The sequence below is a fragment of the Myiozetetes cayanensis genome, unplaced genomic scaffold (genome assembly GCF_022539395.1).
Source record: "Myiozetetes cayanensis isolate MyiCay16 unplaced genomic scaffold, myiCay2020 scf327, whole genome shotgun sequence".
NCBI lineage: Eukaryota > Metazoa > Chordata > Aves > Passeriformes > Tyrannidae > Myiozetetes > Myiozetetes cayanensis.
The window spans coordinates 1-52032 of NW_026087552.1; the positions used below are offsets into that span (position 1 = coordinate 1).

Genomic DNA, 52032 nt, shown 5'->3' on the forward strand with positions numbered 1-52032 from the left:
ACCTGCTCCTCACCAAGCCCCTTTTATATCAAACCCCTTTTATATCAAAATCAGAACCTTTTGGGATCAAACCCTTCCTATCAAACCTTTTTTGTACGACCCCCCTCTCATACCAGGCCTGCTCCTCCCCCCTCCCTTTGCCAGGCGTTTTTTGGGATCAGTCCATTGATCCCCTCCCCATCCATTGATCCCCTCCTGATCCACTGATCCCCTCCAGTCCATTGATCCCCCCAATCCATTCATCCCCTCCCCATCCATTCATCCCCTCCAGTCCATTGATCCCCTCCAATCCACTCATCCCCTCCCCATCCATTCATCCCCTCCAATCCACTCATCCCCTCCCCATCCATTCATCCCCTCCAGATCCATTGATCCCCTCCTGATCCATTGATCCCCTCCAGTCCATTGATCCCCTCCCCATCCATTCATCCTCTCCCCATCCATTGATCCCCTCCTGATCCATTGATCCTCCCAATCCATTGATCCCCTCCCCATCCATTGATCCTCCCATCATGATCCTCGATCGATCCCCCTCCCCCCCAACACAAACAGGAGACACTGGGGATGGGGAGGGGACCTACAGGCAGCACATTTATGGGGGGCTCTGGGGGCTCTGGAGGTCAGGGCCTGCAGCCCCCAAGGCCTCAGCGCAGGTTCAGGGGGCCCGAGGGCTCAGGGTTTTGGGGGATTCTGAGGATGTCCAGGGGTTTGGGGGGGGTTCAGGGGGCTCTCAGGGTTTGGGGGGGTGCTGAGGAGCCCCCCGGGGGGGGTCCAGGCCCTGCAGCCCCCGCAGGGCGCTGGCGCAGGCTCAGGGGGTTCTGGGGATGTCCAAGGTTTCAGAGGGGCTCAGGGGGGGCTCTCAGGGTTTAGGGGGGTGCTGGGAGCCCCCCGGGGGGGGTCCAGGCCCTGCAGCCCCCTCAGGGCGCTGGCGCAGGCGCTGACGAGGGCGCAGAGCTGGGCACTCCCCTCGGCCGAGCCCGTCCGGGGCAGCTCCCGCGCGGCCCAGCCCAGCTTGGCCAGCACCGCGACGCTGCAGCCCCACTGCCCCCTCCCCGAGCTCAGGGGCTCCGGGGGCCGGGGGGCCCCCTGACGGCAGCTGCCGCTCGCAGTGCTCGGGCGGGGCGGCGGGAGAGGCGCGGGGAGGGTCAGGAGCTGGGGGGAGGGGAGGAAGGAGGGAGGGGAATGAGGGGGAGGGCAGAGATGTGGCCCCTCCTCGGTACTTTTGGGTGCCACTCCTCCCCAAATTCCCATCCCCTCCCAATTCCCAGCCCCTTCACTTCCCTCCCCACCCCCACCCTTAACCCCCAATTCACCCCAGCCCCCAAATTCACCCCAGCCCCCAAACCACTCGTTCCAGCCTCCCCTTACCAATTCCCCCATGCCATTCCCAGCCCTGCCCTTCCCCAAATTCCCCCAAATTCCCCCAATTCCCGACCCCCCGGCCAGTGCCGTCCCCCGCCCCGTCCCCTGGGAGTCCTGGCAGGTCACGCAGAGGAGCCGCTGCTCCTTGTCCTGGAGCAGGATCGTCTGGGGGGAAAGAGGGTCAGAGGAGGTGAGACCCCTGGAAGGCCCCCAGTTCCCCCAGCCATTCCCAGCCCACCCCTAATTCCCCAATTCCCGATTCCCTCCCCTGGTTCTTGGGGGGTCCCAGACCTCCCAGAATTCCACCCCCAGGCCGGGGGTCTCACCCTCAATTCTCAATCCCGGGGTTCCCACCCCCTCCCATCACCCACCACCCCCATTCCCAGCCCCCCTCCCGGGGTTATCCCGGCGCTGTCCCGGGGTTATCCCGGCGCTGTCCCGGGGGTCTCACCCCGCAGCGGGGGCAGCAGCTCCCCAGCATTCGGTACCCCCGGAGCAGGAGCCCCCCCATGGTCCGGCTGAGCCGATCCTGCCGCTCCCGCCGCGCCTCCGCCTCCTCTGCCGCTGGGGACACGGCGGGGACCCGTTATGGGGGGGTCCCGGTTACCGGAGGGGATCCCGTTATGGGGGTCCCAGTTGCAGGAGGGTCCTAGTTACCGGAGGGGTCCCGTTATGAGAGGCACAGGGGACCCGGTTACCGGAGGGGTCGCGTTACAGGGGTCCCGGTTACCGAAGGGGATCCCGTTATGGGGGGCACGGGGGGGACCCGGTTACAGGGGGTTCCCGGTTACAGAGAGGGGCATGGGGCGGTCCCGTTACCGGGGGAGGGGCGTCCCGGTTACCACGGGAGGGGTCGGGGGGGAACGGGAGCTCTCCGGGGGGGTCTCCAGGACGTGGAGAGGGGCTCAGAGTTTCGGAGGATCCCCAGCTGGGGGTCCCTAGGGGTTCTCCCGGAAGGTTGCCGGGGGGTTGGGGGGGTATCCCGGGGGTTTCCCGGAGGGTTTCCCGGGGGTCCCGCCGGGGCCGCACCCGCGTTCAGCGCCATCGTCGCTGCGGAGACGGCGTCGCGCTCGAGTGACGTCACGGAGAGGGGAGGGGACAGAAACGGGGCTCGATTTGCATAACCCCACCCCCTCCTGCCTGATTGGCCGCCCGTGCGCGCTCTCCCCGCCCCTTCAGGGTGATTTGCATATCGCGCGCGAGTTCCGTATCGGCCGCTCTCATTGGGCAGGGCTGGCCCCGCCCACGCCCCGCCCCTTCTGTATAAATAGAAGGGTTTTATATTTAACTTCTATTTAGTTTATATTAAATTATTCTAATCATCATCATCAACATCATTCCTTATTTTTTTCCCAATTTCACGGTTTTTCAGGCCCAAACGCCTCCAGAACGAATGAAATTCCCACCTGAGCTCCTTCTGGGAGGCCCCAAATCTTGGAAATAAGGAAAGTTCCAGGAATAAATCAGGACAAGGAGGGACCGTTCAAGGGGATTTTTGGCCCCGAGAGCCGCTTTTTTTTTTCCATTTTCTCCCCAAAATTCCCTCTAGGAACCCACCCAGGACACGCTGAAAACAGATTCCCCCCCAGGTCCTAAATGCCCCCATCAGTTATTTTCTAATTACCATTGTTAGTATTAACACCCGTAATTTTTCTGGGTCTTAACCAGAAAAAACCCCACGCAGGAGCCACCGCAAAAGGGATTTTACTGGAAAAACTCAGGACGTACAAAATTCCCCCCCATCTCCCCCCTCGGGAGTCACGCGCCCCCCTCCCCCCGCCCCATTCCCAGGCGCTGCCGAACCATCTCGGGCAGGAAACTCCTCAGGAAGTGGAAAAACTCGTGGAAAAGCGGCGGGGGGTCGAGGACAGGCCGGAGCCGCAGCAGCACTTGGGGGTCCCGGCGCGAACCCCCCCTGCGGGCGCGGGCCTGGAAGCGCAGCAGCGGCTCCGGGGGCCCAGGAGGCTCCCGGGGGGGTCCCCGCTGTCCCCCCGCACGATGGCCTCGGTCACCGCCCGCTCCAGCGCCAGCGAGTCCTGCTCGGGACCCCAGGACAACCCCTGAGATCCTCAGGACCCTCCCCGGGCCCCTGAGCCCCCGGACCCCAGGACATTCCCCAGGACCCCCAGGCCCCCCGTGGGTCGCGGAGGCGGCGGCGGAGGCGGCGGCGGCCCCTCCACACCCGGTGCCACACGGAACAGCTCCAGAGGGACGGGGGGAGCGCCGGGGGGGGCCGGGAGCGCTTCCCAGGGGGAATTTCGGGGCCGTTCGGGGCCTCGGGACGGAGACGCTTCGAGCCCGGGGCCGGTGACGGGGACAGACTCCCCTGGAGCCCAAATTCCCCTCGGGAATCTCCCCCCTCCTTCCCCCCGAGGTGACCCCCGGATCCTGGTGCTGCTGGCCCTGATCCCGACGGATCCAGGGGCACCTCCTCAGCTGTCCCCGCGTCCCCCGGGACCCCAAATTCCCCTGGGGAACGTCCCGTCACCCCCCCGGGGTGACCTTTGGCTCCCGGCGGGGGCTCCTCCGTGTCTGACAGATCCTGAGGCAGTTCCTCCAGCTCCTCCCCCTCCTCAGGTGCCCCCAGCTCCCCCCGGGCCCCCCCCAAGGGGTCGCAGCTGCACCCCAGGACGTCCCCGAGCACGAAGCCCACGGCCCCGCAGACCTCCCGGAACCCGCCGGGCCCCCCCGAGCCCCCGCGGGGCCGCAGCGGGAGGGGGATGGTGAAGCCCCCCCCGTCCCTCTCGGGGGTCCCCCCGGGCTGGAGGAGCCCCAGGACCCCCCAGGGGCGGCCGCGGCGGGACCGGTGGCGGAACTCGGGGCCGCGGCAGAATTTGGCGGCCTCGCGGCAGCAGCGGCTGAACCGCGACACGGCCCGGGCGGGGACGTTGGCGGCCACGTTGTGGCTCAGCTCGAAGGGGTCCTGCAGGGTCAGGGGGCCCGGGCGCAGCCCCCCCAGGGCGCCGGGGGGGGGCCGGGGCAGCGCTCGGCCCTCGCGGGGCGACAGCAGGAGCCGGGGCAGCTCCAGCCCCCCGAAAAATGAGAAGAACTCGGCCAGGAGGGAGCCTGGAGGGGGGGAAAAAGGGGGGTCAGATGGCCCTGGGACCCCAAAACCGCCCAAACATCCCCAGAACATCCCTCAGAACATCCCCTGGGACCCTCCTAAAAACACTCCTGAGAAACGAGAACTCGGCCTTGGAGGGAAAGGGAAGGGGAGGTCAAACCATCCTGGGACCCCCAAAGCCGCCCCCAAACCCACCCTGAAACCCACCGTGCCCCAAAAAACCACCCAGACACCCCCAAAAGCACCCAGACACGTTCTGGTACGGCTTTGGGCCCCCCCCAGCCCACGCTGGGGGTCTCTCACCTGTGCTCTGGGTGTTCCCGCTCGGCTCCAGCACAGAGGGGTCCCGGGGGAAGCTGCAATCCCACCCCCCCACCTCGGCTCGGTCCTCAGGGCCTGCGCCAGGAGGAGGGACCCCAGAGTAAGGAGGGGGCTCCAGGCAGGGGGGACACCCCCAAACCCCGGGGGGAGCCCTGGGTGGGCTGAGGGGGGGGTCTCACCCGCCAGGTCCCGCAGCTGCAGCCCCGAGGGCAGCACGGGGGGGCTCCGGGTCTGCAGGAAGAACACGACGAGCAGCGTCAGGGCGTAGTTGGTGAGGAGGGGGCCCCCCCCCGAGGGGTTCCCTGGGACAGAAATGGGGGAAAGAGGGGTCAGGACCCCCATCCTGACCCCCCCTCACCCGCCAGGCCCCCCCTCCCCTCGGCCGGGCCCTCAGAGCGCAGCCCACGGGGGGATAACGGGGCGTGGGCAGGGGGGTCCCAGCCCCCCTGGGGAGGGTCCCAGCCCCCCGGGGTCCCCTCACCTGCCAGCCCCTTGGCTCTCGCCCAGGCCCTCACGCCGTAGCCCAGGGGCCGCACTCGGGGATCGGCGTCGGCGCAGAAGCGCAGGAAGCGCGTGTTGAACAGGGCCAGGCTGGGGGGACACAGATCGGGGGGAAACGGGGAAAGGGGGAAACGGGGGAAATGGGAGGGGAAATGGGGGGGAAATAGGGGAAAATGGGAGAAAAGAAGGGAGGAAAGACACAGGGTAAAAATAGGGTGAACGGGAAAGGAAAGGAGAACAGGGAAGAGGAATAAGTGGGAAAGGGAAAAGGGAAAAAAAAGGGGAAAAAGGGAGGGAGAAAGGGAGAGAAAAGAAGGGGAACAGAGAAGGGGAAGAGGGAACACAGAAGGGAAAAAGGAAAGGGAAACAGGAGGGAAAAAGGACAAGAAAAGGACAAATAAGAGAAAAAGGGAACAGGAGACTCCTGAGCCCCCCCCTTCCCCCCGAGCCACCCCTCAATGGTTGTGCACACACATCCCTGAGCCCCCTGAGGCCCCCAGGCCTCCCCAGCCTCCCAAAATCCCCCAGCCCCTCACCGGTTGTGCACACACACATCCCCTGAGCCCCCAGAGCCCCTGAGCTCCCTGAGGCCCCCAGCCGCTCACCGGTTGTGCACACACATGCCCCTGAGCCCCTGAGCCCCCCAGCCCTCACCGTTGTGCACACACATGTCCCTACCCCTGAGCCCCTGACACCCCCGTGAGCCCCCCTGAGCCCCCCAGCCCCTCACCGGTTGTGCACACACACGTCCCCCTCCAGCCCCGACTGTTTGTGGCTGAATTTCACGACGGGCCGGCGGGCGCCGGGGACGGGTCGGACCCCCCGGACCCCCGGGACGCAGCGGCGCAGCACCGACCCCACCAGGGCCAGCACCCGCTCGGGGGGGGCCCCCTGGAGACCCCCCCCAGGGCCCAGCAGGGACCCCTCGTCCTCAGACAGGGACCCCTCGGAGCAGGAGGTGTCCCCGTCACCCAGCAGGGACCCCTCGGGGGGGGGCCCCTCGGACCCCCACAGGGACCCCTCGGACCCCAGAAGGGACCCGTTGGTGGGGGGGCTGGGAGGGGGGTCCCCATCCCCCAGCAGGGGGTCTCCAGGGGGGTCCCTGTCCCCTGTTGGGGCAGGGGGGGCGTCCTTGGGGGGCTCCTTCTCCCCTGTCGGGAGCCCCTCGGTGTGGGGTCCCTTGGGGGGGTCCCTGTCCCCTGTCTGGGTCCTGGGAGTCCCTGTCCCCTGTCTGGGGTCCCTGGGGGGGGTCCCAGGGGGGGTCCTCGCCCCCCGGCAGCTCCAGGTGCAGGTCCAGGTCGCAGCCGTGGACGTCGAAGCCGTTGACGGAGGAGCCGAAGGGGACGATGGAGCAGCCTGGGGGGAAAGGACACGCCTGGGACACGGCTGGGACACGGCTGGGACACGGCTGGGACACGGCTGGGACACGCCTGGGACACGGCTGGAACATGCCACATGCCTGGGACACGCCTGTCCCACGCCTGTCACTCACACAGCACCCCCCTGCCACCCCCCCCGTGCCCCCACCTGGGAAGAACTCGGAGAACACCTCCTGGAACAGCGACACGAGGAGGCTCCGCAGGCGCCGCTCGGCCTCGCTCAGCTCCAGGAGCTGCACCAGGAGCTGCAGCTGGGCCTCCACCTGCGCAACTGGGCTTACTGGGGGCACTGGGGGGTCCCCCCAGCACACCTGGACATCATCCACAGGACCCCCAAGCCCCTGGGAGAGCCCGAGGAGCCCTCCCCAAACTTTCCAGAGATCCCTGCCCGCCCGCCCCAAACCCACCCCTAAACCCTCGGCACAGCTTTGGGATCCTCCCGAGGTCCCCACCCTCCCCCGTGCCCCCCCACTCACATCTGGGGCCTGGCCCAGCGCCTCCTGCAGCCCCCGGGCCTGGGGGCTCGGGGCCGCGGGCCCGCGGGGGGCCGGGGAAGGTTTTGTGCTCCTGGGCCGGGACCTGAGCCGCCGCCCCCCCAGGCAGTGCCGGGGGTGCTCCAGGGCCCGCTGCCGCTCCGAGGGGTCCGACAGCTCCACGATGGCAAAGGCGCCCTGGGGGGGGGGCACAGGGGTCACTCCAGGGCTGGGACACCCCCTGGGACCCCCCCGGGGCTGCGACACCCACCGGGACCCCCCTGGAGCTGCGACACCCCCCGGGACACCTCCTGGGGCTGGGACACCCCCCGGGACACCTCGGGAGCCCCTCGGGCAGCGACACCCCTCGGGACCCCCCGAGACAGGGATCCCCCCCGTCTCCTTCCCGGGGATCCCGTGCCCCCCGTGCCCCCACCTTGTCCTTGTCCATGACGACCCCGGTGACGCCCCCGAAGCTCCCGAAGTGGCGCCGCAGCTCGGCGGGGTCGGTGCCGCGGGCGAAGCCGCTCACGAAGAGGCTCCGCAGCTCCTGCTCCCGGCGCTCGGCCCGCAGCGACCGGAGCCGCCGGTGCCGCTTCCCGGACAGGTGGGACGCGAGGCTCGGGCCTGGGGGGGGGCACCGGGAAACGAGGGGGGGTCACGGGAACGGGGGTCCCGCAGCCCCCCAGTCCCGTTAAGCGGGAGCCCCCCGGTCCCGGTGGTCGCGGAGCCCCCTCACTCACGGTTGGCCGCGGTGATCTGGCACAGGCGGCAGCGGAAGCCGCCCCGGGGCAGCGGCTGCACGTCGGGGTCCGTTGCCGGGTCCGCTGCCGGGTCCGTTACCGGGGCCGGTCCGGGGCCTGAGCCCGTCACAGGGCCCATGTCGGGGCCGGGCCGGGGGCCCGGGTCGGGCTCGGGTTTAAGCTCAGGGTCGGGATCAGGATCAGGGTCCGGGTCCGGTTCCATCGCGGTCCCGGTTCCCGCGCCCGTTCCCGCCGCCACTTCCGCCGGAAATGGTCCGTTCCCAAAGCGTTCCCCCATGGGGGCTCCGCCGCGAATGGTCCGTCCCTCCCGGCTCCCCTCCCGGAAACACGGCCCGACACAACCATTCCGCCCGGAGACCCCCGGTATCCCGCGTTTCCCTAAACCCCCCCCCCCTCGGTTCCCGTTTTGGGGCCGCACTGAAGAAAAAACTCATCGCGTTTATTTCCTGTCGCTACAGAACCGGGACAGCCCGAGATACAAAACCGGGGGCGTCGCTCCACGTACAAAAGGGGCCCGCGGGGGGAATTTGGGGGCAGGGGGGCAGCGGGGAGGGGGCACTAGAACAGCCCCAGGACCGGCCCTGGCCCCCACCCCCTCCGCGAGCTTTTTCTATGGAAATAAAAAATACAAAGGGGGCGGGGCTGGGGGGCTCAGGGGGCCGGGGAGTCAGTCCTCGAGCACGATGGGCTCCGAGGTGCTGGCGGGGTGGGGGGCGGGGGCACCAGGGCTCCCCCTCCCGGCCGCAGGGGCAGCCCCGGCTTCACCTTGAGGGGCAGGTTGGGGCGTCGGGCGGCCCGACGGAGCTCCAGGTGAGTGAGAGCCTTGCGCAGCGCCCTGGGGGACACGGGGGGGTCAGCAACAGCCCTGGGACCCCTGACACCCCCAGACAGCCCCCAGGGACACCAGGAACCATGCCGGGACAACGCAGAGCCCCCACACCCTGTGGAACCCCCAAATTCTGTGTCCCTCCCACCCCTTGGCCCCCTCCAGACCCTCCCAGCTGACCCCACTTTGCCCCCTCAGCGGGAGTCCTTGGTGGCCACGAACACCACGGGGTTCGGGGCTGTCCCCGTGACCCCCCCAGAGCCCCGTGACCCCCCCAGGCTCACCGGGTGTCCTTGGTGGCCACGAACACCACGGGGTTCGGGGCTGTCCCCGTGACCCCCCCAGAGCCCCGTGACCCCCAGGCTCACCGGGTGTCCTGGTGGCCACGAACACCACGGGGTTCGGGGCTGTCCCCGTGACCCCCCCAGAGCCCCGTGACCCCCCCAGGCTCACCGGGTGTCCTTGGTGGCCACGAACACCACGGGGTTCGGGGCTGTCCCGTGACCCCCAGAGCCCCGTGACCCCCCCAGGCTCACCGGGTGTCCTTGGTGGCCACGAACACCACGGGATTCGGGGCGTCCGCCGGGTTCAGCTTCTGCCGTTTGGTGCCGGGCGGGGGCGGGGGGCGCAGCGCGGCCGCCAGGGGGCGCCCGTTGGCCGAGAAGGGCAGCGCCGCAGAGCCCACCTGGGGGTGTCAATCACGGCCTTGGCCCCGCCCCCCGGCCAATCACAGAGCGTGCTGCCCATGGCCCCGCCCACCACAGACCACGCCTTCCATCAGACCCCACCCCCAACGCTGTCAATCACTCCTGACACCACCCCCACTCCTGTCAATCAGCCCAGGCCCCGCCCCCAAGCCCTTTCTACACCAATCAGGGACAGCCCTGTTCCCACAGCCCCACCCACCCATCACTCAACCCTGACCCCCTTTACACTGTCAATCACCTCCAGACTCCACCCACATTCATGTCAATTACCCAGACTCCACCCACAGTCATGTCAATCACTCACAGACTCCACCCACGTTAATGTCAATCACCCAGACTCCACCCACATTTATGTCAATCACCCCCAGACTCCACCCACATTTATGTCAATCATCCCCAGACTCCACCCACATTCATGTCAATCACCCAGACTCCACCCACATTCATGTCAATCACCCCAGACTCCACCTACATTTATGTCAATCACCCACAGACCCCACCCACACTCATGTCAATCACTCCCAGGCTCCACCCACCCCTGTCAATCACTCTCAGAAACCCACCCACACATGTGTCAATCACTCCCAGGCTCCACCCACCCATGTCAATCACTCTCAGACTCCACCCACATTCATCTCAATCACTCCCAGACCCCTCCCACCCCTGTCAATCACTCCCAGACCCCTCCCACTCCCCATCAATCACCTCCCGACCCCTCCTCACCCTCATCCGGGGGGGTCGGTGGCCATCGCCCCCCGCCTCGTAGCCCCTCTTGCCCCTCAGCCCCGCCAGCCCCCGGCTCTGGCTCAGCTGGTTCCTGTTGATGGGGTCTTGGTGCCTCGCGGCGTCTTCGGCTTCAGGGGGCCTGGGCCGCTGGGGGGCACGGAGAGGTCAGGGGGTCCTGTGGCCCCACAGAGCCCCCAAACCACCCCACACACGCCCTGAACCCCACACCCCCTCCATTCTGCATCCCCCAACCCCTCCCCACCCCCAGGCACCCACCCACGACCCCCAAATCTGAGGCCCAATACCCCTATCCCCCACACAGCCCCTAGAGACCCCCCAGGCCCCAGAGACCCCTCCCCAACCCTTCCCCCCGTCACGCAGGACCTCCAGATTTCTCCCCCCTCACCCAGCTCCTTGACGATGGCGGCGAGGGGCAGGCGGGTCAGGGGGTGGATCTTCAGGGGGGCCTTGGCGGCCTTGGGCAGCCGGATGGAGCCTGGGGGGGCAGGGGGGCTGCTCAGGGGGGCCACACCTCACACCCCGTTACCCCCGGGGGAGGGTCCCCCCCCGTGATCCCCCAGAGGCCCCAAGTGCCCCCTCACACTCGGCCTTGATGGCGTTGGCGTTGATAGGCGCGTAGGGGGTCCCAAACTCCCCCCAATAACCCCTGTGCCCCCTCACACTCAGCCTTGATGGCATTGGCGTTGATGGGCGCGTAGGGGGTCCCTGTACCCCCTGTGTCCCCTGTGTCTGCCCTGTGCCCCCCAATCCCCCCCTCACACTCGGCCTTGATGGCGTTGATGGGCGCGTAGGGGGTCCCTGTCCCCCCCTGTGCCCCCCAATTCCCCCTCACACTCGGCCTTGATGGCGTTGGCGTTGATGGGCGCGTAGGGGATCCCTGTGTCCCCCCTGTGCCCCCCAATCCCCCCTCACACTCGGCCTTGATGGCGTTGGCGTTGATGGGCGCGTAGGGGGTCCCTGTCCCCCCCTGTGCCCCCCAATCCCCCCTCACACTCAGCCTTGATGGCGTTGGCATTGATGGGCGCGTAGGGGGTCCCAAACTCCCCCCTGTACCCCCAATCCCCCCCTCACACTCAGCCTTGATGGCGTTGGCGTTGATGGGCGCGTAGGGCCGCCGCGCGGCGCGCCGGGGCTGCAGGACGTCGCGGCACAGGCGGCGGGACAGGCGGGTCAGGCGCGTGGTCTGCAGCAGGAACGTCTGGCGGTTCTTGGCCAGCAGCTTCGCCCGGCTCGTCGTGTACGGGGACAGGCTCTGGGCCTCGGGCCGGGACAGGTGACCTCGCGAGTGGGGCTCCTGGGATGGGGGTGGGGATGTCAGGGGGGGCTGGGACCCCCAAAACGCCCTCCAGAGCCCCCCCAGCCCATCCCATGGCTGTGCACGGGAAAGGCTCGGGGCCTCGGGGCAGGACAGGGGACGCTGGGAATGGGGTTCCTCCAGAGAGTAGGGGATTAGGGGCTATTGGGGGTCCTGAGGGTTTGGGGGGCTCACCGAGGCGCTGCGGGTCACCCCCTCCAGCTGGGTGGGCGTCTTGAGCCCCCCGTATTTCTTCCAGTAGATCCAGCAGGAAGCACAGAGCCGGCACTGCATGTTGGGGGGGCCCCAGGCGTACCACTGGGGGGACTGGGATGCTGGGGTGGGGGGGAGACATTGGGTCAGGGACACCCCCCAAACACAGGGACCCCCAGAGGACCCATCCCAAAACCCCGCGGCCCCTCCCAAATCCCAGGAATCCCCCCACATCCTGGTTCCCCCCCAAACCCCAAGACCTCCTCAAGCCCCCTCCCAATACCCCCAAGCCCCTGGGATCCCCCCAACAGCCCCCAGTCCCCCCAAGGCCCCCCCAGCCCCCACTGACTGTGGCAGCTCTCGCAGCTCAGCCCCTTCTGGAACCCGGCCCCGTTCACGCCGGGTTTGGAGCCCACCGAGATGATCTGGTTGGGGTTGGGTTTGGTGCTGCAGAAAAGGGGGGGCGGTCAGGGGTGGTCCTGTGTGCCCCCCTAGGCCCAGGAGGGGGTCCCCAAGCCCCCCCACTCACTAGGTGGGGATGTAGACTTGCTTCAGTTTGCTGTCGGCCTCCGCTGCCTTCAGCCTCTTCTGTGAGCAGGGGGAGGGGTCACACGGGGCTGGGGGTCACACAGCCCCCCAAACCACCACAGGCCCCCCAGAAGCCCCCTCAAGTCCACAGGAGCCCCCCAAACCCCACATCTGCTCCCTCAAACCTCCTGCAAGCCCCTAAACCCCCATATCAAGCCCCCAGGCTGCCACTGCCCCTAAAACCTCCCAGCCTTCTCAAGTCTTTGTATCAGCCCCTTAGACCCTCACAGCTCCCCCAAACCCCCAGCAGCTTCCCCAGACCCCACCAAGTGCCCCCAAACCCCAGCAGCTTCCCCAGACCCCAGACGATCCCAAACCCCAGCAGCTCCCCAATCCCCGTCTCAGCCCCCTAAGCCTCCCAGGCCCCCGTACCTGCTGGATGTAGCGGTCGGTGGTTTTCCACATGTAGTAGAACTGGACGATGCTGGCCAGCGACTTCCAGGGCAGCTGTGGGGACACAGCCCTGGGGTTGGCAGGGGGGACTGGGGGGTCCCTGACGCCCCCAGGACACCCCCCCCGAGCCCGAGCCCGTCCCCCCCACTCACGAAGTCCTGCCGGATGTCGTTGAAGTCCTTGCCGTACTTCTCGAGGGCCTCCTCGAACAGCATGGCCTCGGACGCCGACCACTCCTCCATCTCGTCCCGGCACAGCACCGGCCCCCCCTGCGGCACCAGCGTGGCCATGGCCCGCGCCAGGTCGTACCCGTTCCGCTGCAGCGTGTCCATGGCGTGGAACTGGGAGCAATGGTACGTACTGGGGGCACCGGGGGGGCTCCACTGGGGGCTTTGGGGCAGGTTTGGGGGGGTCCCTCACAACCCCCCAGCGGTGCCAGCGTGTCCATGGCGTGGAACTGGGAGCAATGGTATGCACTGGGGGCACCGGGGGGGCTCCAGTGGGGGTTTGGGGCAGGTTTGGGGTCTCACAACCCCTACGTGGCTGTGGGGTGGGACAGGGAGCTATGGGATGTACTGGGGGCAGGCCTCAAATGGGGGGGCTTGTGGGGCTCTAGGCGGGATTTGGGGTGTCCCAGGGGGAACTCAGGGGGCTCTGAGGGGATATTTGAGTGTTGTGGACAGTAATGGAGCGCTCCAAGAGGGACCTGGAGTGTCCCAAGACCACCAGGGGCTCTGAGCGGATCTCGCAGTGTATGAGGGACATCGAGGCTCCTCCAGGGGGATCTCTGGGTGTCCCAGAGCATCTTGAGGTGTCCCAAAAACTCTGGGGGTCTCTGAGGGGACCTCAGGATGTCCCAGGGAACTGGGGCGCTTTGAGGGACATCAGAGTGTGCTGAGGGAGCTGGGGGGGCTCCCAGGGGATCTCGGGGCGCCCCAGGGGCATCAGGGGGCTCGAGGCCCCCCCTCACCAGGGTGATGTCCCGCGAGGCCGCGGCCGCGCTCATGTGCAGGCTGGGCTGGCGGATGGAGCTGCTGCAGTCCAGGGCACGGGCGAAGGTCCCCACAGCTCTAGAGGGGGGACTGGGAGGTCAGGGATGTCCCACAGACCCCCCTGTGTCCCCCCACACCCACCAGACCCCCCCTCACCGAGCCACCACCAGGAACTGGTCGATCTGCCGGTCCGTCAGGGGGTTGTCGGGGTCCCACACCTTCATCTCCATCTTCTGCTGGTTCCTGTTGTCTGACTCACCTGGGAGGGGTTGGGGGGGGCTCTCAGGGTGACCCCCCAGTCCTGCACCCCCCAGAGCCCTCCCAGAGCCCCCCAAACCTTCGGCCAGGCGCTCGGGGATCTCGGCCTGGTACTTGCAGCCCACCCGGATCTCGCCCTGGTCGGCCAGGAGGGTTTTCTGCACGGGGTCGAACACCAGCGAGTAGAAGAAGCAATCCTGGGGTGGAGGGGAACAGTGGGGGGGCTCAGCAGGGTGTGGGGGGGTTCATCTGAGTGGGGGACCCCCTGATTCCCACCCCATCCCTGTCTGGGGGTGCAGGGACTCACCTCCTTCTCCAGGTACTGCCCCAGGATGTCGGTCTCGTTGAGCAGCGTCACGCTGCACTTGCCCCTGTGGGGAGAGAAGTGGGGGTCATCCCGAGCCCCCCTGAGACGGGACCCACCCTGAGCCCCCCTGGACCCCCCCCAGACCCCCCTCACCGGATGTGGGTGGCCGGGAGCGACTCGAACTGGCGGGACAGGAACAGCTCCCGGTGCTTGAGTTGGTGCCGCTGCTGCTCCGACATCGGGGGCTGCTTGGACTCCTCCTCGAACTCGCCTGGGGGGGATCGGGGGGGTCAGAGCGGGGGATCGTCCCCCTCAAATCCAGCTGGGAGGGCCATTGTTCTCCCAGCGCCCCCCAGGGGCTCTGGCAGCGGCCCCGGGCGAGGGGGAGGGGAGGGAGGGGAAGGGGAGGGCGTTGGGAAGGTTGGTGGGGGTGGGGCCCCCCAGCACCCCCCAGCACCCCCAGCAAGGGCAGAACCCCCAGTTTTGGTGGGAGGACAAGTTGGGGTTCAATCCTTGCCCCCCACCCCCTTAGGGTGCAGCTGTGACCCCCAAATGGGTAAAGCCTCCCCAGATCACCCCAGTGACTGCAGAAACAACACACCAGCTCCCCCCTCCTGAACTGGGGGGCATCCTGGGGGGACGGGGAGCCACAGCCCCCCCAGCAACCCCCCAACCACCAGCATCCGTCTGTGACCCTCAAAAGAGCAAATCACCCCAAGGCCAGCAGGGACACACCAGTTCCCCCACAATCTGGGGGGCACTGTGGTGGGATGGGGGTGCCCCCCACCCCAAAGCCCCCTGAGCCCCCCACTCACGGGCGTTGCTGTCAGCCAGGCTGTTGAGGCTGCTGGAGATGTCCCGGCGCCGGAACAGACAAACCACCTTGGCCTCCACGTTCCCATTGGCCGTCTGGGGGGGGAGCAGTGGGTGAGGGGGGCTCTGGGGGAGCCCCCCCAGAGCTGGGACCCCCCCCATCAAGGACGAGGGTCTCACCTTGTTGAGCTCCTCGATGCGCCGTACCAGGTAGGGGTTGCTGGAGGAGTTCTCGAAGTACACGTAGTCTGGGGGGAGGGGGGGCCGTGAGGGGAGACCCCCCCACCCCAACCCCCTTTGTTCTGACCCCATCTTCCTCCTCCCCCCAAAATTTTGGGGGGTTTCTCACAGACGCCCCCATCTCTCCGTTACACACCGGGGGTCCCCCACTGACACAGCCCCCCCCCCCTCACAAATGGGGGGGCAGGGCAGGGCAGGACCCCCCTGCAAAAGTCGAGGGTCCCCCTCATGGACCCCCCTTCTCCTTACAGGAAGAAAGGGGAAAGTGTCTCCCATTTTGGGACCTCAGGAATTAAAACTTCCCTCAGTGTCCCCCACCACAGATCCCCAGAATCCCCTCACGGGACCCCCACAACAGACCCCCCCTCTCTCAGTCCCCCTACAGGACCCCCCCTCCACATCCCATCACAGACCCTCACCCCCTCACAGGATCCCCCCCCAACAAACCCCCCATATCCACTCCTAGACTCCTCTAAACCTTCTCACGGACTTCTTTTTCCCTCTCTGGGACCCCCCCCTCACAGACCCCCCATATCCCCTCACAGACCCCCACATCCCCTCACGGGCTTCTCCCCACGGCCCCTCAGCCCTTACTGGGACCCCCTAATCCCCTCAAGGACCCCCGTTCCTGAGACCCCCATATCCCCTCATGGACCCCCTTATACCCCCATGGACCCCCATAACCCCTCATGGGCCCCCTCCTCCTCGCCCCCTCACAGAGCCCCCCACTCCCCTCAGGGCCCCCCTCCCCTAAGCCCCTTTCCCTCAGGGTCCCCCGGCCCTGCCGCCCCCTGCCGGCCCCCCGGCCCCCGTCCCGCTCACCCCCGACGCGGTACATGTTGGCCGCCATGGCCGCTCGTTCGGCCGCGCTACCCCCGGGCCCGGCCCCGGCCGCGCTTCATCGCCGCTCCCGCCGCCTCCGCGCCGGCACGGCCGGTTCGGGCACCTCCGGAGCGCTTCGGGCACCTCCGGAGACAGTTCGGGCGATTCCGGAACGCGCTCGGGTAACTCCGGAAGGACTCCGGGACGGGCTCGGCCACCTCCGGAACCGCTCGGGCACCTCCGGAGGGGCTTCGGCGCCGCCTCGGGCGCTTCCGGAGCGGCCTCGGCAGCGTTTCGGAGCGGCTTCGGGGAAGGCTCGGCTCGGCCTCGGCTCTTTCCGCGACCCCTCGGCTCTTTCCGGGGGTGGGGGAGGAAGCGCCGGTGCTTCCGGGAAGTGACGGCCCTGCCCGAGGCCCTTCCCGGCGCCTTTCCCGGTCCCCGCTCCCGTCGCAATTCCCGGTCCCGTTCCCAGTTCCCATTCCCACTCCCGTCGCAATTCCCGGTCCCGTTCCCCGTTCCCATTCCCACTCCCCTTCTCGGTCCCGTTCCCCATTCCCGCTCCCGTTTCCCGGCGCAGTTCCCGGTTCCCGGTCCCGGCTCCAGTTCCCGCGGCGGAGGAAGCGGCGGGGCCCGGCCCTGACCCCAAAGGCTTTATTGGTGCCTCTCACAGTGCAGCGAAATCGGGGGGGGGGAAACGCCCCCCCTTTGGTCCCGGGCAGGGGAAGGGGAAGAGGAAGCAGCGAGGAAGGGCAGGAGGAGGAGGAGGAGGGGGCGGGGGTCGCTCAGCGCGGGTCGGGGTCGCCCCCCAGCACCCGCCACTGGAACACGCTGGTGTCCTTGCCCCCCAGGGACACGAGGTGCCCGTCGTCGTGGGTGAACCGCACGTTGGTCACGTGGCTGCCGTGGCCCCCGTACACGTGACTGGGAGCCTGCGGGGACACGAGGGTCACATACGTGTTCATACGTGTTCATACGTGTTCGTACATGATCACACGTGTTCACACTCCCACACGTGGCCTGGGGCCTGTGCGAGCGGGACACGGCTGGGCGCGTGTTCATGCACACGTGTGCTCACACACACACGTGTTCACGCACATCCATACATGTTCACACGCACACGTGTGCTCACACACACACACACATACGTGTCCACACGTGTGCTCACACCCACGCACACACCTTGGGGCGGGCGCAGGGGTACTGGAACAAGTGCACTTTGCAGAAATCGTCGGCCACGGCCACGACGCGCTCGCCGTGGGAGCGGCACAGGGAGTTGATGTCGGTGCCGTCGGAGCCGTCGGGCCACACCCCTGGGGGGGATGGGAGGAGGGAGGGGGGTCAGGGGGACCCCCACACAGCCCCCCATCCCCCCTGCGGCCCCACAGACCCACCGAACACGTGGAATCCCAGCACACACGTGTAGGACGCCCATTCCCGGTCCCGGCTCTCGAAGCGGTTCCGGAGCAATTTACAGCCCCCAGCAACGTCCCCTGGGGGGTGTTGGGGGCGGTGACACCCCCCAAAATCCAGGGGGGGGCGGTGAGAACCCCCAAAATCCATGGGGGGGGCGAGGAGACCACCCCCCGAAATCCCAGGGCAGGGAGGGGCAGGGGGTCCCCAGCAGGGTCAGAGGGGTCCCAGGAGGACAAGGGGGTGTCCTGCAGCCCCTCCCCAGTGCCCCCCAGCCCAGGGGGTCCCAGCAGGGTCAGAGGGGTCCCAGGAGGACAAGGGGGTGTCCCCCAGCCCCCCAAACTCACAGTAGAGGATCTCGTAGTCCCCCGAGTTGGACATGATGAACCGCCCGTCCTTGGACCAGTCCAGGTGGGTGATGAAACTGGAGTGGCCCTGGGGGGCACAGGGAGGGCAGGGGGTAGGGAGGGGGTCGGGGGGCCGCAGGGACCCTCGGGACCCCCAAACCCCCCAGTCTCACCGTGCAGCGCCCGAAGCGGCTGTACTTGCGGCCCCCCTCGGACACGGAGTAGATGTAGATGAAGTTGTCGTGGGAACCGATGGCCAGGAAGGTCCCATCTTGGGGTGGGGCACACACGGGGGTTGGGGGAGCACGGGGAGGACCCCACAGTGCAGGGGACCCCAGAGGGAGGAAGAACACGGGGACCCCACAACTGGGGAACTGGGGAAGTGGAAGGGTGGGCTGAGGACCCCCACCAGTGTGGGGACAGGGATGGGTTTGGGGACAGGGGAGGGGGATGGGGGTGTTGAGGGGAGACACAGGGACACCCCAAACAGTGGGGACAGGGAGGGGGTTGGAGGCAGGGGTGGGTCTGGGGTCTCTCACCGGGGGAGAACCGAACGACCGAGAGCTGCTCGTTCCCGTCGGAGCCCCGGCCAGGGTTTGCTGGGACGCCGTGTCCAGAACCAGCCACCTGGGGGACACAGGGACAGAGGGGAATGGGGGCACTCGGGGAATGGGGACATGGGGGGACACAGGGACATGGGGGTGCAGAGGGGGAATGGGGCCACTCAGGGAATGGGGGACATGGGGATGGGGAGGAGGACATAGGGACCACAGGGCTGAGGCACCATCCCCCGTGTCCCCCATGTGTCCCCCTCACTCACCGCCCCGTGAGCAGCCCCACGGCCACCACCTGCCCCCGGGGTGGAAGTCAGCGCAGAGCCCGGTGTCCTGGGGGTCAGGGGGTCAGGCTGGGGATGGGGGGGCGGAACGAGACCCCTGGGGCCACCAGGGACCCCCTCCCCCAGGCCCCCCAAACCCCCTCAGCCAGGGCCTCCCTCGAGACCCCCCGCCCCGCCCTGGGGGTCCCACCTCGAGGGCCAGGCTCCAGGCCAGCGCGTGCTCGCTGCCGTCCCACAGGCACAGCTGCCGGTCGTGGCCGCAGGTGAGGAAGCGGCAGGAGCTGGGGTGGGTGGCCAGACCCCAAACCTCGTCCGTATGGCCCTGGGGGAGGCAGAGGGGGGTGTCAGAGCCCCCTTCCCACACCCAGAACCCCTCCCCGCTTCCCCCAGGCCCACCTGGACGATGGGGGTGAAGCCCGAGCTCAGCGTGCCCTGTAAGAGGGCGTTGCGGGTGGTCCCAACCAGCAGCTCGTCCCCGGGCCCCTCGGCGATCGTCCGCACGGCCCCGAAGCGCTCGGGCAGCTGGGGGACCCCAAACCCCCTGCTGGTGACCCCTCCGAGCCGGGGGGACCCCAACACCTCCCCGGAGGGGCATTTGGGGCACCGAGGGGGTTCTGGGGCACCGAGGGGGGAGAGGTTCTGGGGCACTGAGGGGGGGGGTTTGGGGCACTGAGAGAGGGTTCTGGGGCACTTCTGGGGGCACCAAGGGAGGATTTTGGGGTTCCAAGGGGCGTTTTTAGGGTCCCAAGGGAGGATCTGGGGGCCCCAGGGCAGGGTTTCGGGGTGCAGGTCCCCACCTCGACCTCGTGCAGCAGGGTGAGCGTCGGGCTCCAGCTCAGCACCCTCCGGTCCTTCCCCCCTCCGCTCAGGACGGAGCCGTCGCGGCGCCGGCACAGCGCGAAGACGCTGCCCTCGTGTGCCCGCGTCTGCTGCCCGATCTGGTAGGACTCTGCAGCCCAGGGTGAGCCCCTGCTGCCCCCCCGGCCCCCGAGCCCCCTGCGGCCCCCAGCCCCACCTTTGCCCCCTTGGCCGGGTGCGGGTCCAGGTGAGGATGTTCCCCTCAGAGTCCCCCGTCAGGACATCACCGGCGGCGTCAAAGATGAAGCACTGGATGAACTTGGGCTTCTTGTATTTCTGGGGGTGGGTGGGACAGAGAGCTCGGCACCTGGAGCTCCGAAATGATCCCCCTGAGACCCCAGAATGCCCCCCTGGAACCCCCAAAACAATCCCCCTGAGACCCCCAAAACAATCTCCTGAAACCCCAAAACAATTCCCTGAACCCCTCAAACACCCCCTTAAAACCCCAACAAAAAAAACCTAAACCCCCAAAATAAACCCCTTAAAACCCCAACACAAAAAATCTAAGCCCCCAAAACAAACCCCCTGGAACCCCAAAACAACCCCTTAAAAATCCCAAAATGAAACGCCTGAACCCCAAAATGACTCCCCAAATTATCTCCACCCCCCAAAATCCTGTTGCACACCCCACAAGGCCCCCCACCCACCCCAAAAATGCCCTGTTTCTTGGTCAGGGTGTTCCCGCTCCAGGTCCAGAAGTAGACGTGGGATTTGCCGCTGGTGATGATGCTGCTGCTGTCCAGGGGGTTGAACTCCACCGTCAGCACCGACTCGTTGGTGCTCTGGGGGACAGCGGGGAGCTCTGGTCACGTGGTGGGGGTCAGGAGGCCACCCCAGGGGGTTTAGGGTCCCCTCACCTTGACCTCGGCCTGTTTGGTGCCGCGGGCGCAGTCCCACACCGACATCATGTGCTCGTTGGAATCGTCCACCACGCACAGGAGACGCGCCCTGGTCCTGGGGAGGGGCGAGGGGAGTCTGGGTGGGCTCAGGGGGTCCCAGGGAGTGCTGGGGGTCTGGGGGGCACTCACGGCCGTGGAGAGGCGAGGACCCCACGCCCGGCTCGAAGGTGCCGAGGCCGATCTGCTGCAGCGTCAGGAGCGTGGCCGAGTCCCAGATGTGCACGATGGGCTGCAGGGGCTGGGGGGGCACGGGGGGGCACAGGGGGGCACAGGGGTCCCACGTCACTGGGGGGACACACACGGACCCGGCCCAGCCGGGGCTGGTCCCCAGGGGGGGCCCTGGGGGTCCTAGGGGTCACATCCCACCCCATCCCTGTCACCCTCCCATTCCCTGGGGGGGTCCCAGGGGGTCACATCCCACCCCATCCCTGTCACCCTCCCATTCCCTGGGGGCTCCTGGGGGGGTCCCAGGGGGTCACATCCCACCCCGTCCTTGTCCCCATCCCATTCCCAAGGCTCCCAGGGGGTCCCACCCTGTCCTTGTCCCTGGGGGGGTCCCAGAAGGGTCCTGGGGGGGTCCCAGGGGGTTCCCACCTTCCCGTCCTTGTCGACTCCGGCCGCCTGTCCCGTGGCCACGCGGAGACGGTCGGGATGGACGGCCAGGCTGGGGGGACAGGGGGGTCTCTGAGGGGGGTACCCCTCATTTTCAGGGGTTTTCACCGTCTGACACAGTCGCTGTGCCTCAGGTAGGGGATGTTTGGGGGTCAGGGGGGTTCAGGGGTCTCTCAGGGGGTTCAGGGGGCTCAGGGGGTCTCTCAGGGGGTTCAGGGGGCTCAGGGGTGTTCAGGGGGTCTCTCAGGGTGTTCAGGGGGTCTCTCAGGGGGTTCAGGGGTCTCTCAGGGGGTCTCTCGGGGGTCTCACCATCGCACACAGTCGCTGTGCCTCAGGTAGGGGATGTTTGGGGGCTCAGGGGGTCTCTCAGGGGGTTCAGAGGGGTTCAGGGGGTCTCTCAGGGGGTCTCCCGGGGGTCTCACCATCGCACACAGTCGCTGTGCCTCAGGTAGTGCCGCTGCCTCCGGGCCGGCAGCTGCAGCAGCACCACCACGCAGGCGATGAAGTAAACGAGCTCCCCCGAGCCCAGCACGTGCAGGTTGGAGCGCGAGTCCCGGCCCCGGTACCCGTAACTGCGCCGTCAAGGCCAACTGGGGGCACTGGGAGCACTGGGGGGCACTGGGAGCATCGGGGTGGGGAGAGGAACGGGGGCTGGGGTGGGCGGGAAGGGATGGGGACCCCCAAGGCAGGACCCCAGAGAGGGCTGGGGACTCCCAAAAAGGGCTGGGGACAGGGCTGAGGACCCCAAAAAGGGCTGGGGACAGGGCTGGGAACCCCCAGGGAGGGCTGAGGACCCCAAAAAGGGCTGGGGACAGGGCTGGGAACCCCCAGGGAGGGCTGAAAACCCCAAAACAGGGCTGGGGACTCCCAAGGAGGGCCAGGGATCCCTAAAAGGGGACCCAGGAAAGAGATGGGGACCCAAAGGGAGGGAAGGGAAACCCCAGATTTTGGGAAGGGGGAGGGGGACACATGTAGGGCTGGGACCCCCAGAGAGGGCTGGGGATGGGGACAGGGCTGGGCCCTCCCAGGGTTTCTGGGACCCCCCAGGTTTTGGGGCCCTCCCAGGGTCTCTGGGACCCCCCAGGTTTTGGGGCCCTCCCGGGGGTTGGGACCCCCAGGTTTTGGGGCCCTCCCCGGTTTTGGGACCCCCAGGTTCTGTGTCCCCCCCCCGTTTTTGCCCCCCCAGCTGAGGATACACCCAGTCGAGCTGCAGGCGCTCGGGGGGCAGCTCTGCCCGGAGCCCCCCGACGGGGCCCAGCCCCGAGGGCACGTACATGGTGATGGGGCGGCCCCGCAGGAACATCTTCACCGACACCCCCTCTGTGGGGGGGCCCGGGGGTCACCCCAAAACCCCAGCACCCCCCCGGGCCGGCCGGGCCCCCCCGAGCCTCACCCAGGTTGTAGTTCCCACGGCGAGACCCTGGGGGGGAGGGAGGGGAGGGTGTGACACCCCTGAAAGGAACGGCTGGACCCCCCGAAAATACCCCTCAACCCCCCCCCCCCCAAAAATAACCCCTCTCTGCACCCTCAGAATAAACAGCTGGACCCCAAAAATACCCCAAAACACCCCCTCCCCAAAAATAACCCCTCTCTGCACCCCCAAAAATGAAAAGGGACCCCAAAATGACCCCCTGAGACCCCAAAACCAACCCCCATGAACACCTGAACCCCCAAAATGACCCCCTGAGACCCCAAAACCAACCCGCCCCTGAGCCCCAGAACGAACACCTGAACCCCAAAATGACCCCCTGAGACCCCAAAACCAACCCGCCCTGAGCCCCCAGAGCGAACACCTGAACCCCCAAAGGACTCCCCAAAAGCCCCCTTGCCCTGAAAAACACCTCCCTGCACCCCAAAACAGCCCCCCAAATCAACATCCTGAATGCCCCCCCCAAAAAAAAACCCTGAACCCCAACATGACCCCAAAATGCCCCCAAAACCCCCAAACCCGACCCCCACCTGGGCTCAGGGTCGGCTCCTTCGGCGGCTGCGGGAGAGGAGTCAGAGGGTTGGGGGGATTTGGGAGTGCTGAGGAGGATTTTGGGGTTCTGGGTGGGGTTGGGAGGATATGGGGGTTGGGGTGCAGAAGGGGTCCCCATTTCTTGGGGCAGAAGGGATGGGGGGGCAAGGACAGGGGTGGGGTGCGAGGGGGAGCTGGGGAGGTTTTGGGGTCCCACCTCTCGGGGGCTCCCCTGTAACAGGTTTGGGGGTTTTGGGGGGTTTTGGGGTGGTTTGGGGGTCCCACCTCTCGGGGCTCCCCTGTAACAGGTTTGGGGGGTTTGGGGCGGTTTTGGGGTGGTTTTGGGGTCCCACCTCTCGGGGCTCCCCTGTAACAGGTTTGGGGGTTTTGGGGGGTCTTTGGGGGTTTTGGGGTCCCACCTCTCAGGGGCTCCCCTGTAAGAAGTTTGGGGGTTTTGGGGGGGTCTTTGGGGGTTTTGGGGGTCCCACCTCTCGGGGCTCCCCTGTAACAGGTTTGCTGACGAGGCCGCTTGCGGCTCAGGCGCTGCCGGGGGCTGGGGGCCCGGAGGAGCTGTGGCGGCGCAGGCTGGGGGGCACAGGGGGTTTCAGGGTTTGGGGGGCACGGGGGAGGGTTTGAGGGGGCACAGGGTAGGATTTGGGGATGGAGAGGTACAGGGGAATTTGGGAGGGCACAGGGGAGGGTGTGGGGGGAGATGGGGGACACCATCAGTGAAGGGGTGACAGCCCCAACCTCTCCCCGCCCCCAAATCCCCCAAACCCCGACACCGCCCTCACCCCCAGCCCCCAGAGTCCCCATAACCTCCCCTCCAGCCCCCTCCTCGCTGCCCCCACTGCTCACAGGGGGTGATTTGGGGGCCCCTAAGATGGACCCAGACCCCTCCCAGTCCCAGCTCCTCCAGACCCTCCTAATCCCCCATCGCCCCCTATCGACCCCCGGTGCCCCCCTCCTCACAGCTCCTTGCGGGGTTCCCGCGGGGCCGGCCCGAGGGCGCAGGGGCGAGTCGGGGTCGCGGGTTCCAGGGACGCCGGCGCGGGGGGCACAGGGGGACCCGGGGGCGGCTCGGGGTCCCCGCCGGCCCCGGGGGCTCCGGGCTCGGGGGCTCCTCCGTCTGCGTCCCCACGCTGCTGGTCCAGGGGGCTCCGGGGGCGGCCCGGGGGCGAGGGGCGGGGGCTCCGGGACGGCCCCGTTGGGAACTGGGGGGTGGGGAGGAAGGGTCAGGACCCCGAGACCCCCCCTCAGCACCCGAGAGAGGGAGGGGGAAATTGGGACCCCAAGGAGGAGCCCAGGGCTGGGGGGGTGGGGGATGTCCCCGGCTCACCGAGCCCCACGGGGGTCGCAGCCCCCAACCTCCGCAGGGTCTCCCCAGCGCCGCCTTGACGAGCTCCAGCTCCCGCTCCAGGCGCCGCAGCCGCCGCTCCAGGGGGTCCCCGCCTCCCCGGGGGCCCGGCTCACCTGGGGGTCGGGGTGACACAGGGCTGTCTGGGGACACAGGGGGCCAGGGGACCCCAGGCTTCACCCACAGCTCTGGGGACCCCCGTGTAACACCCCTCCCCTCCCGGTATTTTGGGACCCCCGGGGTCGCCCCCAGCACTCGGGGACCCTCCTGTCACCCCCGGCACTTCACTGGGACCCCCCGTGCCCCCCACTCAGGGACCCCCTTGTCATCCCCGGCGCCCCCCGTGTCATCCCCGGTGTCACCCAGGACCCCCGTTCCACTCCCAAAACTCGGGACCCCCAGGTCACCCCCCCTCAGGGTCGCGGCCGTCCGGGGACCCCCGTGTCCCCCGGGACCTCCGTGCCCCCCTCAGACCCCCTCTCCCCCCCGCTCCCCACGTGTCCCTCCCGCGCCCCCCGCCCCATTTCGGGGTTCGCGGCCGCCCCGTCAGGGGGTCGCGGGAGTGCCCCAGGAGGCCGGGCCAGGGTGTCCCCGCCCCCGGGGGTCTCACCGCGCTCGGGGGCTCCGAGAGGCTCCATGGCCGGCCGGTCCCACGCCCGTCCCGCGGCCTCAGGGCCGCCCCAGGAAGCGCAGCCGAGTCACTTCCCCCGGCAGGGGCCGGCCAGGGGCCCCCAAAAACTGCCGGGGGCCAGGGCAGCCCCACACAGGGCACCCCGCAGGACCCCCAAATCCGCGCTCACGGGGTCCCCGCAGCCCCCGAAATAGCCCCCGACCCCCAAATTCCGAGGCCCGGGGGTCCCCACGGTTCCCCCCAGATGGGAGGGGGTTCCCCACTGCCCCCCCCCCAGGGCACCCCAAAAATCGGGGTCCTGGGGGACCACAGAGCCCCCCCGGGACAGCTGGGGGGGCCCCACTGCCCCCCCCCAAACACGGGGGGACCCCCAAAATCGGGGTCCCAGGGGGTCCCCAGTGCCCCCTGAGGGTCTCTTGGGGGGGCTCAGTCCCAGACCCCGGGGGGGGCCCCAAACCCAGCAAGGGGAGCCCCCCCCACCCCCAATTGCCCTGGAGCTTCTGGGGGGGCCCCCTTGGGCTTCGGGGACCCCTAAAATGGGACGGGGCCTGGAGGGGGATTTTGGGGGCCAGGGAGGGAGCCAAGGGGGGTCCAGGGGCTGCCCCACCCCCCTCACCCCCAAAAGTGGAACATTTCGGGGGAACTTCTACCCCCCCACAGCCCCCCAAAAGTGGAAGGGGAGGGCACAGAGCCCCCTGTGGCACCCACCCCCCCAACCCCCAAATCTGGGGGTCCCCCCAAACTCGGGCCCCACCCCAAGAAACCCCCCGAGGCGAGGCTGGACAGGGACAGTTTATTGGGGAGACACAAAGGGGGGGCCCCCAAAAAACTGGGGGGTTCCTGGTCATAAATAGGGGCTGGGGGTGGTCCCTGAATTTGAAGGGGGTCCCCCTACACCTCAGTGTGGAGGTTTTGGGGCCCCCCCTGCATTTTGGGGGTCCCTACACCTCGGTGTGGAGGTTTTGGGGGTCCCTACACCTTGATGTGGGGGTTTTGAGGCCCCCCCTGCGTTTTGGGGGTCCCTACATCTCGGTGTGGGGTTTTGGGGGTCCCTACACCTCGGTGTGGAGGTTTTGGGCCCCCCCCCTGCATTTTGGGGGTCCCTACACCTCGATGTTGGGGTCTGAGCCCCGGCCCTGGCGCTGAAGTTGCTCCTCCTGGTTCAGCTTCGGCTTCTCCGTCCTCGTGTGCCAGACCAGCACCTGGGGGGACCCCAAAACACCGGGAGGAGATCGCTGGGGGACCCCCCCTGTGTGCCAAAGCCCTCAGGGACCTCCTCCGAGGGACCCCATGGCCCCCCGGACCCCCAGCCCTCTCTAGGGCCCCCCCAACCTGGGTGCAGTTCTCAGCCCGGGGCTCTGGCTGAGGGGGGGTCAGGAGCTCCCCAACCCCCGAAATCCACCCCCGCCCACCCCAACACCCCCAAAGCCCCCAGGCCCCCAAAGCCCCCGGACCCCGAAGCCCCCCGGACCCCCAAAGCCCCCCGGACTCCGAAGCCCCCAGGACCCCCAAAGCCCCCCAGGACCCCAGAAGCCCCCGGACCCCGAGCCCCCACCTGCGTGCAGTTGTCTGCCCGCGGCTCGAGCTGGGCGGGGGTCGTGAGCGCCCCCAGGAAGCTGCTCTCCAGGAAGCCGCGGGGGGCGCGGGGGTCGAAGCGGGCGCGGGGCCGGGCCAGGAGGAGCCGCAGCCGCACCGCGAACGCCGCCATGTCCAGGGGAAGGGCCGGTCCGGCCTCCAGCCCACGTGGAACCCCACGACGCGACCCCCGGACACGAGGGGCCGCTCCAGCCGCAGCCCCCCCACCAGCCCCACCGGCCACACCGACACCCCGCGTGCTGCGCATCTGGGGGAAATGGGGGTTTGGGGGTCAGGGAGTGTTTGGGACCCCTGCCACATCGACACCCCCAGTGCTGCGCATCTGGGGGAAGAGGGGGTTTGGGGAGTCAGGGTGTTTGGGACCCCTCACTGACACCCCCAGTGCTGCATCTGGGGGAAATGGGGGGTTTGGGGGTCAGGGTGTTTGGGACCCTCACCGACACCCCTGCGTGCTGCGCATCTGGGGGAAATGGGGGGTTTGGGGGTCAGGGGGTGTTTAGGACCCCCAGGTCACACCGAGACCCCCGGGGGTCATCTGGGGGAGCCACAGAGAGGGGATCAGAGAGGTTGGGGGGCATCAAGGGGCTCAGGTGAGTTGGGGGTCTCAGGGTTTTGGGGGGGTTCAGGGGTCCCACCTCCTCGAAGAGCCGCAGGCTGTAGGTGTTGAGGAGGAGTTTGGGGGGGTTTAGGTGGGTCAGGGGTTTCAGGGGGGCTCAGGGGTTTCAGGGGGGTCTCAGGGGTGGCTCAAGGGTCCCACCTCCTCAAGAGCCGCAGGCTGTAGGTGTTGAGGAGGAGTTTGGGGGGGTTGCTGGGACTCAGGGGTTTCAGGGGGCTCAGGGGTTTCAGGGGGTCTCAGGGGGTCTCAGGGGGTCTCGGGGTCCCACCTCCTCGAAGAGCCGCAGGCTGTAGGTGTTGAGGAGGAGTTTGGGGGGGTTTAGGTGGCTCAGGGGTTTCAGGGGTGGCTCAGGGTTTCAGGGGGTGGCTCAGGGGTTTCAGGGGGTCTCAGGGGTCTCAGGGGTCTCTGGAGGGTCTCAGGGTCCCACCTCCTCGAAGAGCCTGAGGCTGTAGGTGTTGAGGAGAGTTTGGGGGGGTTTAGGTGGGTCAGGGGTTTCAGGGGGGCTCAGGGGTTTCGGAGGGGCTCAGGGGGTTTCAGGGGGTCTCAGGGGGTCTCAGGGGGTCCCACCTCCTCGAAGAGCCGCAGGCTGTAGGTGTTGTCGTCGTCAGCGAAGTACACGACCCCCGGCTCGAGGGGGCCCCGCGTGTCCCGCAGCCAGCGCAGGGCCCGGTTCCGCTGCTCCGCCCCCCGCGGGAACAGCCAGGGGTCCCAGGCCCCCGCAGCTCGGGGGGGGTCTCGGCGCTCAGGTGCGTGAACGAGACCCCCGAGGCCGCCAGGACCCCCCCGACCAGCGCAGAGGGCTCCGCGGCGTCCTCGACCACCACCCAGTGCAGGGCGGGCACGTGGAGCAGGGTCTGGGAGAGGCGAACGAGTTCTGCCTTCTGCACCGGCCTGGGGGAAATGGGGGTCAGGGGGCACAGGGGTCGGGTGGGCTCAGGGGGTCAGGGGATGATGGGGGTCAGGGGGCACAGAGGGGTCAGGGGATCACGTGGAGCAGCGTCTGGGAGAGGCGAACGAGTTCTGCCTTCTGCACCGGCCTGGGGGGACATGGGGGTCAGGGGGCATGGGGGTCAGGGGGTCAGAGGGGTCAGGGGGATGATGGGGGCCAGGGGGAATGATGGGGGTCGGGGGCTCTCACCTGGCATAGGTGGGGGTCACCACGTAGATGGGGGCAGGGCAGGGTCCCCTCCCCGTCCCGGCCCGGGAGCCCCCAGGGCCCCCAAAGCACGGCCCCGGCGCCGCTCGGGCTCGGGGGAGGGGCAGGGACAGGGCCGGCCTGGGGGGCGAGGGGGTCAGGGGGTCCAGGACCCCAAAACTGCCCCGGGGAAGAGCCCCCTGAAAGCCCCCAAACCCCCCAAACTCCCCAAAGCCCCCAGAGCCCCCTCCCCGATCTCTCTGAGGGCACAGAACAGACCAGGACCCCAAATCCCCCCCAAATCCCCCAGCCCCTCACCCGGGGCACAGAACAGCCCCGGGGGTCAGAGCCCCCAAAGCTCCCAGAGCCCCCAGCCCCTCACCCAGCTCCCGGAGGGTACAGAAGAGCCCCCAGGGACACCACGAAATACACGAGGAAAACGTTCTTGAGGCGCAGCCGCATCGCGGGGGCCGGGGGTCCCAGGGGGCTCACGGGAGGCTCAGAAAGCTCCGGGGGTCCTGAGAGGTCAGGGGGTCCCGGGGGGCTCCGGCGGGTGCTGGGGGGTCGGGGTGTCCTGAGGGTCCCGGGGGTCTCAGGGGGTGATTTGGGGGTCTCTCAGGGGTGATTTGGGGGCCCGGGGGTCCCAGGGGGTCCCAGCTCTCACATCCCACCCTGCCCCCACCCCGGGCTCTCTCCACCCCTTCCCAGCGCTCCCAGTTCCCCCAGTCCTCCCTTCCAGTGCTCCCAGTTCTACCCCTCCAGTCCCCCGCAGCGCCCCCAGTTCACTCCCAGTTCCCCCTCAGTTCCTCTCCCAGTGCCGCCCGGTCCCCTCAATATTCCCCAATTCAATCCCAGTCCCCCAGCGCTCCCAGTTCACTCCCAGTTTCCCCCTCATTCCCCAGTTCACTCCCAGTCCCCCAGTTCCCCCTCAGTCCCCCCAGTTCGCCCCCGCCCCCCCGTTCACTCCCAGTGCGGACGTGGCGCTGGTGCCGCGCTGGGGGCGGTTCCAGGGGCTCCCAGGGCCGTCCCGGGGTTCCCGGGCGGGTTTTTGGGTGGATTTCGGGGGTTTGGGGGTCCCGGGGGCAGGGCCGGGCCGGGTCGCAGCGGCTCCGCCGGGGCAGCACTTCCGGCGCCCCTGCCCCTTCCGGTCCCCCCGCCCCCACTCCAGGTCCCCCCGGCCCCGCGGCCGAAGGTTCCAGGGGTCCAGCAAGGTTCCCCGGGAAACCCCAAATTCCGCTTTTTTCATCGGTTTTATTTCTGTTTTATCAAAACTCCGCGCGGGGCCGCCCTGCCCCCACAGCCCCCTGCTCCGCCGCCAGGGGGTCCCGGCTCTGCCCCCACCCCCCCGCGAGCCCCATAGAGAGGGGAAGGGAGGGGGTCCCAAAACCCCAGAGACCCCCGGGGTGGGAGAGGAGTCCGGGGTGAGGGGGGCACAAGAGGGGCTGAGGGGGTAAACGCAGAGTTTTGGTCCCCAACCCCCTCAACCCAACCCCGAACTGGGGAGATGGGGGTCAGAGGCACCGACCCCCAGCCCCCAAAGCTGGAGGGGTCAGAGGCCCCTCCCACCCAAATTTGGGGTGAAAAAGGGGGGGCAGAGGCAGCACTTTCCCCCAGACCCCCATTTGAGGGGAGGGTCAAAGTCACTCCCAGACCCCCCAATTTGGGGTGAAAAGAGGGAGGGTCAGAGGCACCAACTCCCCCAAAAACTCAGGCAAATCTGGGGGTCCACAGCCCTCACCCCACCCCCATCCGGGGAGGGGGTGTCACAGTTTTCTTCCCCAGCCCCCAATTAGGGGGCTCAGACCCCCAAATTCCCACCCCCACCCCCTGCAGCAGCCGAGGGTTGGGGGTCCCGAGGGTCAGGGGGTCCAGGGAGTCTCGGGGGCCCCCCGTCCATTATCGCAGGGAGATGCTCCAGTCGGCGCCGATCGGGACCCCGGGCGCCGCAGGGTCAGGACCCCCCGCCCGGGGTCGTGCTGGAAGTCCAGGGGCTGCTCGGGGGCTCCTGGGGGCCAGGGGGTCAGGACCCCCAAAAACCCCCAAAATCATCCAACCCCCACCAGGGGACACCAAGAGCTGGGGGGCACTGGAAGGTCGGGGTGGGGGAGATGAGACCCTTTCAAACCCCTGAAGCCCCGAGAGCCCCCAAAATCCTCTCCCCTCCCTCCCCACTGCTCAGGGGCAATGGGAGGGGGATCCCTCAGGTCCCTGCAGGCCCCAGACCCCCCAGAGCCCCCAAGAGCCCCCACTCACCGAGGGCCGCAGCAGGACGGAGCTGGGCCGGGTGGGGACCCCAGGACCACCACACGTTCCAGCCACGAGGGGCTGGGCAGGGACCCCGCGGGTCTGCCGAGCTGGGGGCACAGGGGGTCAGGGGGCTCAGGGGCACCCCTCAGACCCCCAACCCCCAGGCCACCCAATACCCCCACGGCACCCACGGGGCTCGGGGCTGCAGGTCACCCCCACCCCCAGGGGTTGGGGGTCCCAGGGAGGTTTTAAGGGGTTCCAGGGGGCTTTCTGGGGGTCCCAGGGGTTTCTGGGGTCTCAGGGGGTTTCTGGGGGTCCCAGATAGGTTTTTAGGGGTCCCAGGGGTTTCAGGGGGTTCCCGGGGGTTTCTGGGGGTCCCAGGGAGGTTTCTGGGTGTCTCAAAGACATTTCTGGGGGTCCCAGAGGGGTTTCTGGGGGTCCCCGGGGGTTTCTGGGGGTCTCAGGTAGGATTTTAGGGGTCCCAAGGAGGTTTCTGGGGGTCCCAGGAAGATTTTTGGGGGTCCCAGGGGGTTTCAGGGGGTCCCAGGGATGTTTCTGGGGGTCCCAGGTAGGTTTTTAGGGGTCCCAGGGGGGTTTCTAGGGGTCCCAAGGGGGTTTCTGGGGCTCCCCGGGGTACCTGGCCGTGAGGGTGCCGTTGGCAAAGCTGAACCTGCGGTGCAGGAACCGGCCCTGGGTGGCGAAGTCGAAGCTCTCGCCGTCGTCCAGGAACAAATCCCCCTCAGCCGTGCCCTGGGGGGGCAAAGAGGGGTTTGGGGGGTCCCTGGGGGTCTGAGGGTCCCGGGGGGTGTTTTGGGGGTCCCCGCTCACCTAGGGGCTCAGGGCCACGTAGAGGGTGAAGGGGTCCTCTTCATGGCCTCGCTGGAGCGGCGGGGCCGGTCCTGGCGCGGGATCACCGTCCCCCTCTGGAACACCGGGATCTGGGGGGCACGGGGGGCTTGGGGGCCGTCCCAGCACCCCAAAACCTCTGCAGCCCCCAGAATCCCCCAGACCCCCTCCCATGACACGGGGCGCCTCGACCCTCCCTGCGGGAACAGCAGCTCCTGGGGGTTGGGGGTCAGGAGGGTGTGGGGGTCCCGGGAGGGTTTGGGGGTCCCGGGAGGGTCTGGGGGTCCCAGCCCCACCCCTAAGCTCCCTCATGGCCCTCAAAGCCCCCAGAGCCCCCCAGTCACCCACAGTGCTCAGGGTCACGGGCACGTAGAGGGTCTGGGGCGCCGGTGCTGCTCGTGGGTCTCGTCGTTGTACCAAACCTGGGGGTTGGGGGCACATGGGGGTCAGGGGGTCCTGCACCCTCAACCCCCCAGACCCTCCCCAGAGCCCCCCTACTCACCTCTCCCTCCCCAGGCAGGTACACCTGGACCCCCCGAGCCCCCTGTTCCATCACGGGGTGCACGAGCAGCACCCGGTCTGGGGGCGAAAAAGGGGGGTCAGAACTGGGGGACTCCAAAGGGACCCCCAAAGGGGTTGGGGACCCCGAGGGCTACAGGGCCCCCCCCTCACCGATCATGTACTGGTCATCCATGGCAAAGGTGTGGGGGTCCTCGGGGAACTCCACCCAGAGGGGCCTGTGGGGACAAGGGGGGGGTGAGAGGGCTCCTTGTAGGGTCAGGGGGGTTTGGAGGTGTCCTGGGGGGTTTTTGGGGTTTCTGGGGTGGTTTTGGGGGTCCCTGACCTCATGATGGGCGTGCCGGAGCGGTGGCAGCGGTAGAAGGCCAAGTACCAGAGGGGCAGGAGGGGCTTTGGGGTTATCCCGGGGGGTTTGGGTGGGTTTCTGGGGTGGTTTTGGGGTTTCTGGGGTGGTTTTTGGGGGTTTCTGGGGGTCCCTGACCTCATGACGGGCATCCCGGAGCGGTGGCAGCGGTAGAAGGCCGAGTACCAGAGGGGCAGGAGGGGGTTTGGGTGGGTTTCTGGGGTGGTTCTGGGGTGGTTCTGGGGGTTTCTGGGGTGGTTTTGGGGGTCCCTGACCTCATGACGGGCATCCCGGAGCGGTGGCAGCGGTAGAAGGCCGAGTACCAGAGGGGCAGGAGGGGTTTGGGTGGGTTTCTGGGGTGGTTTTGGGGGTTTCTGGGGTGGGTTTTGGGGTTTCTGGGGTCCCTGACCTCATGACGGGCATCCCGGAGCGGTGGCAGCGGTAGAAGGCCGAGTACCAGAGGGGCAGGAGGGCGTAGCGGCGCCGCAGGGCCGCCCGCACGAGCTGCAGGTGCTCGGGGCGCAGCAGCCACGGCTCCCGCGCGCCGTGTCCAGGTGGGCGTGGGCGCGGAAGAAGGGCTGGAACGCCCCGGCCTGGTACCAGCGCACCTGCAGCTCCGCACCCGGGTTCTGGAAGAACCCCCCCACGTCGGCTGAGGGGGCAAAGGAGGCGCAGGGTGAGGGCGGCCCCGGGAATGTCCGCGGGAATATCCACGGGAATATCCATGGGAACATCCCCGGGAACGTCCCTGAGCCCACCCAGGACCCTGTTCCCAAACCCTTTCCCCATCCTAATTCCCGATCCCACCCCCACTCCCCACCTCGATCCCAATCCCAGTGTCTGTTCCTGTTCCCCTTCACAACCCCAGTCCCTTCCCCATCCCTGACCCCAAACCCATCCCTAATCCCAATTTCGTTTTCATCCCCAATCACAACCTCGATCCCGTTCCCAATCCCACGTCCAATTTGCATTCCCACCCCCAAACCCGCTTCCCACAGAGATCCCGTTCCCGATCCTGACCCCAATCCCATCCCTCACCCCAACCCTGCTCCCCATTCCCATCCCTATTCCTGATCTCACCCCAATCTGCATTCCAGTATTCCCAGTCTCTGCTCCACTCCCAACCCACATCCCATTCCCGACTCCACTCTTAATGTTCATCCCATTCCCAATCCCACAGCCCTTTCCTGACCCTGTTTCCAGTTCCAAGCGACCCCATCCCAAAGTTCAGGCACGAGGGGATGGAGATCCCAGTGCTCCCATTCCCAGTGCTCCCAGTGCTCCCAGTCTCACCCCCACAGAAGACCATTCCCAGTGTTCCCAGTGCTCCCATTCCCGGTGTTCCCCGTGTTCCCAGTGCTACCATTCCCAGTGCTCCCAGTGCTCCTATTCCCGGTGTTCCCCGTGTTCCCAGTGCTCCCATTCCCAGTGCTCCCGTTCCCAGTGCTCCCAGTGCTCCCATTCCCAGTGTTCCCAGTGCTCCCGTTCCCAGTGCTCCCATTCCCAGTGTTCCCAGTGCTCCCGTTCCCAGTGCTCCCAGTGTTCCCAGTGTTCCCAGTCTCACCCCCACAGAAGGCCAGCCCTGCCAGCCCGAAGCTCAGGCACATGGGGATGGAAATCTTCAGGTGCTCCCAATCCGCCGTGTTGTCCCCGGTCCAAACGGCTCCTGGGGGGGGAACGGGGGGTCAGGAGGGTCCCCCCATTCCCAGGGGGTCACAGGGAGGGTCAGGGGGGTCCCCCATTCCCAGGGGGTCACAGGGAGGGTCAGGGGTGTTCCCCCATTCCCAGGGGGTCACAGGGAGGGTCAGGGGGGTCCCCCATTCCCAGGGGGTCACGGGGAGGGTCAGGAGGGTCCCCCATTCCCAAGGGGTCAGGGGTGTTCCCCATTCCCAGGGGGTCACAGGGAGGGTCAGGGGTGTTCCCCCATTCCCAGGCCCCCCTCCCATTCCCAGGGATCTTCCCCAGTCCCCTCCAGCCCTGGGGATCCCCCCCCATTCCCGGGGGGCTCAGAAAAGGTCCCAGGTGTCCCCCGTGCCCCCCCATTCCCGGGGGTCCCCCATTCCCACCGTATCTCTGGGATCCAGCGAAGAAGGCCCTGCTGAGCACGAAGGGCCGGAGCCGCCCCCCGGAGCGACGGATCTGCCCCTCGGCCGTGGCCATGTGCTGGGAACGGGGGCAGGGGGTCAGGGGGGCAAAGGGGGTTTAGGGGGTCTCAGAGGTTTGGGAGCATGTCTCAAGGATTTGGGGGATGTCTCGGGGGTTTGAGGGGTCTCAGAGGTTTAGGAGCATGTCTCGAGGATTTGGGGGATGTCTCAGGGATCTGGGGGGAACGAGGAGGTCAGGACATCCCTGAAGGATTTGAGGGGCTTTTGGGGTCCCTGAAAGGTTTGGGGTCCACGAGGGGGTGGGGAGGGGGGCAATGAGGGTCTCAGGGAATCCCAGGGGGTTTTGGGGGACTCAGGATTTGGGGGAGGGGGTGTCACACCAGGCAGAGCCCGTGGAGGTTGGGGATGTCTGGTGCTCCCACCCCGAGCACATGGATATTGTGGGGTTTATGGGGGTTTGGTGGATCCCTGAGAGCTGGGGTTTTGGGGGGTTCCTGGGGTTTTGGGGGTGGGGATTTGGGGTCCTCACCACGTAGAACCCGTAGATGTTGGGGATGTCCTGGTGCTCCCACCCCCAGAGCACACAGGGGACTGGGGGGTTTGTGGGGGATTTGGCAGATCCCTGAGGGAGCTGGGGTTTGGGGGTCTCTGGGGGGTTCCTGGGGGTTCTGGGGGTGGGGATTTGGGGGTCCTCACCACGTAGAGCCCGTAGATGTTGTGGACGTCCCGGTGCTCCCACCCCCCGTAGTGCACGGCGTCCTTGTGCATCGTCACCTCGGGGCCGCTGAACACCGACGGCTCGTTCATGTCGTTCCACGTGAACAGCGACCCCGTGGAGCCCTGGGGGGGCCCCAAAAGTCAGGGCAGGGGGTCCCCCCAAAAGGCCAGGGGGGTCCCCCAAAGCCCGGCGAGGTCCCAAAACCCTGGGGGGTTCCCTCAAAGGCCGGGGGGGGGCGAGGGGGGAGAGGAAAACACCCCCACGAGAGGAGGGGTCTGAGGAGCAAAGGGATGGGGAGGGATTGGGGAATCCCCAAAGTCCAAGGGGTCCATGGGGTGAGGGGGGTCCCAAGGGGTCCCAGGGTGAGGGGGGGTCACCAGGAGCAATTTGGGGAGAGAGGAACTGGGGGGAACACGAAGAATTAGGGAAGGTGAGGATGGGGGGAGGAAAAGGTGATGGGGGATGTGGGAGTAATTTGGGGGGTCACAGAGATTTGGGGGGGGATAAGGGCGATCTGGGGGGGCTGGCAGTGACATGGGGGGGCTGACATGGATTTGGGGTGCTGTGGGTTTTGGGGGGGGTCCTGACCTCGTACTGGTCGAAGGCGAACATGGACGCCCACCAGTCGCGCGTCTCGGGGTTGGTGAAGTCGGGGTAGGCCGAGGAGCCTGGGGGGGCACCAGGGGCTCTGTGACCCCCCTGGAGCCCCCCAAAACACCCCCCCAGGACCCCCAACCGACCCAGCACCAGCCCTCGTGGTCACGGCCTTCCTTGGTTTTGACACAAAGGCTGCGGAGCTTTGAGAGCACCCGGTACCCCAAACGCCCCTGAGCACCCCCAAACCCCCCCTGAGCCTCCCCAAACCCCCCCTGAGCTCCCAAACCCCCTCAAAACACCCCCAGGACCCCCCAGCCCCACTGACCGGGCCAGCACCAGCCCTCGTAGTCGTGGCCGTCCTTGGTCTTGACGTAGAGGCCGCGGGCGCGGAGCTCGGCGTGCACCCGGTACCCCCCGTCCACCTTGACGTGGGGGTCCACGATGCTCACCATCTGTGGGATCTGTGTCAGGGGGCCCAGCACGGCCCCCAGCCCGGCCCCAGCCCCCAGCCCACCCCCAGCCCCCAGCCCCGGCTGCAACAGCCCCGGAACGCCCTCCCTGGGGCGCCCCAAAGCTCAGGGATGGGGGGTGGGGGGCAAAGACCAACTCCTGATCCTGGGCCTGATCTGCACCCCATTCCAACCTCAATCCCTGATCCTGATCTGCACCCCATTCCCACGCTAACCCCAGTCCTGATCTCCATCCCATTCCAACATCACTTCTTGATCCTGATCTCCACCACATTCCATCCCTATTCCAACCCTAATCCCAGTCCTGATCTCCATCCCGCTCCAACCCCGGTCCCAATCCTGATCTCCATCCTATCCCAATCCCTCCTGTCGGGGCAGGGGGAATTTGGTGGGGTCCCAGGTGAAGCTGTTCCTGATCCCATCCCAATCCCAATATTCCCCCCCCATTCCCAGGATCCCCACCCTGCGTTTCCGTGCCGCCAGGCGCTCCAGGAGCTGTCGGGGCCGGGGGAATTTGGTGGGGTCCCAGGTGAAGCCGTTCCCGATCCCACCCCAATCCCATCCCAATCCCATTCCCATTCCCAGGGATCCCCACCCTGCGTTTCCGTGCCGCCAGGCGCTCCAGGAGCTGTCGGGGCCGGGGGAATTTGGTGGGGTCCCAGGTGAAGCTGTTCCTGATCCCATCCCATCCCAATCCCATTCCCATTCCCCGTTCCCAGGGATCCCCACCCTGCGTTTCCGTGCCGCCAGGCGCTCCAGGAGCTGTCGGGGTCGGGGGAATTTGGTGGGATCCCAGGTGAAGCTGTTCCTGATCCCATCCCAATCCCAATATTCCCCCCCCATTTCCAGGATCCCCACCCTGCGTTTCCGTGCCGCCAGGCGCTCCAGGAGCTGTCGGGGCCGGGGGAATTTGGTGGGGTCCCAGGTGAAGCTGTTCCTGATCCCATCCCATCCCAACCCAATCCCACCCCAATCCCAATCCCATTCCCCATTCCCAGGGATCCCCACCCTGCGTTTCCGTGCCGCCAGGCGCTCCAGGAGCTGTCGGGGCCGGGGGAATTTGGTGGGGTCCCAGGTGAAGCCGTTCCCAATCCTATCCCAATCCCATTCCCATTCCCATTCCCAGGGATCCCCACCCTGCGTTTCCGTGCCGCCAGGCGCTCCAGGAGCTGTCGGGGCCGGGGGAATTTGGTGGGGTCCCAGGTGAAGTAGCGCTTGCCGTCGGCGTGCTCGATGTCGAGCCACAGCACGTCCAGGGGCAGCTCGTGCTCCTCGAAGCCCCTCTCCACGGCCTCCACGTCCGCCTCGTCCTGGTAATTCCAGCGGCTCTGGTGGTACCCCAGGGAGAACAGCGGCGGCAGCGCCTGCGTCCCTGCGGGGAAACGGACACCGGGAATGGGACACCGGGAATGGGATACCAGGAATGGGGGTGGGATACTGGGAATGGGGGTGGGATACTGGGAATGGGGGTGGGATACTGAGAATGGGACACTGGGAACGGGGGTGGGATACTGGGAATGGGATATTAAGAATGGGACACTGGGAATGGGATACTGGGAATGGGATACTGGGAATGGGGGTGGGATACTGGGAATGGAATACTGGGAATGGGATACTGGAAATGGGATACCGGGAACGGGGGTGGGATACTGGGAATGGGATACTGGGAAAGGGATACTAGCAAAGGGACACCAGGAACGGGACACTGGGAATGGGTGTGGCACATTGGGAATGAGACACCGAGGGTGGGGGTGGGACACTAGGAAGGGGGTGGAGTACTAGGAAGTGCGTGGGAAACTGGGAATGGGGTAGGTCGTTCCCAGTGCTCCCAGTGGCCCCAAGGGTCACTCCCAGTGCCCCCAAGGGTCACTCCCAGTGCCCCCGAGGGTCACTCCCAGTGCTCCCAGTGCCCCGTACCGGTGAGGCTCCCGTACTGCCCCAGGACGTCGCTGGGCCGTGGCCCCAGGAGCAGGAACACGTCGATGACCCCGCTCTCCGACATCCAGCGAACCTCGGTCTGGGGGGTCTCGCCCCCTCCCTGCATGTAATCCATCAGCTTCCCGAAGAGGGTCTGGGAAAACAGGGAGAACGGGGGTCAGGACCCTCCCAAATCCCCCCTTGAAAAACCAGAGCCCCCCCAGGACCTTCCTGGTCATCTCAGAGCCAATGTCCACCCAGCTCTGAGCCCCCCAGGATGCCCCCCGGACCCGCAGGACCCTCAGAACCTCCCCCAGGATCCTCAGAACCCCTCCAGAACCCCCAGCACCCCCCCAGGACCCCCAGTACCCTCCCAGGACCCCCAGAACCCCCCTCCCCACGACCTTGCCGGCCGTGTTGGAGCCGATGTCCACCCAGCTCTGAGCCCCTCAGGACACCCCCTGGACCCCCAGGACCCTCAAAACTCCTCCAAGACCCCCAGAACCCCTCTAGGACCCCAGCACCCTCCAGGACCTCCCAGACCTCCCCCCTAAAACTTTGCTAGCCATGTCAGAGCCGATGTCCACCCAGCTCTGACCCCCCTTAGGACCCTCAAAACCCCTCCAGGACCCTCAAAACCCTTCCAGGACACCCAGAACCCCCCCAGGACCCCCTCAGAGCACCCCCCAAGGACCTTGCCGGCCGTGTTGGAGCCGATGTCCACCCAGGTCTCGGCGGCGTTGAGCCAGAAGACGCCGAGGGTCTGGCGGGGCCGGTGGGCGAGGAGCAGCGGGACGGAGCCGTAGAGGGCCATGGGGTTGAACACCTCGTACTGGAACACGTCCAGGTTGTACAGCCGGTACGGGTCACCCCCCCTGAGGGGACAGGGACAACCCCCAGGGGCAGTCAGCGACGCCCTAAGTGCCACCACCGCTGTCACCGCCGCGGCGGCGACAGCGGTGGTGGCACTTGGGGCGTCGCTGACCCTTGGGTGTCTGCTGACCCTTGGGTGTCACTGACGTGTCCCCCCGTGTCCCCTCCACGTCCTCGTGTCCCTCCCCATGTCCCCCTGGTGTCCCCACATCCCCCAGTGTCCCCCTGGTGTCCTCCCTGGATGCACCCATGTCCCCACGTCCCTGCGTGTCCCCCTGATGTCCCTGTGTCCCTCCATGTCCCCCTGTATCCCCCCAGTGTCCCTGTGTCCCCCCATGTCCCCCTGTGTCCCTTCATGTCCCCCCAGTGTCTCTGTGTCCCTCCATGTCTCACTGATGTCCCTGTGTTCCCCCGTGTCCCCCTGGTGTCCCTGTGCCCCCAAATGTCCCCTGTTGTCCCCATGTCCCCCAGTGTCCCCCTGGTGTCCTCCCTGTATGCTCCCATGTCCCTGTGTCCCCCCATCCCCCAGTGTCCCTGTGTCTCCTGCTGTCCCTGTGTCCCTCCATGTCCCCGTGTCTCTGTGTCCCCCAATGTCCCCCAGGTGTCCTCCTTGTGTCCCCCTCATGTCTCCCTGGTGTCCCTGTGTCCCCCCATGTCCCCCCATTGTCCCCCAGTGTCCCTCCACATCCCTCTGTGTTCCTCCATGTCCCCCCATTGTCCCCCTGTCCCCGCTCACTCCGTGGGGCGCAGCCTCAGGCTCTCGGCGTGTTCGGGGATCCCACCCGTGTTTGAAACTGTGTCCCCTCAGTGTCCCTGTCCCCCTGTGTCCCTCCATGTCCCCCCATGTCCCCCAGTGTCCCTCCATGTCCCCCAGTGTCCCCCCATTGTCCCCCCACGTCCCCCTGTCCCCACTCACTCCGTGGGGCGCAGCCTCAGGCTCTCGGCGTGTTCGGGGATCCCATAAACGTGCTCGAAGCCCGGCAGGGAGAAATCCAACCCCACCGAGGTGGGTCCTGCAGGGAGGGGGGGTCAGACAGGCCCCCCTTGTCCCCCCTGTGTCCCCCCTCATGTCCCCCGTCCCCACCGTTGGGTTTGCTGTCCGTGTGTGTCTTGAACGTCTCCTCCCACGACCCCGGCTCGTCCTCGGGCTCCGCGGGGGGCTCGGGGGGCTGGGGGGGCAGAGCCCGTCAGGAAAGGGGCAATCCCTGCCCCCCAAGAGGGATCCCCCCAGTTTGGGGGGTGTGACCCCCCCTCACCTTCTGGCTGCGGTTCCCGGCGTCGCCGTCCTCGGGCCCCTCCTGCGCCGCCCCCTCCTCGCCAGGGGGGTCCTTGGGGGGGTCCCTGCGGGAATTTGGGGTACTGGGGTGCCCCGGAGAGGGGGGGCAGGGACAGGGGGCACCCCCACATGGTGGGGGGGCGGTACAGTCACCCCCTAGCTCCTCCCTGACTTTGGGGGCACAGGGACCCCCAGCTCCTCCTGCCCCCCCACACCCACCCCAGTTTTGGGGGCACAGCCCCCCCAGCAGCTCCTGCCTACTCAGGGTAAGGGGGGGCAGCTCCTCATCTCTGGGGGGTCACAACCCCCAGCTGCTCCTGCCCCCCCCTCTGTGGGGGACAGGGACCCCCCTTGGCCGCACTGGGCTCTGTTTTTGGGGTGGGGGCTCCGTGGGGGGGGAGGGTTTGTTGCGGGGGCAGAGACAGCAGCAAATCCAAGGATTTACCTACGGAAAAGGCTCTTGATCTTATCCCACACAGAACTAACTTTATCCGCCAGCCTGGGGGGGGCGGCACCAAAACAGAAACACACGAGAGTCAGTGGGGCCCCCCCCGGCCCAGGGAGCCCCCCCCTCAGCTCAGCTCGGGGGAAACCTCCCCCCCCTCGGCTGGGGGGCACTCACACCGACCCCCCCTCGGCTGGGGGGCACTCACAGCGATCCCCCCTCGGCTGGGGGGGCACTCACACCGACCCCCCCTCGGCTGGGGGGGCACTCACAGCGACCCCCCCTCGGCTGGGGGGCACTCACAGCGACCCCCCTTTGGCTGGGGGGCACTCACACCAACCCCCCCTCGGCTCGGGGACACCCCCGGCCCCATTCCCGCAGGTTCAACACCCACCCCGATGGCCCGGGGGCTCTGGGAGGCCTGGGGGCTCTGGGAGGCCTGGGGGCTCTGGGGGCTCTGTGGGTCTGGGGGCTCTGGGGGCTCTGGAGGGCTCTGTGGGGCTCGGGGTCACTCACGAGTCCCGGCGGCGCCGCAGGTGCTCGAAGACGAGGAGGCCGCGGGCGTTGACGCTGCAGAGCAGCTCCCGCTCCCGCAGCAGATCCATCCGGAACGGCCGCTCCGTCACCAGCAGGCGCAGCCCCCCCGGGCCCAGGGACAGCTCCAGGGTGCCCCCGTCCCTGCCCGTCACTGCCAGCCTGCAACGGGGGGATTGGGGGCGTTGGGACCCCCTGAGACCCCCCCTGGGACCCCCCCGTCCCTGCCCGTCACTGCCAGCCTGCAATGGGGGGATTGGGGATGTTGGGACCCCCTGAGACCCCCCCGGGCCCAGGGACAGCTCCAGGGTCCCCCCCTCCTCTCCCCCCACCAGCCTGGGGGAGCAGGAACTGGGGGGCGCTGGGACCCCCATCCCAGAGACCCCCCAAATCTGTGTCACCCCTGGAGCCCCCCAAAAGCTGCATTTTCCACCCTCACCTGTTTTGTGGTCCCAGCCCCCCTCACCTCTCGGTTTTGGGGTCCCAGCCCCTCTCACCTCTCGGTTTTGGGGTCCCAGCCCCTCTCACCTCTCGGTTTGGGGGTCCCAGCCCCCCTCACCTCTCAGTTTTGGGGTCCCAGCCCCTCTCACCTCTCAGTTTTGGGGTCCCAGCCCCTCACCTCTCGGTTTTGGGGTCCCCCACCAGCACGTCGGGCACTTGGAACCGGGGCCGCAGCGGGTTCAGCTCCGAGATCCGGAACCTCGTCATGTTCCCCTGGAGCCCCCAGATCTCCAGGAGCAGGGGGACCTGCCCGGGGGGCACAGATGGGGTCACCGGGGGGTCACCAGGGGGTCACCCACCCTGGGACAGGGACGGGGTCACTGGGGGGTCACCGGGGGGTCACCCACCCCCGGTCACGGGTGGGACACGGGCACGGTGACACCCCCTGTCCCCTCACCTGTGTCACCTCATTGACAAGGTAAATGGGGGTTCTTTTGGGGTGCAGTGACCCCCCCATCCCCTCACCTGTGTCACCTCACTGACAGGGTAAATGGGGGTTGTTTTGGGGTGCAGTGACCTCCCTGTGTCCCTCCTGTGCCCTCACCTGTGTCACCTCACTGACAGGGTAAATGGGGGTTGTTTTGGGGTGCAGTGACCTCCCTGTGTCCCTCCCGTCCCCTCACCTGTGTCACCTCATTAAGAGGGTAAATTGGGGTTGTTTTGGGGTGCAGTGACCCCCCTGTGTCCCCCCCATCTCCTCACCTGTGTCACCTCATTGACTGGGTGAACTGTGGTTGTTTTGGGGTGCAGTGACCCCCCCGTGTCCCCCCTGTCCCCTCACCTGTGTCACCTCATTGAGCAGATAGATGGGGGTTGTTTTGGGGTGCAGTGACCCCCCTGTGTCCCCCATCCCCTCACCTGTGTCACCTCATTAAGAGGGTAAATGGGGGTTGTTTTGGGGTGCAGTGACCCCCCTGTGACCCCCCCATCCCCTCACCTGTGTCACCTCATTGAGCAGGTAAATCAGGGTTGTTTTGGGGTGCAGTGACCCCCCCGTGTCCCCCCTATCCCCTCACCTGTGTCACCTCATTGAGCAGATAGATGGGGGTTGTTTTGGGGTGCAGTGACCCCCCCGTGTCCCCCCCATCCCCTCACCTGTGTCACCTCATTGAGCAGGTAAATGGGGGTTGTTTTGGGGGGCAGTGACCTCCCCTGTCCCCTCACCTGTGTCCCCCCATCTCACCTGTGTCATCCCCATTGAGCAGGTAAATGGGGGTTGTTTGGGCATATCTCCCTGCGGTCCCCTCTCATCCCCCTCTCTACCTGCCACCCCTTGCCCAGCAGGCAATGGGTTATTTGGGGGCAGTGACCTCCCTGTCCCTCACCTGTGTCACCTCATTGACAGGCAGGAATCTTGAGTTGTTTTGGGGTGCAGTGACCCCTCTATGTCTCCCCCTGTCCCCTCACCTGTGTCACCTCATTGACAGGTGAACTGGAGTTGTTTTGGGGTGCAGTGACCCCTTATGTCTCCCCCTGTTCCCTCACCTGTGTCACCTCATTGAGCAGGTGAACTGGAGTTGTTTTGGGGTGCAGTGACCCCCTTATGTCTCCCCCTGTTCCCTCACCTGTGTCACCTCATTGAGCAGGTAAATTGGGGTTGTTTTGGGGTGCAGTGACCCCCCCTGTGTCCCCCCCATCCCCTCACCTGTGTCACCTCATTGAGCAGGTGAACTGGGGCTGTTTTGGGGTGCAGTGACCTCCCTGTGTCCCTCCTGTCCCCTCACCTGTGTCACCTCACTGACTGGGTGAATTGTGGTTGTTTTGGGGTGCAGTGACCCCCCTGTGACCCCCCCATCCCCTCACCTGTGTCACCTCATGGAGCAGGTGAATTGCAGTTGTTTTGGGGTGCAGTGACCCCCTGGGTCCCCCCCATCCCCTCACCTGTGTCACCTCACTGAGCAGGTGAACTGGGGCTGTTTTGGGGGGCAGTGACCCCCCTGTGTCCCCCCTGTCCCCTCACCTGTGTCACCTCACTGAGCAGGTGAACTGGGGCTGTTTTGGGGGGCAGTGACCCCCCTGTGTCCCCCCCGTCCCCTCACCTGTGTCACCTCATTGAGAGGGTAAATGGGGGTTGTTTTGGGGTGCAGTGACCCCCCTGTGTCCCCCCCATCCCCTCACCTGTGTCACCTCATTGACAGGTAAATGGGGGTTGTTTTGGGGTGCAGTGACCCCCTTATGTCTCCCCCTGTCCCCTCACCTGTGTCACCTCATTGAGCACGTAAATGGGGGTTGTTTTGGGGGGCAGTGACCTCCCCTGTCCCCTCACCTGTGTCACCTCATTGACAGGTGAACTGGAGTTGTTTTGGGGTGCAGTGACCCCTTATGTCTCCCCCTGTCCCCTCACCTGTGTCACCTCATTGACAGGATAAATGGGGGTTGTTTTGGGGTGCAGTGACCCCCCCCATCTCCTCACCTGTGTCACCTCATTGAGCAGGTAAATGGGGGCTGTTTTGGGGGGCAGTGACCCCCCTGTGTCCCCCCCATCCCCTCACCTGTGTCACCTCATTGAGCAGGTAAATGGGGGTTGTTTTGGGGTGCAGTGAGCCCCCTGTGACCCCTCTGTTCCCTCACCTGTGTCACCTCATTGAAAGAGTAAATGGGGGCTGTTTTGGGGTGCAGTGACCCCCCCGTATCCCCCCTGTTCCCTCACCTGTGTCACCTCATTGAGCAGGTAAATTGGGGTTGTTTTGGGGGGCAGTGACCCCCCTGTGTCCCCCCCATCCCCTCACCTGTGTCACCTCATTGAGCAGCTGCACCCGGGCCGAGTCCTGGACGAGCTCCAGCGACTCCAGCAGGGCCCGGAACGGGGAATTTCCCGGCTGGATCCGGCGCTGGCGCCTGGGGGAGGGACATGGCGGGGGGGACAAAGGCCCTCAGTGACCCCCCCGGGCCGTGCCACCCCCCGGGGGGGTCCCCAAACGCCCCCCAGACCTGCAGAAGCCGCTCTGGTCGCAGGTCTTGAAGTTGCTTCGGTCGACGGCGAGAGAGACCCCCAGGAACAGGGTCAGCCACAGTGACCACCTGGGGGGACATGGGGGTCAGGAGGGACAGGGGGGGTTCAGGAGGGACAGGGACCCCCAGAGAGACCCCCAGGAACAGGGTCAGCCACAGCGGCCACCTGGGGAACAAGGGGGTCAGGGGGTCAGGGGGACAGGGGGACAGGGGGGTTCAGGAGGGACAGGGGGTTCAGGAGGGACAGGGACCCCAGAGAGACCCCCAGGAACAGGGTCAGCCACAGCGACCACCTGGGGGAACAGGGGGGTCAGGGAGTCAGGGACCCCCAGAGAGCCCCAGGAACAGGGTCAGCCACAGCGACCACCTGGGGGAACAGGGGGTCAGGGGGTCAGGGGGACAGGGGTCAGGAGGACAGGGGGTCAGGAGGGACAGGGGGGCCAGGGGGACAGGGACCCCAGAGAGACCCCCAGGAACAGGGTCAGCCACAGCGACCACCTGGGGGACAGGGGGTCAGGGGGACAGGGGGTCAGGGACCCCAACGACACACCAGGTGGGGTCAAGAAACCACCGTGGGGGCACAGGGGGCTGGAACCCCCAAACCCGCCTGGGGAGTCAGGGAGCTCTGGAACCCCCAAACCCACCGGGGGTGGGTCAGGGACCCCCAACATCCACGGGGGGGCACAGGGGACAATCGGGGGTCCCGGGAAGAGTCCTGGGGGTTTGGGGCGGGGGCTCCCCTGAGGAGTGCAGGGGTCCCGGTGTGTGTTGTGGGGGTGCCTGGGGGTCCCGGGGTGAGGGGGGGCCGTGGGGGGGGTTCAGGCCCGGAAAGTTGGGGGAGCCCGGGAGGCCGCGGCCCCGGGCGGGGTCCTGGGGGTCCTGGGTACGGGGTCCCTTTAGGGGTGGGATGGTGACCCAAGGGGTCCTGGGGGGGTCCCGGGAGGTTCCCGGGGGGGTCCCGCCCCCCCCGCGCTCACCGCCCCGGCGCAGCCGCCATCTTGGATCCGGCCTGACCCCTGGCCCCGCCCCTGACCCGCCGCCGCCGCGCGCCATTGGCTGAGGGAAGCCACGCCCACAAGCTCCGCCTTGGCCACGCCTCCCCGCCGGGTCCCGCCTCCCCCGGTTACCGGGAACAAAAAAGCCCCGCCGCCAATCAGAGCGCGGCGCGGGGAGGGGGCGGGAAAGGTCCGTGAGGGAGGAGGAGAAGCCAATGAGAGAGCGGGGCTGCTGAGTGACGCACGAGTGTCCAATCAGAATGCGCCGTTGGCTGCTGGCCCCGCCCTCCGAGGGTTTCCCCGGCAACGCCCCGTCCTCGTTGCTATGGCAACCGCCGTCCCTGTGTCCGCTGCCCGCCCCTCCCCGAGCAGCCAATCAGCAGCGAGCTTCTCTGAGCGGCTGTGCGCGCAGCCAATCAGCGAGCGCCACCGGGTTCGCTCTGCCCGGCCCTGTTGAGTGACAGGCATCCCGGCCAATGAGGGCGCAGCAGTCGGAGGGTCAGGCGGTCAATCAGCGCGGGGGGGCGGGGCGTCGGCAGGGCCGCGGCTTTGTGGTGTGAGCGGGGCCGGGGAACTGGGAGGGACTGGGGGGAACTGGGAGGGACTGGGACCCACTGGGGGCTGAAAGGGGCAAACTGGGAGTCACTGGGTCTGGGTGGGCCATGCTGGGATTGACTGAGATGGGCCCCACTGGCACTGAGGGACCCCACTGGGATGAACAGGGCCCTATTGGGATGGACGGGGCCCCACTGGGATGGATGGGATCCCACTGGGATGGACTGGGCCCCACAAGGATGGACTGGGCTCCACAGGGATGAAAAGGGCCCCACTGGGATGAACGGGGCCCCACTGGGATGGACTGGGATCCACTGGGATGCACTGGGCCCCACTTGGATTGACTGGGCCCTACTGGGATGGACTGGGATCCACTGGGATGAACGGGGCCCCACTGGGATGGACTGGGCTCTACTGGGATGGACGGGGCCCCACTGGGATTGACTGGACCCCACTGGGATGGACTGGGCCCCACTGGGATTGACTGGGCCCCACTGGGATGGACAGGGCCCCACTGGGATGGACAGGGCCCCACAGGGTGTCCCAGCCAGAGCAGCCCCCCCCCGCGGGTCCCTCTGTCCCTGTTGCCCCCTAGGGCCCCCCTGACCCCCCAGTGACCCCTCTGTCCCTGCTGCCCCCCAGGACCCCCTGACCCCGCAGTGACCCCTCTGTCCCTGCTGCCCCCAGGACCCCTGACCCCGCAGTGACCCCTCTGTCCCTGCTGCCCCCAGAGCCCCCTGGCCCCGCAGTGACCCCCCTGTCCCCCCCGTCTCTCCCCAGCCCGATGGAGTTCCCGGAGCACTCCCGGCAGCTGCTGCGGGGGCTGCGGGAGCAGCGCTCGCGGGGGATCCTGTGCGACTGCACGGTGCTGGTGGGCAGCGCGCCCTTCCCCGCGCACCGCGCCGTGCTGGCCGCCTGCAGCTCCTTCTTCCACCTGTGCTACGCCGAGCCCGGGGCCGCGGGGGCCGCGCGGGGCGGGGGGGCCGTGGTGGCCCTCAACAGCGACATCGTGACGGCGCCCGCCTTCGCGCTGCTGCTCGAGTTCATGTACGAGGGCCGGCTGGCGCTGGCCGCGCCGCTCGAGGACGTGCTGGCGGCCGCCAGCTACCTGCACATGAACGACGTGGTCAAGCTGTGCAAGAAGAGCTGCAGGCGCGGGGGCCCGCCGAGGCCGACAGCACCAAGCGCGGGAGGAGGAGGAGGAGGACGAGGAGGAGCCCCCGGGACGCCCCCCGCCGCCGGCACCGCCGCTGCAGCCCCCCGCCCGGCGCAGCCCCCGGACCCCGCCGGCGACCCGCGGAGCCGCCGCTCGTGGACGCGGCCGACACGACCCAGCCCGGCGTGGGGGCGAGTGGCCTGCAGGGCCCCCGAGCGGCCGCCCCGCCCAGCCCCAGCAGCTCCAGCGAGGCTCCCCAGCGGCGCCGCCCGGGACCCCGCGCCGCCGTCAAGGCCGAGGCCATCGTGATCTCGGACGAGGAGCCCGACGGCGCCCGACGCCCCCCGGGACCCCCCCCGGCCCCGGTTCCGGCCCGGCCCGGGGGCTTCGGGGAGGGGGCGGCGCTGGGGGCGGCGCTGGGGGCGGCGCTGCGGGAGCCCCCCCTGTTCCTGGCGCCGCTGGAGCCCCGGGGGGGCTTCGGGCTGTTCGCCGAGGAGGCCCCCACGTGCCCCACGTGCGGGAAGACGTTCTCGTGCTCCTACACCCTGCGCCGGCACGCCACCGTGCACACCCGCGAGCGGCCCTACGAGTGCCGCCACTGCCTGCGCTCCTACACCCAGTCCGGGGACCTGTACCGGCACGTGCGCAAGGCCCACAGCCACGGCGCGGCCCCGCGGGGGCACCGCGACCACCGGGACCCTGCGCGGGACGGCGACAACCCGCCCTGAGCGGGACCCCCGAGGGGACACCGGGACCCCCTGCAGGGATTGGGGACAACCCGCCCTGAGCGGGACCCCCGCCAGGGGACACCGGGACCCCCCTGCAGGGATTGGGGACAACCCGCCCTGAGCGGGACCAGCAGGACCCCCCGAGGGGACACCGGGACCCCCCTGCAGGGATTGGGGACAACCTGCCCTGAGCGGGACCAGCGGGACCCCCCCGAGGGGACACCGGGACCCCCCCACAGGGATTGGGGACAACCCGCCCTGAGCGGGACCCCCGAGGGGACACCGGGACCCCCCCGTGAGGGACGGCGACAACCCGCCCTGAGCAGGACCCCCGCCAGGGGACACCGGGACCCTCCACAGGGATTGGGGACAGCCCACCCTGAGCGGGACCGGGACGGGACCACCGGGATGGGATGAACTGAACAAACGAGGACCACCAGAACTGGGACCCACCAGGACCCCCAGGATGGGACAGCGACCACCCACCCTGAGCCAGGACCACCGGGACCCCCCAGGAGCTGGGGCAGGCCGGCAACGACCTGCGCAGACCGGGACCCCCAGGACTCAGCTGGGGCTGGGACCCCTAGGATGGGACCCTGGGACCCCCAGGACTCAGCTCAGGCTGGGACCCCAAGGATGGGACCCTGGGACCCCCAGGACTCAGCTGGGGCTGGGACCCCCAGGATGGGACCCCGACCCCCAGGATGGGTCTCTGGGACCCCCAGGACTCAGCTGGGGCTGGCACAGCCCCCCCTGTGATTCCCCCCGGCCCTGATCGGGGGTCTCTGGGGGCGGGGCCTCGCTGCGGGGGTGGGACTTGGGGCGGGACCTCGAGGGGCGTGGCGGGTGTACGGGGTCACGTGGGGCAATAAAGCGCCGCCGGACACGCGCTGAGAGGTCCCTGCGCGGGGCGGGGCCGCGCCCCCTGGCGGCCCGAAGGACCCGGGGCAGCCCCGGCCATTCCCGCTCTGTCCCAGTCCTTCCCAGTTCCCTCCCAGTTCAGCCCAGCGTGCTCAAGGACCGCCCCCCCCAATCCATTCCAGTTCTCTCCAGTCCCTCCCTCTCCCTCCTAAGGCCATCCCAGTTCCACCGGTTACCTCCCAGTCTGTCCCAGTCCCATTCCCATCCCACCCCAGTCCCTCCTCAGCCCCTTCCAGTCCATCCCAGTCCCTCCCAGTCTGTTCCAAGTTCCTCTCAGGCCCCCCCAGTCCCTCCCAGTCTGTTCCAGGTCCCTCCCAGTCCATCCCAGTCCCTCCCAGTTGTAGGTTCCTCCCAGTCCCCCCCCAGTCCATCCCAGTCCGCCCCAAAGCCTTAAACCACTTTAATCACAAAAATAGACTCTTTGCGGCGGCTCCTATAAAAAGGGGGTGGGAGGGGGAGGGGCAGGCGCCCCTGCCCGTGTCAGGAGCAGGAGGGGGTCGCGGCAGGGAGGCGGCCCCGAAGAAGGCGGGCTCGGTGAGGGGGTGCAGCAGCACGAGGAAGCCCAGGACCCCCAGCAGGTACGCGGGGAGCAGCGCCCGGCGCCGGGGGTGCCCCAGGGCGGCCCCCAGGGCCGGGAACCCCATGGAGTTACAGAACGAGTGGCACAGCACCGGCCCCGCCAGGTGACCTGGGGAGGGGGCACAGGTGAGACCCCCAGAGCCCCCTGAGACCCCCAAACCCCCTGAGACCCCCAAACCTCCCTGGGAACCCCAAACCCCCTGAGACCCCCAAACCCCCAGGACCCCAAACCCTCTGAGATCTCCCAAACCATCCCAGGACCCCAAACCCCCTGAGACCTCCAAAACCCTCTGAGACCCCTAAACCTCCCTTGGACCCCTCAGCCACGCCAGAGTCCCCAAACCACCCACCATGTCCTCAAAATACCCCAAACCTCACCCCAGAGCCCCCAAACGCCCCCTCTCTCCCCTCCAGGTGACCTGGGGGCAGGTGAGGCACTGGGCCCCCAGACCCCCCAGAGCCCCCCAAGCCCACCTGTCCTGAGGAACAGAAAGGCCGTGTAGGCCCCAAACACGGCCGTGTAGGAGAACTGGAACGCTGGGGGGACACAGGGAGGGGGTCAGGGGGCTGGGGACCCACACAGACCCCCACAGACCCCCCACAGCCCCCAGAGACCCCTAGATCCCCCAGGACACCACGAGACCTTCCCTGGGGCACGCCAACCCCTCCCCAGGACCTCCCAATGCCCCCAGGACCCTCCAACGCCCCCAGGACCCCCAGCCACCCCAACCCCTCCCCAGGACCCTCCAACGCCCCCAGGACCCCCAGCCCCCAATCTCCCCAGCCCCCTCACCCGCTGCCATAAAGATGCTGCCGGCGGAGCCGTGGCGGAACAGACTGCCTCAATCACGTGGTGGAAATGGGCTGGGGAGCTACAGGGGTCAGAGGTGTTCAGGGGGTCTGAGGGTTTTTGGGGTGTTTTTGGGGGTCTCCACTCACCGACCCCGAAGAACAGGGGCAGGCGATGATGGCGGGGCCGGGCCGGTGCAGGGGGTTGAGGGTCAGAGGGTGTTCAGGGGGTCTGGGAGGGGTTTTTGAGGGCGTTTAGGGGTCTCCACTCACCGACCCCGAAGAACAGGGGGCAGGCGATGACGGCGGGGCCGGGGCCGGTGCAGGGCACCAGCATGGGCAGCATGCAGGCCCTGAACACCAACTCCTCCGTCAGCGGGGCCACCACCTGGTTCCGCAGCCAGCGCACGTCCCCCAGGCACAGCGCCCACAGACGGGGGTCTGGGGGGCACTGGGGGCACCCCAAACCCCAGCGGGGCTCAGCCTCAGACCCCAGAGCCCCCCAGACCCCCACAAACAACCCCAAAACCAACCCCCACCCCCTGGTTCCAGTGCACGTTCCCCAGGCACAGCGCCCACAGACGGGCGGTCTGGGGGGCACGGGGGGCACCCCAAACCCCAGCGGGGCTCAGCCTCAGACCCCTGGAGCCCCCCAGACCCCCACAAACAACCCCAAAACCAACCCCCACCCCCTGGTTCCAGCACACGTCCCCCAGGAACAGCGCCCAGAGTTGGGGTCTGGGGGGCACGAGGGTCCCCAAAACCCCCCCACACTCCTGACCCACTGGGGGTCCCCTGATCCAACAGGAACCCCCCAAAATCCAGCCCCCCTCCCCAACTCATCACCCCCAAATTCACCCTCCCAGGGTTCCCAAAGACCCCCAAACCCACTCCGTGCCCCCCCAGATTCCACCCCCATATTGGGGACTCCTCCCGACCCCCCAAATTCGAGCCCCCTTTCCCCAAAGCCACTCAAAGGGCCCCCAAAAATCCTCCAACCCCCATTAACACACCCAAGTGACCCCAAAACCCCCAAAGCCAGCACTGCTCCCTCAAATCCCCCACTGACCCCCTCCACGCTTCACGACTCCCTGAGCCCCCCAGATTTGAGGACCCCCAAACTGGAGCCCCCCCCTTACCCAGGGCCCCCCTGATGCCGTCGAGCCAGCGCCAGGGACAGTCCATGGAGAGCTGGATGAGGGGGCCCAGGAACAGGATCTGGGGGTTTGGGGGGGCAGGGGGGCCAGACCTCTTTCCAGCCCTCCCTGGGGGCCAGTGGGGGCTTGGGAGGGTGTCTAGGGGTGCTCCCTACTCTGCAACCCCACCACAGACAGCGGGGTCAGGGGGCCCAGGAACAGGAGCGGGGAATTTGGGGGGGCCAGGTGGGCTGGGGGTTGTAGTATATTGGGGTCTCACCACGGTGAGCAGCAGTGGCAGCACCGTGGGCCAGGGTGGGGTGGCTTTGGGGGCAGCTTTGGGGTCCCGTGGGGGTAAGTATTGGGGGTTTTTGGGGTCTCACCATGGTGAGCAGCAGGCAGCACTGTGGCCGGGGTGGGGGTGGCTTTGGGGGGGCTTGGGGTCTCAGGGGTTATTTTCGGCCTCACAATGGTGAGCTAGTGGGGTGGCTTTGGGGGTTTTGGGGT

The 52032-nt window shown here is 67.6% G+C and overlaps 8 protein-coding genes across 8 annotated transcripts; 1 reads left to right on the forward strand and 7 right to left on the reverse strand.

Moving 5' to 3' along the window:
- Positions 1–688: 688 nt before the first annotated feature.
- On the reverse strand, positions 689–2423 carry ZNRD2 (zinc ribbon domain containing 2). Its single transcript, XM_050327235.1, has 4 exons — positions 2392–2423; positions 1814–1926; positions 1369–1527; positions 689–1152 (listed from the first exon to the last, which is right to left on the reverse strand). The coding sequence occupies exons 1-4, from the start codon at positions 2405–2407 to the stop codon at positions 847–849; spliced, it is 594 nt and encodes a 197-aa protein (XP_050183192.1). The 5' UTR covers positions 2408–2423; the 3' UTR covers positions 689–846.
- Positions 2424–3064: 641 nt separating this feature from the next.
- TUT1 (terminal uridylyl transferase 1, U6 snRNA-specific) lies at positions 3065–8200 on the reverse strand. The gene is given in 13 exon segments (XM_050327238.1): positions 3065–3348; positions 3351–3430; positions 3508–3705; positions 3742–4428; positions 4730–4822; positions 4927–5049; positions 5229–5338; positions 5979–6457; positions 6459–6604; positions 6776–6890; positions 7104–7298; positions 7537–7727; positions 7844–8200. Coding segments are annotated over 13 exon segments (2868 nt in total). The 5' UTR covers positions 8067–8200; the 3' UTR covers positions 3065–3120.
- Positions 8201–8531: 331 nt separating this feature from the next.
- MTA2 (metastasis associated 1 family member 2) lies at positions 8532–16237 on the reverse strand. The gene is given in 20 exon segments (XM_050327243.1): positions 8532–8578; positions 8581–8699; positions 9227–9375; positions 10121–10221; positions 10224–10262; positions 10530–10619; positions 11216–11438; positions 11634–11773; positions 12001–12098; positions 12181–12239; positions 12612–12686; positions 12785–12973; positions 13603–13702; positions 13781–13883; positions 13962–14079; positions 14190–14253; positions 14343–14460; positions 15005–15098; positions 15183–15250; positions 16065–16237. Coding segments are annotated over 20 exon segments (2022 nt in total). The 5' UTR covers positions 16093–16237.
- A 473-nt stretch (positions 16238–16710) lies between these two features.
- On the reverse strand, positions 16711–23006 carry EML3 (EMAP like 3). Its single transcript, XM_050327236.1, is given in 21 exon segments — positions 16711–16993; positions 17244–17374; positions 17456–17554; positions 17822–17909; positions 17995–18092; positions 18361–18402; positions 18405–18448; positions 18642–18672; positions 18675–18708; positions 18850–18981; positions 19056–19181; positions 19457–19631; positions 19675–19793; positions 20165–20299; positions 20375–20471; positions 20542–20654; positions 21011–21080; positions 21451–21600; positions 22225–22348; positions 22422–22448; positions 22988–23006. Coding segments are annotated over 19 exon segments (1938 nt in total). The 5' UTR covers positions 22332–22348; positions 22422–22448; positions 22988–23006; the 3' UTR covers positions 16711–16846.
- A 2749-nt stretch (positions 23007–25755) lies between these two features.
- Positions 25756–30220, reverse strand: B3GAT3 (beta-1,3-glucuronyltransferase 3). The gene is given in 7 exon segments (XM_050327239.1): positions 25756–26178; positions 26532–26819; positions 27756–27890; positions 27893–28079; positions 28327–28357; positions 28360–28464; positions 30148–30220. Coding segments are annotated over 7 exon segments (918 nt in total). The 3' UTR covers positions 25756–26079.
- Positions 30220–45688, reverse strand: GANAB (glucosidase II alpha subunit). The gene is given in 31 exon segments (XM_050327240.1): positions 30220–30266; positions 30269–30328; positions 30384–30409; positions 30577–30658; positions 30661–30677; positions 31208–31320; positions 31399–31436; positions 31439–31508; positions 31765–31805; positions 31808–31838; positions 31919–31995; positions 32089–32153; positions 32688–32826; positions 32829–32930; positions 33843–33944; positions 34345–34441; positions 35080–35223; positions 35690–35769; positions 36024–36150; positions 37305–37540; positions 38086–38239; positions 38780–38960; positions 39875–39971; positions 40043–40127; positions 40215–40299; positions 40680–40733; positions 41196–41375; positions 41833–41960; positions 44444–44552; positions 44646–44735; positions 45644–45688. Coding segments are annotated over 31 exon segments (2877 nt in total). The 5' UTR covers positions 45664–45688.
- A 1308-nt stretch (positions 45689–46996) lies between these two features.
- Positions 46997–48863, forward strand: LOC126646142 (zinc finger and BTB domain-containing protein 3-like). The gene is given in 4 exon segments (XM_050327237.1): positions 46997–47358; positions 47361–47404; positions 47407–47478; positions 47480–48863. Coding segments are annotated over 4 exon segments (1095 nt in total). The 5' UTR covers positions 46997–47000; the 3' UTR covers positions 48101–48863.
- A 562-nt stretch (positions 48864–49425) lies between these two features.
- On the reverse strand, positions 49426–51607 carry RCE1 (Ras converting CAAX endopeptidase 1; the record flags this gene model as incomplete). The annotated part of the gene is given in 6 exon segments (XM_050327242.1): positions 49426–49709; positions 50075–50137; positions 50394–50435; positions 50438–50464; positions 50663–50830; positions 51529–51607. Coding segments are annotated over 6 exon segments (663 nt in total), but the record flags the coding sequence as incomplete, so codon positions are not given.
- Between the last annotated feature and the right edge of the window lie 425 nt (positions 51608–52032).

Excerpts from the sequence above, each read along its gene's own strand:
- ZNRD2 (XM_050327235.1), bottom strand. Across the intron at positions 1,528-1,813 it reads GCTGCTGCCCCCGCTGCGGG|ACGATCCTGCTCCAGGACAA; the intron begins GTGAGACCCCCG and ends CTTTCCCCCCAG. Across the intron at positions 1,153-1,368 it reads GGAATGGCATGGGGGAATTG|CTCCTGACCCTCCCCGCGCC; the intron begins GTAAGGGGAGGC and ends CCCTCCCCCCAG.